Source organism: Clarias gariepinus, chromosome 8 (genome assembly GCF_024256425.1).
Source record: "Clarias gariepinus isolate MV-2021 ecotype Netherlands chromosome 8, CGAR_prim_01v2, whole genome shotgun sequence".
NCBI classification, from domain to species: domain Eukaryota; kingdom Metazoa; phylum Chordata; class Actinopteri; order Siluriformes; family Clariidae; genus Clarias; species Clarias gariepinus.
Genome location: NC_071107.1, coordinates 18502046 through 18574134, shown reverse-complemented (window position 1 = coordinate 18574134; position 72089 = coordinate 18502046). Strand labels below are relative to the sequence as shown.

Below are 72089 nucleotides of genomic sequence, written 5' to 3'. Positions count from 1 at the left end.
TAATAGCATGTGCAGAAAAAGTGCAAAGAAATCAGTGTGACGGTGTTTGCATGGAAAACCCTGAGCCTGAACGATAACCTATGACTAGATTGTAAACAATCCCCGTAGTCTGCGTTTGCGTAATTGCCTCTCTGCGACCGTGATGTCCCAAGCAACACTGAGTAAGGTTTCCTAAATGTGTCTGCCATGGCTCCAATGCTGACAGATATGCACATCTGGGACTCATCCCAATTTTAAAATAGCAAGAAAGAAATATTTTGGCGATAGTCCAAAGTGTCAACTGAGAAATTAAACACTGCAAATAACCATAAATATATATAAAGGGAAAGAACTGCTAAACTCCAACAAAGGACATATTCTTCATTGCTGACATAATAATAACAGTAAGACACACCAAGATTTATTTTCAAGATTATACATTTGATAGACCATAATGTACATATAAAATCTTAAACTACAGTGATGATAAATTATTCTTTTGTCAGTGCATTATGGATCCTTTATTCAGTGCAAGTACAGTATATTTGTCAACCCATTTAAAAAGGGTAGAAAAACTTAGTGGTAAAGTGCTCGCCCTATCATCCGGAGATCGTTGGTTCGATTCCCGGGTGACGCTGTTACCTCTCACAGCCAGAGGTCCAGAGGTGGCTAATTGGCCGAGCCCTCCTCAAAGGAGAGGGATGAGAGGTACTAAGTGCTCCCACATTAATTACAGCTCTACAGCCAATCAGGGGCGTCTGTGAGCTCGCGCACACAGAAGGAGCGGATAGTTACACTGAGTGTGTTAAGCCGCCCTCAACGGTGCGCGAGTGAGCAGTTCGAAAAGATGCGGTTGGCTGGCGTGGTTCGAGGGAAACATTTGATAGTCTTCGGACCTCCGGACTGAGTGGTAGTTGTAGCCTTAATGTGGGAGCCCCCTAGTGACAAGGAGGTATTGGACACGACTAAATTAGGGAGAAAATAACAAAAAAACAAAACAGGAAGATTAAAACTTAAGCGGCATGAATCTGTGCCAACAACACAGCATTGGCCAATGACCCATTAAAAAAGAAAAAAACCCACAACTGCTTATAATCAAGTCTTGCTGGTATGCATTAACGGAGGAGGTTTCAGACATCAAACTGTGCATTTGGGTTTCGTATAATTTAGAACCAAAGTTAAAATGTGAACATTTTAATGTTACCAAAAAATGGGAAATAACATTTAAAAAAAAAAATAAAAAAAAAAAAAACATAAATGCATGTGATCCTAAGGGGATCCTTCTGCATTTAAAAAAAAAATGTTTTTATAGTTGGGCAAAATTAAATAAAATTCAGTTTAACATATTGCCAACAGCTGTGCTTAAAAGAAAAAGAAAAAAAGGATTTGTCTGCACAATACTGACCTCTAGATATATACCCACAGAGTGTTTAGTTCTGTTTTTGTCTTTCCTTCACTTATGGGTAGATGGTACGGAGGGTTAGTAAGTTGGATCGCTGAAATGTGAAATTAATAGAGATATCTAATAAATAAAATATTGTATGTTGTATGAAGTAGACCACTTTTGTGCTGGCAAAGAATGCTGACCTGTTCCACTAGCTACCACCGCAAGTATACATAATATATAATAATAGAGAGAGAAGTCACAGAGCAATGCTTGAGCTTGTTTTTATCTTTATCAGTCCTTCAGAAAAAAAAGAGAAAAAAAGTATTTAAAAATAAACCTAAACAAACCCTCATCATCAGCACAGTTCCACAAAACTACACACGTGGCACAATTATTGATGCCTGAAGATCCTCTGCCAGCATCCTGGTGCCAGACATCACAGCACACCCTAGAGGCACTGTGAAGCTATACCCAGAGGGCCCAAAGCTGCCCCAGTAGCACATGAAGAACTTACCTACAGTACAGTATTTGCCCCTGTATTGTTTGTTTACTTTTTTTTTTTGCATATTTGTCAGACCTTAAAATGATTACAATCATTAAAATAATTTAATATTACACAAAGATAACCAGAGTAAATACAAAATGCGGTGGCCCAAAACTACCTTGTAAAAAAACGAATTGCCCCTAAACCTACAACTGCAATCAAGAGTTTGAGATTACTGGCAATGAGTCTTTTACATCGCTCATTGCTAAATTGTTTTAATTTAGCCACATGGCAGGATTTTAGAGCAGGAACAGCATGTTAAGGTCATGACACAGCATCTTTATAGGATTTTAATTCAGACTTTTACGGTTTTGGAATGGCCTTGTCACTTTGTTTTTTCTGAGCCATTCAGAGAACTTGCTGGTGTGTTTTGGATTATTGTCTGTAAGGACACAGAACTGATGCTGGAGGTAAAAAAAACTGATGGTTGGATATTCTCCAGCATTTTATGGTAGAAGTTCAGAATTTTAAGGTTCCATCAATTATAGCAAGTCATTCAGGCCAACACACTACCACAATCATGTTTGACTGTTGGTATGATGTTCTTTATGGAATGTTGTTTTACGATTTACGCCGGATGTAATGGGATTCACATCTTTCAAAAAAAAAAAATCTTTGTCTCTCATTATTCCACAGAATATTTGCTCAAAAGTCTTAAAAATGTTTTTTAAATATGAGACAAGCCTTTATTTTCTTTTTCTTTATGTGGATTTCTCTTTTCCATGAAAGGCATGTATGGCATCAATGTTTTCTCCATTTGTGGATAATGGCTTAAACCATGGTTTGCTGCAGTCTCAAGGCCTTAGAAATGGCTTTGTAACCCTTCCCATTCCTGAGACAAGGGATAACTTTTTCACATAGGGCCAAATATTTGACCCGGGCAAGGAGACTAAACTTTAGGTGGTTTGGTATGGCTGATCAATGTATATACATATATGCATTTATTGTAAACACTAGTTATAGCAGTGACTTTTTTTATGTTAAGTGGCATTTAAAAAAAAAATTAGTAAAGTTATTAAAAAAGTATTTAAATTAGTCATTTGTAGTAGACAATTGAATTAATAACCTGTATACTTGAAATATATTAAAAAAAAAAAACACGTGTGTGAGGAACAGTGTGTCTGGAATTGTGTCTGGCAGAATGACTTAGAGGTCTTATAAGACAATGCACTATTGCATTTCATGTCATTATCAGATGTGGATAGCCTTTAGTAAAAGTGGAGCTTTTGGAGACGTTGCCAATAGTTCATGAACAGAGACCAAAAACCCCTTGTGTTTAAGGGGACAGACAGACAGACAGACGCAGCTCAAAGAGTATCAAAAAAGTTTCTTTATTTTAGTAATTCAATTCAAAACGTAAAACTCCTACAGATGCAATCGTTTTTCTTTAAATTTAGATTATTATGGCTTACAGCTAATGAAAACCCAAAAGTTGAGATTAAAAAATATATATTTTTAACACAGATACGTTGGACTACTGAAAAGTATGAGCATGTACAGCACTCAATACTTTGTCATACTTGGGGGCTGGTATCTCACATCTTCCTCTTCACAACAGCCGATAGATTCTCTATGGGGTTTAGGTCAGGTGAGTTTGCTGGCCAATCAAGTACAGGGATACCATGGTACTTAAACCAGGTATTAGTACTTTTGGCAGTAAGGACAGGTGCCAAGTCCTGCTAGAAAATTAAATCAACATCTCCATAAAGCTGGTCAACAGAGGAAGGCATTAAGTGTTCTAAAAACTTCCTGATAGATGGCTGCGCTGATCTTGGACATGATCAAAGACAGTTGATCAACATCAGTAAAAACTTTACACTGGACCTCAAGCAACTTGGATTCTCTTCTCTCTTCTTCCAAAATCTGGGATCTTGATTTCCAAATGAAATGCTAAATTAAATTTTATCTGAAAAGAGGACTTCGGCCCACTAAGCAACAGTCCAGTCCTTTTTGTCCTTGCCCAGGTAAGACGCTTCTGACGTCTCTGGTTCAAGGCGTAGACCATGTCCTGGATATGTCTGTGCGTGGTGGCTCTTGAAGCACTGAATTCAGTTGCAGTCCACTCCTTATGAATCTTTTCCAAATTCTTGATTGGGCTTGGTTTTACAATCCTCTCAAGGCTGCGGTTATACCTGTTGCTTGTTTACCTTTTTTCTACCACATTTGTTCCTGCTATTTACAGCACTCTGTAAAGAGCCAGTCTATATTCAAATTTTAATTACAGTAGCTGTAAGACATAAATCATCAAAATAAAAAATAATTTTTTGAAATATATCAGTCTAATGAAGTATGAGTGTAATGAAACTACTGAATCCATATAATATACGAGTTTCCGTTTAATTACCGAAATAAATTACCTTAATGATGATATTGCACATACTGTATGCTCCTGTATGTGTGTGTGTGTGTGTGTGTATAGATAGATAGATAGATAAGAGATTATAAGGAGCACTATCACTCTGAAAGACCCAGAGAGAAAGAAGATTGGTGGCATTAGGGCTGGTACAATTTATATATAGAGAGCTGTAGAAATTGCTATTAAAAGTTCCCTTTTTTTTTTACTATTTCTTGAACAAGTAAACATAGGACTCAGAGATCCCCAAAATGTGCCAGCTAGAATACATCTTAGACATTTTATCACGTCTCTAACTTAGGGCACATTGAGTCTACCTGTCTATCTCAGAGGCGTTCAGTGGGTTTGAGGTCAGGATTTGTCGCAGGACACAAAGAGCAGGTCGTTGAACCTTAACCCAATTGCATCTGCTTAGTCTTGAAACTGGTCTGATCCTGTACATGGACACAGAGCACATCTCCACAAGTTGCACACAGTTGCAAAAGAAGTGTAAAGAGCAGCACATCAGCTTATGTCCCCATCAATATCGGTTATTCCACGCACTCCGACATCGGTATAATATTGAAAGCACGGCGCGTGGTATCCTGCATGCTGTGACCTACTTGCGCCCAAAGCTTGCTTGACCTTGTGTGCAAGTGTGAGATAGAGAAAGGGCACAAACTCTTTGGAGCTACCACAGCATAGTTTAAAAAATATATATTACAGCTTAAACAAACAAAAAAAAAACATTTATTGTAATATCAAACTGGCACGTGAGATATATTCAATGCCATACAGCTACAAGCAGTTAGCACGGAGGTGATTTAGACAGCTAGCAGAGCAGATATAAGGAGGCGTGGACTGTAACAGAAGTTAGTAACTAAGTTAGCTTCTAGTGGCTAACTCGGCTCACATGGCTAAAGGTTAGTTTCGTGTCAAAATTGCAACACCGAACAAATATGACTTGAACGTTAAGCACTACTCGAGTCAATTTAATTTGCCGAATTTACAAATATGTGGTAACTTATATATGTTAGCCTATATAACTTATATACTACTACGCTTTCAAATTAGGAATTAACTGGCGAGCAGGTCACTTAGCAGACAGAATAATAACTTCGACCCGTGTTAGAGAGGTAAGACATGCATGCTAGCTAAGATCGAAGCCAATCATCTCCTAACTCACCTTTACACAGTCGATAGGGAACATGAGACAGTGCTCCATGATCCCCGCCACGGCCCCGGCTAACATGTACGTGCTGGTAGAAGCTCCTTGAGGTAGACCTTCATAGTCCGTTTCCGAGATTTCAGTCGCCTCCTGCAAGCCATGCAGCTGCACCGCGTTAAGTTCGGTCTCGCCTCCTATCCGTGGTGTCAGACTGCCCACTATGCCCTCGGACAGAGGCCAGATCCTGCCACCGAGCCAGCGCACTTCTGCCCCGGCGGAAGCTCCTGCCACCGCGCCATCTGCACCTGGCGGCTCAGCGCTCATCCGCCTCCTGCGAACCAAACCCTCGGCTTCCATTTGCAACCAGACAAAAAGTCCTCTGGTTAACAAAGTGCTAGCTGTTATTATCCTAAAAACATCCGTCAGCTTTATTTGCTTCTGTCCAGATGTTTACACTCCGGACGCCTCCATGACAGGGCTGGAAAGGGCAAACTGTGACCCACGCGTGGGGAAGTGCGCAGCGCGGGATGACAGGACGTACAGGCCGCGGGCGGAAGTGCCGCTTGCCCGGCTCACGATTCTGCTTTCACATTGGATAAGAATGGTGTCAGTCAAAAACACGTCAGCGACTAACGCGTCCCTAGAAATATGAAATCTAGATAAGAGTTTTGAAAAAGAAGACAAGCAGTGGCATCAATCCCAGGAGGAAATTATGAATTTAATACGTTAACCATATATATTTTGATTTCTTCTAGCTCACCATTTAGTCACCATTTAGATTGTTTATTAATATCAAGGCAAAATAATCAATTATAATCTTCATCACATGCACCCTGTAAGGTCATTCCTCAAGAATATATGTTAGCCTGTTATATACACTGATCAGCCATAACAATATGACCACCCTACTAATATTCAGTAGGTCCTTCTTTGCCACCAAAACAGTAATGCCCTGTGTGCTCTGACACCTTTATATTGAATCCCGCATTAACCTTTTCCTCAATTTGTTCTACAATAGTGCTTCTATTGTATTAAACTACACTACACGGGCCAGTCTTCACTCCCCATGTGTTACAGTGAGTCTTGGGCACCCATGACCCTGTCCCCAGTTCACTTTTCCTTCCTTGGATCACTTTGCAGCCTGGAAACATTCCACAAGAGCTGCAGTTTTGTGGTTGCTCTGACCGAGGTGTCTAGCCATTACAATCTGGCCCTTCTCTCATTAGCTACATATTTAATATCTACTGTAGTTACAATAGCGGAAGTGGGTTGGATGTAGGGTAGGAAGTAGGTAGCAAGTAAACTTTTTTTTTCCTGAAGTTGATGTGTTGAAAGCAGAAAAATGGAGAAGCATAAGGAGTTGCGTGATTTTGACACAGGCCAAATTGTGAGGGCTAAAGGACTGGGTCAGAGCAACTCCAGAACTGCAGCTCTTGTGGGATGTTCCTGATCCAGAAAAAGACATACTCAATCTTAGGCAGGTTGTCATAATGTTATAGATTATCTGTATATATTTTTTTCAGGTATATCTTTTAATGGCTTATTCTTTTTATAAAGATAACATATCTTTAAAAAGCTAGTATTTTTATTATTTACACAAAATATTATATTCATAAACCAAAAATGTATAACTCTTAGACTTCTTGGCATGTGGCAAAAAACAGTTTGTGAACATTTTGGAATTTCAGGATTTTCTGCAATAATTTGTTTTCTGCATTAATTTAATCTGATCTTCATCTAAATCAAGAGGATTAACAAATATAATTTGCCTCAAAGAATAACAACATTTAAAATAATCTTTATTGAACACATTCATTCAAGTGGAAAAAAAGTGGAAAAATTGAAGCCTTAAAATCGATAACTAATTACCTTTATTTTTTTTTATTTTTATAAAATTTTTCGGTAAAGCGAAGACCTGTTGTTCAATTGTTCCCTACACCGTTCACAGTTCCCCTTGATCTTTAATTCAAGGATTCACATCCTTAGCTCTATGAGGTTTTTATGTTTTTTTTTAAATAAAGACACAAAAAATCAGATTTTTTTTGGTATAATGTGACTATTTTAGGCACATTATGTTTGTCAATACTCTTGAGTTAGATGAAGACCAGATCGCATTTTATGACAAATTAATTCAGAAAACCATAAAATTCCAAAAGGTTTACATACTTTTTCTTGCCACTGTATACTATTTACTGATAAATAATTTGGAAGCAACTTAATATTGGATAGATATGAAAAGTTATACCACAGTGGAGTAGTGATTAGCACTGTCGCCTTGCACCTCCAGGGTCCGGATTCGATTCCTGTCCCTGTGTACATGGAGTTTGCATGTTCCCCCCCCCCCCGTGCTTGGTGAATTTTCTCCAGGTACTCCGGTTTCCTCCCACTGTCCAAAGATATGCAGGTTAGGCTAATTGGCGTTCCCAAATTGCCCGAAGTGTTTGAATGAGTGTGTGTATGTGTGACCTGCGTCCAGGGTTCACCCTGTCTCGTGCCCTAAGCCTCCTGGAATAGGTCCCCGCGACACGGAATACAGGATAAAGGGTTATAGAAGATGAGTGACTGTGTGAGTGAAAAGCTATATCCACAGTGGTGTGAAAAACTATTTGCCCCCTTCCTGATTTCTTATTCTTTTGCATGTTTGTCACACTTAAATGTTTCTGCTCATCAAAAACCATTAACTATTAGTCAAAGATAACATAATTGAACACAAAATGCAGTTTTTAAATGAAGGTTTACGTTACTAAGGGAGAAAAAAAAACTCCAAATCTACATGGCCCTGTGTAAAAAAGTGATTGCCCCCCTTGTTAAAAAATAACTTAACTGTGGTTTATCACACCTGAATTCAATTTCTGTAGTCACCCCCAGGCCTGATTACTGCCACACCTGTTTCAATCAAGAAATCACTTAAATAGGAGCTACCTGACACAGAGAAGTAGACCAAAAGCTAGACATCATGCCAAGATCCAAAGAAATTCAGGAACAAATGAGAACAAACGTAATTGAGATCTATCAGTCTGGTAAAGGTTATAAAGCCATTTCTAAAGCTTTGGGACTCCAGCGAACCACAGTGAGAGCCATTATCCAAAAATGGCAAAAACATGGAACAGTGGTGAACCTTCCCAGAAGTGGCCGGCCGACCAAAACTACCCCAAGAGCGCAGAGACAACTCATCCAAGAGGCCACAAAAGACCCCAGGACAATATCTAAAGAACTGCAGGCCTCACTTGCCTTAATTAAGGTCTGTGTTCACGACTCCACCATAAGAAAGAGACTGGGCAAAAAACGGCCTGCATGGCAGATTTCCAAGGCGCAAACCACTTTTAAGCAAAAAGAACACTGAGGCTCGTCTGAATTTTGCTAAAGAACATCTCAATGATTGCCAAGACTTTTGGGAAAATAGTTTTGGGAAAATTTTTGGAAGGTGTGTGTCCTGTTACATCTGGCGTAAAAGTAACACAGCGTTTCAGAAAAAGAACATCATACCAACAGTAAAATATGGTGGTGGTAGTGTGATGGTCTGGGGTTGTTTTGCTGCTTCAGGACCTGGATGGCTTGCTGTGATAGATGGAACCATGAATTCTACTGTCTACCAAAAAATCCTGAAGGAGAAAGTCCGGCCATCTGTTCGTCAACTTAAGCTGAAGCGATCTTGGGTGCTGCAGCAGGACAATGACCCAAAACACACCAGCAAATCCACCTCTGAATGGCTGAAGAAAAACAAAATGAAGACTTTGGAGTGGCCTAGTCAAAGTCCTGACCTGAATCCTATTGAGATGTTGTGGCATGACCTTAAAAAGGCGGTTCATGCTAGGAAACCCTCAAATAAAGCTGAATTACAACAATTCTGCAAAGATGAGGGGGCCAAATTCCTTCAGAGTGCTGTAAAAGACTCATTGCAAGTTATCGCAAATGCTTGATTGCAGTTATTGCTGCTAAGGGTGGCCCAACCAGTTATTAGGTTCAGGGGGCAATTACTTTTTCACACAGGGCCATGTAGGTTTGGTTTTTTTTTCTCCCTAAATAATAAAAACCATAATTTAAAAACTGCATTTTGTGATTACTTGTGTTATATTTGACTAATAGTTAAATGTGTTTGATGATCAGAAACATTTTGTGTGACAAACATGCAAAAGAATAAGAAATCAGGAAGGGGGCAAATAGTTTTTCACACCACTGTATAATGCCTTTTAAATAATCTTTGATAGATAATGTTCCTAGACATGTGCACTCACTGACCACTTTATTAACAGATAACACACACAGTTTGTAGCCACCAGCATGAATCCATGAACCCAACATGATTTTTGATAATAATCCAGGTTGGTGGAGGTGATATAGTATGCAGAATAATTTATTGGCATACTTTGGTCCTATTTATGACAATAAACTATTGTTAAAATATACAGTGGAAGAAATTATTATTTACTCCCCTGCATATTTTGTAAGTTTGCCAACTTACAAAGAAATGAAGGGTCTATCAAAATCCCGAAAAAAACACACTATGATATAAATGTTATAAATTAAGAGGCATTTCAGTGAAGATAATTCTGGCTCCCACAGACGGGTGATGTGCTAATGTGGTACACAGATTAATTTAAGAAGGTGCTCTCAACAATTGATGTGTATAAAAGCCACCTTGTCCATCATTCATTCTCACCACCATGGGCAAAACCAAAGAGCTGTCAAAGGACATCAGGGATGAGATTGTAGACCTGCACAAGGCTGGAATCGGCTACAAGACCATTAGCATGAAGCTTTGTATAAGAAGACAACTTTTAGAGCAATTATTCAAAATTTAATACCCCCCCCCCCCCCCATAAATATACACTATTTACACTGGCCTGCTGTTAGTCATTCTAAAGGCAGTTCATCTATGCCCCTTTAACTCCACTCAAATTTCAGTCTTTTTGGAAAAAAACACACATGGAGGATCCGAGACACCTTTACTGTATTTTAATGAGATACAAAATAATACACTGTGCTTTCAGCAAAAATAATGATAAGGAATGTAGTAAAACTAGAATAAAAATTCCTGGATAAGGAGATGAAGTTAGTAACTTAAAAAAGAGTATATTGGTACTATGATTAGACAACAGCTTACTTTGGATAAAGAAAATGTAATGGATCGTCATAATTTTAGTGAAAAAAAGTTTAGTGAAATGATACTTGCTGAGGTGAGGGCAATACTGGCCATGTCCAGCCACCCTGATATAAATATTGTGACTAGCCACAATATGTACCTTTATTTCTTTATTATATAATTTTTTATTAAACAATGCTATAATGTTAGCATAATGCTAACTATGTGTTTTCCTATCTATTTGTGAGTTAGTGTTATCTTCACTAATAAGGTACAACAAATATTTTGACATTTGTTTCTAAGTAAAAAAAAACAGCCTGCATCACTCATAAAATTCCTTTAATGGGTGGAAAATACTTGAGTTCTGTGAATTTTAGTTATATAATATAATTATATAAACTATTATACTTTCTTTAAGTATTTGTATTGTGTAAATTATTGTATTCATAACTAATAATAATAAATATACAAGAAGAACAAGCTTTTTTTATTCATTAAATTTCTATTTATACCTTCAGTGTCTACAAATCCTAGAGGTTTCATCTATAGTAGCTAAAGACTTAATGCTGTATGTCAACGGAATAGACTGCAGTGCATTTTATTTTTTAAGCATCTATTTATGGGTATGCAGTATCTTTTCATTATCTGCAGTAGCCTCCTCTTGTGACACAATTTAGGTATCACTATAGATCTTAGTGTGACGTGATTATGGAGCCTGATTATTAAGGAATTATTAAATGTGCTTTTTTTGTCTGCATTCTCTCATGAGCCCTTAACCCTATGCTCATTGTTAAGGGGTTTTTGTACCTGTTACAAGTGTGACAATGATGACACAATGATGTCATTACATTGCCTCCAGTTGCACTTCAGTGAATGGATTCTACAACAATATTGAAATCATAGGCTGGATATGAGTTATTAAATCTATATATGTTGTACCAAAATAATAAAGCTTTCAATGTTTGAGGTCAGAGTAGGGATGAAACTCTATGATTCTGTGCCAATCATATAATCATGCCTTTGGTTATATAATTGGTGAAAAGTTTAAGAACAGACTGAAAAGTTTAATAATCAATCCTCTCAATCAAGACCACTCACATTTCAGCAACCACTTTATTATATGTTCTCAAGTGCCAATACTAATGGGTATACTGTAGTGTAGTCAATGTGCAGCTTACAGTATATAGCAGTACAGATTTACTGTTTTCTAATAATAACTCAACATGCAGACTTTATTGTGTAAATAAATAGCAACGAATATGAGTACACCCTAAGTGAGCATGTCCAAAGTGTCAATATTTTGTGTAAGCACCATTGCTCTGGCACAGCCTTAATCCTCCTGGGCAATGAATTCACCAGAGCTGCACATGTTGTTGCTGAGATCCTCTTCCACACCTCTATAATGATATCATGGAGCTGCTGGGATTTTAGACACATGGCGCTTCGCCACCTTACGCTTGAGGATGCCCCACAGGTGCTGAATAGGGTTCAGGTCTTGAGACATACATGGACATAATAAATAGGACATGTGACTTTCCATGGTTTAAGAAGGTTTAAGCTGTTCCATGGTACAGCTGTTACCACTTATGGTGTACTTACTTTTTTGCCAGCTATTTTGACAATAATGGCTGCATTGGATTATTTTCAGAGAACAGTAAATCTATACTGTGATGCAAGCTGCACACTGACATTGTAAGTGGGTGTATATTATGGAAATGTGTCTAATAAGCAAGTAATTAAATAAAAAAGGTGTGCAAGATATCTTATTTGTGAATAAATTATGCAAGGTAAATGCTGTATGTAAACATAAAGACATAGGACCAAAATATAGCCACAGGTTAACCACTGGGTGAAAAATGTCCTATAGTTTAGTAACATAATACTCACACTCATAGCCAGTGCTGCTTATACAGTACACTGAACAGGTTTTATGAAGTTTGTAGCCACACGATATAAACAAAAGTATTTGCCCAAACCTGTTATTTATTGAATTCAGCAGTTTTAATCAGGCCCCTTATCCCCAGTGAGGGACAAAGCAAGGACTATAAAGACATGGTTTGATGAAGTCGGTGTGGAAGAACTTAACTGGCTCGGACAGAGCCCTGACCTCAACCCTGAGCACCATTGGGATGGACTGGAACAAGATTTTGAGCCACGTCTTCTTGTCCAACAACATTGCCTGACCACATAAATGCTCTACAGAATAAATGGGCATAAATTTCCACAGAACACTGAAAAACCTTGCGAACAGACTTTCAAGAAGTGTGGAATCTCTTATATCTACAAAAGTAGGACCAACTACATATTGAAGTATATGTATTTGGATACAATTTCATTGCAGATTTGGCCAAATACTTTTTGGAGAAGCCCCTGTCTGCAGCCTGCCACATAAATTCTCATTGGTTTTACGTAAATTAATGACATCGCCGCAACGTTCCTCCCATAACTCCTCTCATTGGCTAGTGAAATGGATTGAAATCGCTGCCACGATAACAGGAAATGCTGTTGGAAACAATACTTATGAATTATACATTTTATACAAATGCTAAATCCTTTGCTAATTTATTTAGATTTCAGATGCGTACAAATCTCACTTAATTTTTAAAAAAATGTACGCTTATGACAGGTTTGTGGTTCAAGGTTACATACATTTACAAGCGAGACTTTTCGCTGTTTAGTTCTCCCATTTCTGGCAATCCGTGACTATAAATCAAATATCAACCAATAGAGTTTATTTGCAGTTTTTTTTTAAATATTGTTAATAAAATACATAAATGTGGAATATTTTAAGCAAAAGTATCCACTATCCTTATGTTATTAAATTAATAAATAGAAAAAGGTTGTTAAACATCAGAATTGTTTATAAATACAGACATTTATGACACATGAATAAATTATGATGACACATAAATGAATTTCACTGTTATTTATATAAAATGAAACTGTTCACAGTTATTTCTGATTGAGGAGAAAGCAGGTATTTCTACATCTCTCTGTGGTCAAGCATTAATTCTCCCTCCCAATTTAAAAATGGCACGTGAAACAGCAGTCTGGCTCTTCTGTGACATCATAAAATCCTTTAAGGCAACCATGTTTCCCATTTCTGTAATAACCGAAGCAGGTCTTGAATAACACAGTTTTACACATTTTACATTCTTTCATTTCAAAAGGCACTCATAACTCAGCCCTTGATGTTTCACTCCAATTTTCCCAGTCCACAACACCTGTAGCCAACACACACACACACAAAGCAGAACTCATCAAGGATTGTTAACCATGATAAGCTTTAAAAATACAATAAGCAAAATTACATAAAAAAAAAAAACGGACAGATGCTTACTGTCAAGCCATAGTGTGCCTTCTGTCTGAACTCGGTCCTGCACAACTGCACTAAAGCAACTGCAAGTAAGCGAAAGATTCATGTAGGCAGCATCTCCATCCTTTAGCACTACTTTCAAGAGTATAATTTCCAAGATCTCCATGGGTAACTGGAAAGTATATGGAAAAGGTTTAACCCTTCATTTGCTTAAATGAAACGGGACAGTATTCCAGCACTTAAGAGACTTGCTGTACATCCAAAAGTTGCAACTCAGGAGTCATGATTGCCTTTTGTGCCTAAAAAGGATAGCAGAGAAGACATGTAATTCTACACATGTTAAGAGAATAGGACAAAAAAAGTCATATTAAGTGTAATTAAATTAGGCCTACATTATTTTCAGTTTGCCTCTTGAGTCTCTTTGTTGTACGTCTTTCTTCTTTAGACTAATGCAAGTAATGAAATGTAGTAAAAGAGAGGTATGTTTATATTATGTAATTTTTCAAAATAATAAGTGCTACGCCTTTAAAGTAAAAAATTTACTGATTTTTATTAAACGTACAAAAGTTAATCTTTGTGCTTTTGTTCATGACCCTAAATAGATTAAAAACTGAAGCGATCGTGCATATCACAATATTTACATTTACAATAATCATTTTTTATATATTGCACAGGCCTAGTATGTAAAAGTGACACCTCAGCAAAATGTTTAGTGCTAGTTTCTAAAATGTAGAGAAATAAAGGAAAGACAATAAACCTCAAGGTGAAATTCTCCAAAAGAAGCCAACACCACCATCTTTTTAATACCAGGCATGTCTGTCTGAGAAAAAAAAAAAACCAAAACTCACCTTTGTAAAATCAAAGTCCCCTGTGGTTGCAAAGCTTAGGAATTACTGGAATTGTAAACATTACAAATGCATTTGTTCTATACTGGATTAAAATCTAGTAAAAAAGCTCTATAAACTTACCATCAAGACAAAGATTCAAGATTCAAAGAACTTTATTAATCCCAGAGGGAAATTGCTAATAAACAACAGACAAGCGACGAAGGTAGGATTCCACAGTTGTTGATCTCCCGTGGCTCAGGGCCGCTTGGTAGGTGAACCTAGCCGGGGACAGGGCTACCCGTCGCGCTAGGCCTCGACCCAGCCTCTGGGGGCCGTCCTGTCTCAGGTTTCCGAGGGCAAAGAGCGTGCTATCGCCTACTTCAGCCGCGCGTTGTCTGGACCGGAGAGGAACTACTGCGTCACGCGGCGCGAGCTGCTAGCGGTCATCGCGGCCCTTAAAAATTTTAGGCCGTATTTATATGGGCAGTCTTCCTTGCTGCGGACCAATCACGCTTCGCTAGTGTGGCTGCTTAGTTTTAAAGAGCCTGAGGGGCAGTTAACGCGCTGGCTCGAGCGGTTGCAAGATTACGATTTTATTGTTCAGCACCGAGCAGGGAAACTGCATGCTAACACCGATGCTTTATCCAGCTGGCCATGCAGCAACGAGCGTTGTCGGTACTGCAAGAGGGTGGAAGCGCGCGCGGGTGATTGCGACGTCGAGCACTCTCCGAACCCCGTGAGTCAGAACAGCCTTCCGCGCAGTCCTCCGGAGCCCCCGTCGGTAACCAACCGTCCGAGCCGGCGTGCAGCCGAGTTACTGCGTTGCCTAAACAATCGCCTGTAGTCGTTGCGCCTGTGCCACAGCTGGACTGTGATCAGCTAATTGCCGAGCAGGAGAAGGATCCGGCGCTGCAGCAGGTACTAGGTTGGGTTAAAGCGGGCCGGAGACCGGAGTATACCGCGGTCGCTTACCTGGGCCTAGAGGTAAAAGCTCTCCACTCGCAGTTTGACAGACTAGCGTTGCGGGGGGGGGCCTACTCTACCGCCACTGGGAACGGTTGTGCAGCGCTGGCGAGTATTTTCAGCTGCTGGTGCCGCGGACTCTGCGGGCACATGTGTTAGGGATGGTTCATGGGCACGCGGGCGCGGGACACTTCGGGGTAACGAAAACTTTGCGGCGGCTGCGCGCTCGTTTCTACTGGCTGGGCTGTCACACTTATAACAAACTCTTTGTGCACAGATGCGACGTCTGCACGGCAAAGAAGGGCCCTACCCAGCGCTCGCGAGCACCCCTGCAAAACTTTCGGGTGGGAGCACCTATGGAGCGTATGGGCGTGGACATTCTCGGGCCGTTTCCCATTTCCGATCGCGGGAACCGGTATGTGCTGGTGGCCATGGACTACTTCACCAAGTGGCCGGAGGTGTTTGCTGTTCCTGACCAGAGCGCTTCCACCACGGCTCGAGTGCTGGTGGATGAGGTGTTCAGCCGTTTTGGCGCCCTGAAGCAGTTGCACAGCGATCAGGGGCGTAACTTCGAGGCAGAGGTGTTTGCGGTGGTGTGCGAGCACCTCGTGGTGAAAAAGACCCGCACCACGCCCCTCCATCCGCAAAGTGACGGCCTCGTAGAGCGTGTATGACACCCACAGCCGGGGACGACACTTTGCTACTGGGGAGCAGGTTTGGGTGTATTTCCCCGGAAGGAAAAGGGGGCTTTCGCCTAAGCTTATGTCTCACTGGGTGGGGCCCTGCACGGTACTGGCCCAGCTCTCCGATGTAGTCTACCGGGTGCGGTTGACGGGGCGGTCGCGAGTGGTCATGCTCCACCGGGACCGTCTCGCTCCCTATCAGCCCAACGCCAGCGAAACCTCGAACTCTGTGGAGGCTGGTCCGCCTCAGGAGGATGGCTGCACCCCTCCTTCCTCCACAAAAAGACTCCGGCGTTTACAACGCCAGCACCGACCACCGGCACGCCTCCTAGACTGAGTTCGACATGTTGACCGGGGACGGTCACAGCTCGGGTGGGGGCAGTGTGGCGTGGGCGGGGTTTTGATTAGCTACCATCATGCTTTGCGGGAGAGATTGTTTTGTGTTCACCCTGTTGGGAAAAGGTGTTTGGGTTAGTGGCTTCGGCCAGGGGTGTGTGTGTGTGTTCGATGTGTGTTTTATGAAGAATGTGGTGGTTCTGTGTTTACGTGCAGCAAAGAAATAAATTACTCCCAGCCATTTGCATTGGGCAGCAAAGAAGCTCACTCGTCTCTCCAAGTGCCTGCTTAGCGGTGAAAAACGCTACAATATTAACAATTTACACATAAAATGTAGCAGGTGCACCCACTTACCATGCAGTAAAGAACACCAGAAATAAAGGTGTTAAGGTCATTACTTTGCAACCAATGATATGAGTTGTGGGAGTTCCATGTCTCAATATAATTAATTTGCCTACAACCAATGAGAAGGCATGTGGGCGGGGCGACACAATCTGCAGGCTGCAGACAGGCAAACTTGATCGAGTTAGGTCTAATGGTGCAATACGTGTTCTATGCAGTAGGTGGCAGTACAGTGTCTACAGGTAATTTATCCCTCTCTATCGGATCTGCTAAAATGAGCAGAACTGAATGAAGTTCATATCAGTCCGCCATCTTCCGTGACTTTTGACTTAGCACACAACTTAATAGTATAAAAATATAACTCAATACAGAAATATTATTTAAAGTAATGCAACCATGGGGGGGCGCAATCCAGTGTCTTCTTGTGCCAGTCCCAAGTCTGGATAAATGCAGAGGGTTGTGTCAGGAAGGGCATCCGACGTAAAACTTTTGCCAAATCAATGATGCGAATCAGGAATATAATTCCCATACCGGATCGGTCGTGGCCCGGGTTAACAACGACCGCCACTGGTGTTGTTGACCTACAGGGTGCTGGTGGAAATTGGGCTACTGTTGGTCGAAGAAGGAGAGGAGGAAGGCGTGTTCGAAAGCAGAGAGAGAAGAGGAAAGGCAAGAGTTTAGGAGTGATAGTAGGGACTTTGAATGTTGGGACCATGACAGGGAAGGGAAGAGAGTTAGTTGATATGATGCAGAGAAGGAAGGTGGATATACTGTGTGTCCAGGAGACCAGGTGGAAAGGTAGTAAGGCTAGAAGCTTAGGATCAGGGTTCAAATTGTTTTACCATGGGGTGGATAGGAAAAGAAATGGAGTAGGAGTGATTCTGAAAGAGGAGTTTGTAAGGAATGTTCTAGAGATGAAGAGAGTATCAGATAGAGTGATGAGTCTGAAGCTGGAAATTGAAGGGATAATGTTCAATGTTGTTAGTGGTTATGCCCCACAGGTAGGATGTGAGTTAAAAGAGAAGGAGAAATTCTGGAGTGAGTTAGATGAAGTGATGCAGAGCATCCCCAGAGGTGAAAGAGTGGTGATTGGTGCAGACTTCAATGGACATGTTGGGGAAGGGAACAGAGGTGATGAAAATGTGATGGGCAGGTTTGGTCTTCAGGACAGGAATGTAGAAGGACAGATGGTGGTGGACTTTGCAAAGAGGATGGAAATGGCAGTAGTAAATACTTTCTTCCAGAAGAGGCAGGAACATAGGGTGACATATAAGAGTGGAGGCAGATGCACTCAGGTCGACTACATCTTGTGTCGACGTTGTAATCTGAAAGAGATCAGTGACTGCAAAGTGTTGGTAGGGGAGAGTGTAGCCAGACAACACAGAATGGTGGTGTGTAAAATAACCCTGGTGGTGAGGAAGGCGAAGAGGACAAAGGCAGAGCAGAGGACAAAGTGGTGGAAGCTGAGAAAGGAAGAAGGTTGTGAAGTCTTTAGGGAGGAGTTGAGACAGGCTATGGGTGGTCAGGAGGGGTTTTCAGTTGACTGGACAACTACAGCCAATGTGATTAGGGAGACAGGTAGGAGGGTACTTGGTGTATCATCAGGTAAGGGGAAAGTGGACAAGGAGACTTGGTGGTGGAATGAGGAAGTCCGGGAGTGTATACAGGGAAAGAGGCTAGCTAAGAAGAAGTGGGACACTGAGAGGACTGAAGAGAGTAGACAGGAGTACAGGGAGATGCAGAGTAAGGTGAAGGTAGAGGTGGCAAAGGCCAAACAAAGAGCATATGAGGACTTGTATGCTAGGCTAGACAGTAAGGAGGGAGAGGTGGATCTGTACAGGTTGGCAAGGCAGAGAGATAGAGATGGGAAGGATGTGCAGCAGGTTCGAGTGATTAAAGATAGAGAAGGAAATGTACTGACAGATGCCAGGAGGGTGATGGGAAGATGGAAGGAGTACTTTAAGGAGTTGATGAATGAGGAAAACGAAAGAGAACAAAGAGTAGAAGAGGTGACTGTTGTGGAACAGGAAGTAGCAAGTATTAGTAGAAGTGAGGTGAGAAGGGCGTTGAAGAGGATGAAGAGTGGAAAGGCTGTTGGTCCTGATGACATACCTGTGGAGGTATGGAAGTGCTTAGGAGAGGTGGCAGTAGAATTTCTGACAAGTTTGTTTAACAAGATCTTGGAGAGTGAGAGGATTCCAGAGGAATGGAGGAGAAGTGTATTGGTGCCAATTTTTAAGAACAAGGGAGATGTGCAAAGCTGTGCCAATTATAGAGGTATAAAGCTAATGAGCCAGACAATGAAGCTGTGGGAAAGAGTAGTGGAAGCTAGGTTAAGGGCAGAGGTGAGCATTTGTGAGCAGCAATATGGTTTTATGCCTAGAAAGAGTACATCAGATGCAGTATTTGCTTTGAGGATGCTGGCGGAGAAGTACAGAGAAGATAACAGGGAGTTGCATTGTGTCTTTTTAGATTTAGAGAAAGCATATGACAGGGTGCCAAGAGAGGAGCTGTGGTATTGTATGAGAAGGTCTGGAGTGGCAGAGAAGTATGTTAGAGTAGTGCAGGACATGTATGAGAGCTGTAGGACAGTGGTAAGATGTGCTGTAGGTGTGACAGAAGAGTTCAAGGTGGAGGTGGGTCTGCATCAAGGATCGGCTCTAAGCCCCTTTTTGTTTGCTCTGGTGATGGACAGGATGACAGATGAGGTAAGACAGGAGTCCCCATGGACTATGATGTTTGCAGATGACATTGTGCTCTGTAGCGAGAGCAGGGAACAGGTGGAGGAAAATTTGGAGAGGTGGAGGTATGCTCTGGAAAGCAGAGGAATGAAGGTTAGCCGCAGCAAGACAGAATACATGTGTGTAAATGAGAGGGACCCAGGAGGATCGGTGTGGCTACAGGGAGCAGAGGTAAAGAAGGTGCAGGATTTTAAGTACTTAGGGTCAACGGTCCAGAGCAACGGAGAGTGTTCAAAGGAGGTGAAGAGGCGGGTACAGGCAGGTTGGAATGGGTGGAGAAAAGTGTCAGGTGTGTTGTGCGATAAAAGAGTATCAGCGAGAATGAAAGGAAAGGTGTATAGGACAGTGGTGAGACCAGCAATGCTCTACGGCTTAGAGACAGTGGCGCTGAAGAAAAGACAGGAGGCAGAGTTGGAGGTAGCAGAGCTGAAGATGTTGAGGTTCTCCTTGGGAGTGACAAGGTTGGATAGGATCAAGAATGAGTTTATCAGAGGGACAACCCACGTTAGATGTTTTGGAGATAAAGTCAGAGAGGCCAGATTAAGGTGGTTTGGACATGTTCAGAGGAGAGATTGTGAATATATCGGTAGAAGGATGTTGAGGTTGGAACTGCCAGGCAGGAGGTCTGGAGGAAGACCAAAGAGGAGATTTAAGGATGCAGTGAGTGAGGACATGAAGTTAGTTGGTGTGCGAGAAGAGGATGCAGAGGATAGGGTTAGATGGAGGCAAATGATTCGCTGTGGCGACCCCTGAAAGGGAACAGCCGAAAGACAAAGAAGAAGAAGTATATTATTTAAAGTATCACTGAACATACACTACCGTTCAAAAGTTTGGGGCCACTTTCTAACTCCATGATCGTTCCTGATTTTTATTAATTTCTACATTGTAAAGGAATGCTTAAGGCGTCCAAAAAATGCATTCATCTCTTTTGAACAGTTAATGGCGAAATGTGTCTGCTACTTATGCTCTGTAAAGACTTCATAACGTCTCTAATCTGAGGTGCTGTTAATTGGTCGTTTTTTAGGCTGATAACTCTAAATGAACTTCTCGGATGCGGCAGAGGTAGGTTTTGGTCTCGCCCTCCTGGGATGGCCTTCATGAGAGCCAGTTTCATTATGGTGCTTGACGGATTTTGCAAACGCACTTGACAATACAGTTCTTGCAAGAACTACTACAGAAAGGCTGACCTCTGTGTCTTAAAATAACAACTAACTGTTGTTTTTGTTGTTGTTATGTAATTACCTAATTACATATGTGTTATTTAATAGTTTTGAAATCTCCAGTATTGTTGTAGAATGTAGAAAATAAATCACTAAACAAAAACAGTTCTGTATATTGGGTCATACAGTATTTGTAAAACAAAGGAAAGAACATTAAGACAAACAACATATAAAACTATAAAGACAATATTTTTTATAAAGACAATATTTAGCAGGTAAGGGAGGATCATCTTGATGCAGTCAGTGTAAGATACGCCACTCAGTGTATCAGCAAGCAAGTATACACCAATTAGTGTAAGCTTAATTATAAAAGATTTTGATCCATTATGTTGCATACATCAGTTATGGATATAAAAAAACAATGGCAGTTCTTTTAGCCTTCAATAGTTCATTAAAATGCAACTGTGGTTTGATATAACTGTATTCCCCTACAGAGCTCTATCCGAAAGATAGTGGATTGTTAATATGTCTGGCTGTCTGGATATATAATAGACACCTCAAAACTGTTCCCCACTCATATTCCTCTGGGACATAAGGGTAAACCATATAAACACGTTGTTTGAGGTCTCGGGAGAATAGAGTAAATTGTCCGATAGCGCCATCTGCTGTTTTGGAAGAGGACGTTGCTCCATTGCATTTGTGAGACAATAGGTTGGCACATTTGTGAGAAAATACCATGTGCGCATTTGTGAGAAAGTCGATTTTTTTCTTGCAAAGCAGATTGTGTTTGTTTGTTAAATTTTGGCACATAATTAACCCCATACCTACTCCGTTCTCTCCTCCTCACGCGCATACACACCTCCTCACGCACACACCTCCTCAGCGGGCACGCGCAGCAACTCATAAAGGGCAACATACTGTACATACATACTGTACATACAGTAAAACACACGCACTTTATCGGCGGCGCCCATACGATTAACGAAGCAGGTATCCAGGGAAACTAGGATAAGGATCAGCCAATAGGCGGCAGGTCCAACCCACTGGCGCTAATTGACAAAACGACTCATTCTGCTGAAAAGTCGCATTATGAAATAAATAGGCCATCGGGAAAACAGGATTTTGAAATAAAACTCAAAAACTGACTTTGAAAAAATTACATTTTAAAATAAAAACAGCATGAATTAAATAAAATGCCTCTGCAATAATCTCTGTTATTGGGAAAAATAATTTGCAGAGTGCAATATATTTCAAAATAATAATAACTTTTAAAAAAATATGTTTAATTATTTAACAATATCGGTCTCATATTACATGTATGTTTTATGTATTCATAGAGTTATTTATTTCATCATGTACTATTTATTTATTTCTTATTAATTACACTTTGGAGTTCCATATTTTGTTTCTAGGGTTTTATTATGTTAATCAGCCTTTTATGAAGCAATTGAAATTCAGTTTGGACTTGCTCAAGTGGAATTTGTTCTTTTTGTAGAAATTAATAATTATAGAGTGCCGTAAAAAAGTTTTTTTTTTTTTTTTTTTGCATATTTGTCACACTTAAATGATTGGGATCATCAAAATTTTTATTATACAAGGATTATCCAAGTAAATACAAAAATAGGTTTTACTCAATTGTATGATTTATTAAAGGCAAAAATCTGTTTAAACCTGCCTGGCCCTATGTTAAAAGTAAATGCCCTCTGAACCTAATAACCGGTTGGTCCATACTTGTCAATAACTGCAAACAACTGGCACTGAAGCTTTAACATCGCTGTGCAGGAATTTTGGCCCACTCTTCTTTGCAGAATCGTTTTAATTCAGCCACATTGGAGTATCTTCAAGCATGAACGGCCTGTTTAAAAATCTCAATTGGATTTAAGTCTGAACTTTGATAGGCCACTTTTTGAATCCATTTAGAGGTGGACCTGCTGGTGTGTTTTGCATCATTGCCTGCTGCATAACCCAAGTGCGCTCAAGCTTAAGGTCACAAACTGATTGCCAGACATTCTACTTCAGGAGATAATCAAGAGGGTTTTTTTTTTCCAAAATGTGAGATGAGCCTTTCTGTTCTTTTTGGTCATCAGTGGCTTTTGCCTTGGAACTCTCCCTAAATGTCATTCACAGGAGCCCCAAAGCCATAGTAATGCCTTGATAACCCTTTCAAGACTGACACAACCCAATTACTATGTTCTGCATCTGTGCATAAATTTCTTTAGATTATGTTGCTTTTTTACACCCTTTTTTATGCTTCACTTTGTCAATTTTATTTAAGTGATTTCTTCTCTCAATAACCCATGGTTCAGTAATCAGGCCTGAGTAATATTTAACTATGCAATATTAATTCAATTCCATTCAATTTTATTTAGCTTGTCACAAAGCAGCTTTACACAATCAAAAGAAAGATTGGAAGTTTGTATGAAATGTGAACGTGTATGAATAAAAAATGACCAGATTAATGCAATATATGCAATATTAATATGCCAAAAAAAAGGGTCAAAGATGTTTTCATGGCACTGTATATTACATGTTATAGTAAAATGTATTATTAATAATAATAATAATTATTATTATAATATTATTATTACTATTATTATTATTATTATTAAAAGAATATTTGTTGTACCATATGTATATAGGCTATATAATATGTGCTATAGTGACAACATACTATTGCCTTCTTTTTGCTGTATGTAAATCTTATAGTAAGATTGTGTACCGACATTGGTTTAAACTGTTTGAACCCCGACATAAACTGCAAACTCCTCTGTGTCTTAAAAATCCATAATTAGTGCTTCTTCTCTGATGTTTTAGAGAGAGAAATGATCTGAGTTGCTCAATAATGAGCTACACTAATCAGGTTTGAAGTGGGGTCATTTTCAATTGATGTAATTTTTGATTTACTCTTGCTGTTAAAGCTGGAGTGTTGAATTTCTGCCGACCAAGGGAATGAAGTGTTAATTTTTGCTTACAAGAAGAAAATTTCTCAGACCTGATCTAATTAATGTTGATTATGTGTTGGCCAGATGCATTCCTTTAAGGGAAGATAAGCTAGGAGGTACAGAGGGTGATCTTTCTTCCATGTCCCTAATTCCCTTATTATGTACACTGATAGAGGTGTTGCGAAACTCTATATGGTTAATTGAGCTTTGCTTCAATCCTCTCTCTGGGAGCATTAGAATCAATAAAAAAAAATTGGAGTTGTTTTTCACAGCATAAGCAAAACAAGTGGAAGTTAAAGGATATTGTATTCTGTTTCAGAGCAATTTACATGATGTAGATTAAAGCCAAATTTAATTGATTTACTCCTCTCCAACCACCACTTCCAGTGCATGATTATTTTCTGTAACTTGAGCGAAATATTGCAAACCACTAGTATCCTGTTTTTAAGGTTTCTAAAAAGCTGTATACAGTCACACCAATATGGCTTTGATATATTATCTCTTATCCCATTAAACACAGATGTAAAAGCACTTATGGACTCTTACGGCTGGCTCTTCATTCAAGATGATTTCCGATGGCAGAGTGGATCCTCTCACAAGCACTCTTCGCATGGAATATATTGAAAGTCATTACAACATGATTTCACTTCCTTCTAATGCAACAAGAAGTTTTATGTGATTTATTTTTGAAATAATTCAAAATGAAGTTTGAGCCATGTTTTTTTCTTTACTTGTTATATCTCAAACATCACATCATTAGGATTTGATAAGGATCACTTACCTCATCATTATCATCATCATCAACAACAACAACAACAACAACAACAACAACAACAATAATAATAATAATAATAATAATAATAATAATAAAAATTACTATATCAATTTCTCCCCATAAATAGTAAAGAGAACCATATGGATGTATGGACCATTAAACATATGAAAAATATGTAAACTATGTAAAAAAAAATAGGTACTCATAAGAGTAACAAAAATAACCAATTTTAGGTGCATTTTGTGCTGCAATATTTATTATTTAAATTATAAAGAAGACTTAGGAAGTTCAGAACATGCAGAGTTATGCTTAATACTTCGTATCGTATTACGTCTCCGTTTTTATGCATATTAATAATGATAAAAAAGTTTTTAAAATCCCAATTCCTAACGGTAGTGTTATTACACGTCCCCCTGTAGTGTTTTCCCGCCATCTGCTGTACAGATTTGTAATGACACGCCTCTTCAGGTCTATTCCACATTATTTTTAACTACACTGCCACCTAGTGGACGCATTGTAGAACGACGAGTCGACATAAAATATTGGTTGAAAGTACGTACAACAGACGTAAGTTTTTACACAGCTTTTAAATCCTTTTTTTGTTTATAAAAATGTATGTACATATTCTATTCTAATCTGTCATGTTTTATTCAATATAAACAACTCTCTGCAACTTCTTTTAAAATTATTTAGGAACAAGTGACGTTATTTATAGCCTTTACATTATCGAGTAAAACTTAACACTTAATTTATAATAATTAATGAGAGATACATTTTATTATAGTAACAACTTGTCATGTAGTTGATTTCTTTGCTCTGACAGGTGTAGGTATTTAGGGTGGCTACGAGTCAAAGGTTCAGCCAGTGGTGAAGTGCCTCAGCCAATGACGTGCTGCAGGTTCTGTATCCAGTTTAAAATGTAACTGAATTAATGCGCGACAGGTGAAGCAGACTATTAACTGCTCTATAATCTTATACTATTTGTGCATGATGGGTTCCATTAAAAGAAAAAGAAAAAACAACTTCCTCTTTAAAACGTCTTTTGGAAGTGGTCCCGGTTCAGCTGCTGTATCTATAAATAAATAAACGAGGATACGACCGATATTTTTCAACTCGAGTTTGTAGTTTAATGCGGTTTAGCGAGTTCTCTCGCTGGGGGTGCGGGTGGCTGGGTGGGTCTGGGAGGTGGAGTAACTGGAGTAAGCTAGTACACTGGGGTAAGTAGAGTACACTGGGGTAAGTATAGCGAGTGTGCAGTTGAAGTGTAGGAGGGAGAACTCTCGGACTGTAGTCATGGCTGCAGCTCTGCGAGTTTGTCACTTTCCTGCAGCACTGAGGGCCGGGTGGAGGTCCAGCCACAGCACCGCGCTCAAACCCCACTACGACGCGCTCATAATCGGTGGAGGTAGGTTGTGCGTTCTAGGACGCTTACATGCAGTCTTTATGTATTCATCTCATTCAGGAACGTGGGCCTGTTATTCCGTCCTCTGCTCATTTATGCAGCATTCTCTAACTGCATCGTGTGGACGATAAACCTGAGCCCTCCGACCGACATTACAACACGACACAGTAAAATTAAAAGGAAGTGTACTTGAGTAAACTGTGGGGGTGTCAACGGTGTTAACGGTGCCGCGTCACAGCCCGAGGATATTGTACTCGATCCAGAGTTTAGAGAACTACGTGGGGTTTTCCAGGGTTTCGAATGTAACATTCCAAAAAAAACGTGATAGCTGTACAAATCCAATGCTAATCAATTGATCCAGGGGAACTAGTCTTCCACGGGTGCCGGTTCGATTCCCGCCTCTGCGTGTGTACTGTAGAGTTTGTGGTTTCCTCCAACAGTCCAAAGACATGCTTTGTCAAATCGCCTTTCTTCATATGGCTTATTTGACATGCAGCTATATTTTTACTTCTATTTTTATCTTTAAGTTTTCTTTTAAACAGTTTGCACCTCTAGGGTTAAGGGTCAAGGGTTCAATTCCCACCTTGGTTCTGTGTGTGTAGAGTTTGCATGTTTACCCCTTGCTTGATTACTTTCCTCTAGGTACTCCAGTTTCCAGAGATTAAGTACTGATTAAGCTAATTGACATTTCCAGATTGTCCATAGAGTGTGCTTGTGCCCTGCAATGGATTTGCACCCAGTCCAGGATGTACCCCGCCTAGTGCTCCGAGTTCCCTGGGATAGGCTCCAGGCCTCCCATGAACCTGTACACGATAAGTGGTATAGAAAATGAATGAGATAAATAGGCGCAATTTTAGTCACCTGTTGGACCATGCTCTTCAAACTTGTCTAATATAACGATCTATTCTTTTCTCAGGACACAATGGATTGATTGCTGTAAGTAGCTATTGGTGTGAATGTAAATTATAAAATCTGATCTTTGCCTGTACTATGTTGAAACATGAACCTTGTTCTACAGTCTGCATATCTGCAGAAAGGAGGCTTAAAAACAGCGGTTCTAGAGCGCAGAAGTGTCCTTGGTGGAGCTGCAGTGACTGAAGAAATAATTCCAGGTGGGTTCAAAGTTTCACAAAGTTTTTGAATTTTATGAAGAATAAAGAAATTGTGTTTTAATTGTGTAAATTAAAAAAAGTAAGTGTTTAAATCTATTCAGTACCCCATCAGTTCTTCAGTTCTGCTGTACATTCCCCATAGTTATACCAAATATACAGTACAAGTCAAAAGCTTGTAATATACAGTACAAGTCAAAAGCTTGTAATATACAGTACAAGTCAAAAGTAGAGATTCCAATGCAATGTTTTATTGTAAATGTAAAATGTAAAATAACATAAAATTATGTAATTAAGTGACAACAACAACAGTCAATTGTTAAACAGTATTGTTAAGAGCATCTGCAAAACCCATCAAGTACCATGATGAAACTGGCTCTAATGAAGACCATCCCAGGAAACCAAAACCTACCTCTGCTGCAGAGGAGAAGTTTTTTTAGCGTGTGAATAATTTACAGTCATTAAAGGAGATTATTGCATATTTTAGTTGCTTGCAGCATTGTTTAAAATGTAGTAAATAAAACTCTGGAAAGACTATTAAATTAGAAGGTACTGTAGCTGTTAATCTTCAAGTCGAATATTCTTTACAAATAATGGATTTTTTACTGCCAGTCTCACATCATGCAAACTATATCAAAATGACCACACACTTAATACGAAAGTCATTGCTTCTCTTGGTCATTCCGTCCCATTCAGACTTTGTGCCACCTTTTCTTGTAGATTGGTTTGTCTCTCAGACTAATGGCTTCTTTTTGCTGAAAGACCTCCTCTAGACAAAGATTGGTTGTGCCACATTTTTTCGATTTCCAGAAATTTATCCTGAGCTTGTTGTTGTACTGTAGCTTCTTGTTTTTTTAGAGACTGTTTGTGTATGTTTTCTGACTAACACTTTCGCTTTCCAATTAAGGTGTATTAATCTTGATATCATATGACACTTTTAACTGTACTCATGGAACTAATTATCTATTGTTTGATGGAAACTGGATTCACCAGAAATAAATTATTATTATTATTAATGCAAATGTTTATTAAATAATTTTATATACAGTATTTTCCTTGTCAATAAATTTGCAAATAGAATGAATATTTTCCCTGTCAGGTCAAGTTTATAAGATAATCATAAGAGTTAAGCCAGTTCTAGTTTATAAAACTAAATTCTTTTGGCATGATATTAAACTATGTGCTAAATAAATTAGTGGACCAAAGACGGAAGCTATTACTTCTACTTCTTACTACTACTTCTAAACTATTTTTATGAATAATGATGCCATACACTACTAGAAACCACATAAACACGTCTACTTTACTCAGCAAATATGGTACTGGGTTACTAAGTGGAAGCAAAGGTTGATCCTGAACCTTTAATCATTCACTCTGAGCTCAGCTATATTCAGTACACTGTATATGCGTTTATGCTTAATGTAAGTAAAAATTCTCCAACCAGATGTTGTAAACTGATGAGCTTAACCTTCTACTGCTTCATGGCTATACACAGTATATACTGTGTATATAAATGAATTTACTGTATATACAGAATCAAACACCAAACAGAAAACATGACCTTTCTTGACATGTTTATAAACTACAAAAATTAGCATGTAATAGTAGTAACTAGTAACTGGTTATTAGTTACTGGTGGTTGATTGAAAGTACAGTACAGTTCAAAAGTATAAGTACATTTGCACTGTTTAAGCTTTTAGTTTCCTGACAGTCCTAACAGAGTAAAACTACTATTAAAAAAAACTATGTTTAAATTATTAACTGGGTTGCTTTACCTTTGCCAAAATACTAATATATTAATTATTCAGATGGTTACCCCATTACTATGCAAAGAAGTAAAGAAAAAGAAGAAAAAAAAGAAGAGTATTATACATTATAAGAATTTGACCGTTCTTCCAGAAGAGTGGTTTGTAAGGTCAGACCCTGATGGAGAAGCCCTGCCTTGCAGTCTCCACTCTAATTCATCCCAAAGGTGTTCTATCAGGTTGAGGTCAGGAATGTGTGCTGAGCAGTCAAGTTCTTTCACACTAAACTTGCTCATGCATATCCTTGTAGACCTTGCTTTGTGCACTGGTGCGCAGTCATGTTGGAACTGGTGGGGGTTGTTTTTCAGGAGTTGGGCTCTGCCCCTTAATTCCAGTGTGGGGAACCTCTAATGCTTCAGCATACCAAGACATTTCTTACAATTTCATGCTCAAAACTTTGTGAGAACAGTTAGGAATTGCCCCTTCCTGTTCAAACATAACTTTTGGAAGAATGTTCTAAATAATTTCCATAAACACACTCGTAAACCTTGTGGAAGACAACATTTCAAGAAGGATTTGAAAAAGCTGATTTTTGTATTTGTTAATTTGTGTTTGCCATTTAGTAGTGTGTGATGTGCTATGTGATATATGCGATGTAATATAAATCGTGTTGTATTTCTTGTAGGGAAATTACTTTCCTCATTCAAAAGCCAAAAGTTTTGTTTTGTTTTCTAGATGACCACTAACACAAAAAGAGAAATCTTTATTTAAGACATTCTCTTCTCATCCTATATACAGTATGAGTGAAAGACATAGCATTGCATTTTTTGATAACAGCATAATCAGCATTTACAATTTCTCATTCTAAATTGTTCCTCTATATTGTTTATTTTCTCAACACTTACCAGGCTTCCATTTTTCCCGGGCTTCCTATCTCCTCAGCTTACTACGTCCTCACATATATCAGGATCTGCAGCTTAAGGTAATAATTAGTAATTATTTAACTTTATTAATGAGGAGCATGAGTGTGTTTGTGTGCTTCCATTGGATTGGCACCCTGTCCAGGGTGTATTCCGCCTCGGGCCCTAAGTCTTCTGGGATAGGCTCAAGGCCCCCATGACCCTGTATACAGGATAAAGCGGTATATCCAATGTGTAAGTGAGAGAGGTGAGTATATCCAGCCACAGCAAAAAAATACAAACCCCACATTTAATATTACTCTTGTATTATTTAGGAATAGCAGTTATTACATATTTTACACTATGTAATTAGCAATATGGTTTTTGAAAACTGTATTGTTGACTTGATATCTAAATGTAGGAAAGAACTTTTAGTTATTACTCTCTGGTCACATACATCTGGTATTATTTACTAGGTAATTAACTTGTTCCTGGCAGAACAAAGAATCATATGGAGACCCAGAGACAGACAGACAATAGGAAGCATATTGGCATATTCTGGTTAGACAAAAAGGGACCAGGAAGTCATACAAAGTATTACCATATAAGTAATGAAGAAGCACAATGGGGATTGTTTTTGTACATATAACATAGAACAAATAGAAATGTAAAAGATAGAGTTATGGAAAATTTACACAATTTCAAAGATTGACTTAAATGGATCTCCTGTCAATTATCCAGAAGGAAAACAGATGAGAAGAATGTTGACTGATGTTTTTCTTTTTCTTCTAACTGTGCAGAAACATGGGCTGAAGGTATACATGAGGGATCCCCATGCATTCACTCCCATGCTGGAGGACGGGGTCAGGGGGCAGCCTCCTCGCTCTCTTTTACTTGGCAACAATATGGCAAGGAATCAGAAAGAAATTGGAAAATTCTCAGAGAAAGATGCAAAGGTTTATCATGCATGGTTTTCATGTGGTCTTGTGTTGTGATTCATACAAATAGTATGATCTAGATATTGTGTAATGATCTGAAAACTTATAACATGATAACTTGCAGATATGAAACTGTGAAACGTATTCAGAATGTCTAGGCATCATTAATGTCTTTTGTCAAAAGGCTTACCCTGACTATGTTGCCCATTTGGAGAAGTTGGCCAGTGCAATTCACCCACTTCTTGATGCACCACCTGTTGACATTCCAGGTGTTATTGAGGGGTCCTTGAGGAAAAGAATGGCTGCATTGAAAAGTTTGAAACCCCTAGTAAAATCTGGTACAAATTTAGAATTTTCTTTTAGTAAAACTGAAAGTACATTGTATAAAGGATGTACAGTACTTGCAAAGAACTTGTTGAAGTATTTGATTACAGCCATGTGGAGTATGAATGTGGAGTAAATTTCAATCAATTGTTTAAACTAGTGTTTAACCTCATAAGGATGAAAGAATTTCTGTTATGCATCTGTTTTTAGGACTGAAACTAGGAAAAAACATTCCAGACTTTTATGAACTACTAACAGCTCCAGCAGTGAAGGTGAGTTGATTTTTTAATATGTTCATTTGAAGTAGAGAGCAAAAATTAACCTAAAATTTTATGAATTAAAATGTAAAAGTTATAGGCATATAGATATCTCATGACTTAAACTATAACTGAACAGTTATGCAATTTATCAAAAGATTCCTGACAGCAACTGCTTTTTAATTTTGAGGATTTGCAAAAGTGTGTGTGTGTGTGTGTGTGTAGGGGCGAGTTATGCAATTACTACTGTAATATTTTATTTTTATTTCACCAAGTTTTGCAAACTATATTCATTGTACAATATATATATATAGGACTGGAAAAAATATTATAAATATAATAAAAAATATAAAATAAATAGTCAGTATTTGGAGTGAAAACTCATCGCTTAAAATCTGGAGTTTTAGACACAGATTTGTGCAGTTTTATAAGAAAACAGCTGTTAGGAGAATATGAGTTCTTCTGCTAACATTGTCACACTCGCTCCTTGTCTATCTTGTACTATATATTTTTTTTCCTTTACAGCCTGCATATACAGTATTCTCCTGTGATGTTATTTATGTATTAATGTTTAAGTTATGTATGGAAATACTGAATGATTTTGTACATAATTATGCAGACATGATAAAAATATATAAAAAAATTGGTACAGCATATAATATTGTGCCTAAGGCTTCTGCACAGTACTGTGTATATATATATAAACAATACAAGTAAATTTACAGTTAAATACTGGATGTGTATGGTAGAACCATCTGCTGCATTATGGTTAAATAATTCATGGTCTGTATATTTTGCTTGGACAGACTGTTTTTATTTAGAGAATATACAATAAAAAATGTTTTTTTGTTTTTTTTTTTCTTTGCAAATTAACATCCATACTCTGAGTTTCCTTTTGTAGCATTAGACATCAAGTCAAGTCAAGTAGGCTTTTATTGTTTTATGGCTTTTATTGTTTTATTAGCATTTAACATGCTCTCTTGATGTATCTTAAACATAAAGTTACATGTATTTTATGTAAATGCTGGTAGCCGTATTTGTATTGTTGTATCAATTACAAGCATTGTGCACGTTATTAGGAATACCTATATGTGTACTCATTCATGCCATCATCTAATCAGCCAATCATGTGGCAGCAGGGTAGAGTAAATAAAACCATGCAAATATGGGCCAGCAGCTTTGGGTAATATTCACATTTACCATTGGAATGGGGAAAAACGTCATCTCAGTAATTTTGACTGCCTTGTGCGTAATTATGACATGATTGTTTGTGCGAATCCTGCTGTACTGAGATAATCAATCTGTACAATTGTGGTAAGTACAAAGTAATTAATGATGCACAAAACCTTTAAAACTTCTACTGTTGCAGATGGGCTGCAACAGTAGAAGACCATGCTGGGTGCCACTTCTGTCAACCAAGAATAGAAAGCTGAGGCTGCAGTGGGCACAGGCTCACTTAAAACTGGACAGTTGAAAACTGGAAAAATGTAGTCTTTTCTGCTCAGGGACCCAGATGGTATGGACAGAATGTAGAATGATGGCACGAATCCATGGACCCAGCCTACTTTGTGTCAACAGTTCAGGCGGGTGGAGTTGGTGTAATAGTTCTGAGCTTGTTTGCTCGGCACACTGTGGGCAATAGCATTCAATGCTTATTTGAATGTTGTTGCTCTTTCCCTCTCGCACGCGCACACACACACACATACACAAAGCCCAGATGGGCTTTGCACAAACTGAAAAAATGAAGCGTTATTCTACAGCTTTCTTATGTAATGATTTATTTTAATAACAAATCTTTATAACAGTATATGGTTTTTAACTCTTATTATTGTTTATTCCCATCATTTATTTCTTTATTTATTTATAACTTTATTGAATTAGAAGTTTGTTCAGTACATGATGGTATTTCAAATTTAAAATTCTATATAAACAGTATTTAATACAGCAAAATTGGTTTAAGTTTGCAAATCACTGTTGCAAAAATAACAGGACTGGTTTATGTATTTGTTGTGTTTTGATATTTGTACTGTTGCTAAACAATTTCACCATAAATTACAGTGACTTTTTTTATTATACAGTATACAAATTGTCAAAATGTACTCTTGTTCAAGGCTTTGTATTATTTATGTATGATCATAATTAGAGTTCGGATAAAGCCCTGTTTTTCAGGATTTAGGTAAAATTTAATTAAACAAACTGTACTGTTATCTACTTCATTGTTTTTCTGATCATCCACAGGTTCTAAATCAGTGGTTTGAGTCTGAGCCGCTGCAAGCAACATTAGCCACTGACTCTGTGATAGGAGCAAATATAAGCCCCAACAACCCGGGTAGTGGGTAAGAATATGTTGCTTCAGGACCTTTCATGTTGCTTTAAGGTTTGTTTGCTGGCTTCTAATGCACAATGAAATACAGGTATGTCCTCTTACACCACATAATGGGTGAGCTTGAAAAGGAGATGGGGGCATGGGGTTATGTGGAAGGGGGCATGGGTGGTGTCTCCAAGTCCATTGTTAACTCTGCACACTCACTAGGAGCAGATATCTTCACTGAACGGGTAAGGATTTAAAATTAATGCCCATTTTTAATGCTTTGTATGTCTTTTTGGGCTGGGTGTTTGAACTAGCTTTGTATTTTTAGGAGGTTCGCCAAGTTTTGATTGGACCAGATCATATGGCCAAGGGTGTTGTGCTAAAAGATGGTACTGAAGTTCACAGTAAGGTGGTTTTATCCAATGCTACTCCCTATGTAACCTTCAAGCATCTTACTCCACAGGTAATAGCTTTCTTTAAAAATGCTACTAGTTTCACAAAAAGTCAATGACTAACAAGGTACAGTCTTTTTATTTTCATGTAATCCTTTTCTGCTCATAGGATGCCCTTCCTCTGAAGTTTATAAAAGCTATTGATCGAATTGATTATACCTCACCTGTCACCAAAATTAATGGTATGTTCACACTGTTCCAGTTTTGGGGTTCTCATGATGCCTATATTCCCTTGTGTTATATGTAAATAGAAGAAGATTTTCAAGCAATCTAATAAGTTACAGCATTTTTGTCTGTTGTATTTGTAAATTTACAGTTGCTGTGGACAAACTGCCAAATTTCTTGGCTGCCCCTAATACTGCTGATGGAAAGCCAGGGCCACACCACCAGTGTTCCATTCACCTGAACTGTGAGAGTGTGGAGATATTAGAGGCAGCATATAGAGAGGGTCAGCAAGGACGTCCATCATCAAGGTTGGCAAATTAGAGAATGGTAGCATTAAATTATTTATTCATTCATTGTATATAATGCTTATGCAGCTGGAGCTGGTCCAAGGATACTTAGGGAACAGGTCATGGTACACCCTGGACAGGGTGCCAATACTACAGGCAATTTTGGGAGTGCCAATTAACCTGGTTTGCATGTCTTCAGACTGTGGGAACAAACCAGAGCGCCGGTAGGAAACCCAATAAGCACAGGGAGAACATGCAAACTTCACACACACAGACCCGACGTGGGAATCGAACCCTTGACCCTGGAGGAGCGAGGCCACATTGCTAACCACTATGCCACCATGGCACCAGCATTAAATATTTTTTAAATACAAGTTACAGAATTAAAAGTCAACCACTGAGTTTCATTTAAATACACCCCATCAAATGAGAGCAAATCTCAATCTGCAAATGAAGTCTTTCTTGCCCATATGCTCATTTGCTCAGTGCATACATACCTTACATAACATTTGCATGTTATAGCTGCTGTGCAGGGCACATCCCTAACCACTGTAACCACAACTTAATGAAAGCCTGAAATGACACTTTTCTGTATGTTTGCTTCCTCTAAAATCAGAAATTGCAATTCATTTTCTCCCTTTGTAATAAAATTTTGAGTCACTTTGAACCAGAATCACTTTATTTGATGGCCTGCTGTAAAGAACAAGACTTTGCTAATTTTATAGTTCCCTAGAAACCAGACATTTGCATTCCAAACATGAGAGAAGATTCTCATTTAAAATGCCTGTTGTCAAGCGTTTTTGTTTATTTGCTTTGTTTGTTTGGCTAGGCCAAAGGCAACCCATCAGAGATCTAATAACACAAATACACATCCATGCAAACTTTCCCTCACACATGCAAATCTCATGCCAGTGATTATCTCAACCCAGACTGCAGTGTTATTAGCCATGCAGAATTCAGAGATAAGAATGACATCTGCAGCTAAATTAAACGCCCTTTTAAAATGACCAAATACTGGATGTATATATGACTTAAGTATTTACTTAAATATTTTAAGGAAATTTAACTAAATACTTAATAACTTAAAATGATCACTAAATCTGCTGACTTGCTTCTTAAATTTATTCTATAAATCTTTTGTGTAATGGCCATAAAAGCTGTCATTTAATAAAAGCTGTCACAGTTACAGTAAAAATGAACAATGAAAATAGATTAATTGAAGTTAAACTGAACTCAGGGTTTAACTAAAGGTAAACATCTAGATTTTAATTATTGTAATACAAATTAAATAATGTTAAATATGTTTTGTCACTGAGCAGATATGTGTTACTTTACAGATACAACAACAACAATAATCATAACAATACATAATACAATTATATGATATGATGTATGATATGATATGATATTACATTAAATTGTATTGTATTGTGTTGTGTTGTATTATACCCCTGGTGAAAATGATGCATGATTGTTTAACAGATGTTACACAAGTTTAACACAAATAGTTTTAGTTTTGTTTTCTGTTAAAAAAAAAATCTGATAATTTCATGTTCTATACATTATGTACAGTATATATGCTATAAACAGTATTCCTGATATCTTAGGCCTATGATCGAGATGACTATACCATCTGTGCTGGACCCCACACTCGCCCCACCTGGCTGTCATGTAGTGTCCTTTTTCACACAGTTTACACCTTACTGGCTGGAAGGAGGAAGAGCATGGACAAATGAGGACAGGGACAATTATGCAAATACAGGTAAGAATAATCAACTACATACTACTAAAGATGTTGGATGTACATTTTCCCTGTTTGTGCAAGTTAGATTTGGGTTGTTTATTTTTTATAATAATAATTATTATTATTATTATTATTATTAATGGAGGCAAATGATTCGCTGTGGCGACCCCTGAAGGGGAACAGCCGAAAGACGAAGAAGAAGATTATTATTATTATTATTATTACCGTACTTTCCGGACTATAAGCCGCGACTTTTGTTACACAATTTCAACCCTGCGGCTTATGCAGAGATGCGGCTAATGTATGCATTTTTTCTAACGGCCGCCAGGGGCGCTCGAGCAGAAAAGGTAAGAGTGAGACATGACATAGAAGAAGAAATTTAACGTACGGTAACTTCGCGCGCTTTGTGCATGAATAAAATTAGCATAAGCCTACCCTCATCATGGAAAATGCAAAAAGAAAAGCATATGACGCAGCTTTCAAGTTAAAAGTAATCGAGCTGGCCGATAAAGAAGGAAACAGAGCTGCAGCACGTAAATTTCGCATAGATGAGTCGATGGTGAGACGCTGGAACTGGAGCAATGTAAAAAGTCGAAAAAAAAGAAAAGCTAAGTTATGTTATTAAAACATTGAAAACTCTTTTTGTGTACCGTCTTTCTTTGTAAATATCCCATGTTTCAATGTGGGCACATGCGGCTTATAGTCAGATGCGGTTTATGTATGTACAAAATGGTTTTTCCTTTAAAATATGTACTAGATGCGGCTTATAGTCAGGTGCGGGTTATAGTCCGGAAATTACGGTATTATTATTATTATGTCTTTTACAGTCTTTGACAGTGTTGAACAGTATGCTCCTGGATTTAAGCAGTCAGTAGTTGGAAAGGATATTTTGACACCTTCTGATTTGGAGAGGGAATTCTGTCTCACTGGAGGGGTATTCCTACAAACACTTGACACAGTTTGTCCTGTCACTGATGTTATAAAGAGATGAATATCATTTAGATGTATTAATTTGTTTTAGTATTATGTTTAAAGAAATATCTATTAATATTATATGTTTGTTTACCGTAGAACATTTTCCATGGGGCAATGTCATTGGATCAGCTTTACTTAGCAAGACCTTTGCCCTCGATTGCACACTACCGCACACCAGTCAAAGGCCTGTATCTGTGTGGCAGTGGCAGTCATCCAGGTATGTAACTGAATATCTGAAATACTCAGTGTAGAGTTTAACCTTTGTTGGTTTTAAAAGATTACATCACCTTGTATTCACCTTAATAGTATAAAGTATTTAGTTTTCAACAATAACCTAAGAATACTCAATAAATGCACAAAGAAGTTATCTTATTGATAAATGATCTTGACTGCTATTCTATATATTATAATTTTTTTTTTGTGCAGGTGGGGGTGTTATGGGTGCTTCTGGATGGAATGCTGCCTTGACTGTACTGGCTGACTTTAAACATTGATGAAGAGTCAGCTGCGTCTGACACACATGGAGTTTCACACAACAAAAAAAAAAGTTATAGCTGTCTGTGATTCCCAATTAAATAAACCATTTTAAACCCAGACAGCAAAAAACTAGCCCTCAGATCATCCATAGAAGGTCTTTAAAACTCAAAGCTCCTTAAGAGGTCTTCATTAAAATAAGATATTACTAATTAGTTTGTCTCCTCTAAGGATGACTAGTTTGTATGTCTTCTGGTGATGTCCTGCAGTCCTGCTTGTGCAGTATTCCTTTAATTTGATTAAAAAAATTCTTAATAATAATTATAACAATAATAATAATGATGATGACAGTGTTTTGTCACATATTTTGGTAGTTCAGTGATTATTAGTAAGTATTAGGCTACTAGTCAGAATGTTCCATGTTTAAACTACTGCACTACCAAGCTCCAACTGTTGGGACCTTGAGCAAGGTCTTTAACCTTTACCTGCTTATACTGCTTATACTGTGCTATATGTATAATGAGATAAAAAAGCTGCTCTGGAGGCAAATGCAGTAAATGTCCCATTACATCTCACACATGCACTCCTAAAAGGTCTACTTTTACTCCATTCAACTGCATGACCAACTTCTGGCTATTAAATAATATTTTAAAAAGGTATTTTTCTTAATGCAGATTCATTCTGATCATTTTGTTAAATGAGTTAGACTTCTTTCTGGAATTAAGTGTTAAAAATTGTCCATAATATATGGACAGTTTTTCTATCTTACAAGATTTAAAAAATCAAAGCAGTTACAGTAGGTAATGTTCAAAATATGCCGCATCATCACCAAATTTGATAAAATAAGATATACTGTACAATATATCCTTGACACATTATGTGATCTTTCTGAAGTGAACCTTCAGAAAGATCACATAATGTGTCAATTCCAACACAAATGATGGAGAAAAAGTTTTTATTTATACTTATTTTATTTATTTTTCAAATTTATATTTAAAGATTATTTAAATAACCGTTTGGAAAGTCAGAAAAAAAATCCTTATATTTGAGGCACCCTAAATATACAGTACTGTACATTTAAAACATTTTTTGATTAGCTACATATCCAAGAGCTATAATAACAACAATAATAATATAGGGGAGAAAGTACATTGTACGTGAATTATAATGTGCTTGTAGCATACTGAATTAAGATACATGTTCTTATGTATACATCTGACAAATTCATTTATAGAATTGTAAGTTATTGTCACTGTTGTAGTATAGTTAAATTTAATAAGAGGGTGTATTGTGTGTTTGTCTTTAACTTGATCTGCTAGTTTATTTATAACACTGTAATTTAAATACTTCTCTAGCATTATGTCAATTTAAATAACAAAGAGACATTACAGGAGGCTATGTATGTGCAAGGTTTGTGTATACTTAATCTGGAGAATAATTCAACATCTACAGAATAATTTATAGAACATAATTTCACCTTTAGCTTTGATTATGGTGTCCATCTCCTGTGCAATATGTCACAACATTTATTTCTGTCGAGAGTTGGAATAATCTTTGCCTGAGATCCCACCTGAGATCTACTTGTAATGGGACAGTTGATCCACTAATCCATTAATTATCTGTTCATGCTGTACATTCAGGCAGTCAGTAGTCAGCTCACTTATTTACTCGTCTGTACACTCTGCTCTAACTGAAAATAAGTTCTGAAGGTTAAACTTTAGTTAATAGATAGAATTATCTTGGAAACTTCCAGTCAAATGTTGTTTTTACAATTTCAGGGCTGGATTTCTCTTTTATGTAACAATTACTGTAATATTGTTTTTAGACTAAACCAGTAAGTGAAAAAAAATTTCTTGCTTTTTTGTTTTCAGGAACTACCTATCAGTCAGTCTAATCTGACTATTTTGAGATTTGATATCTTCTGTCCTACTGAGCAACACTGTGTGCTAGCAAAAACCTTGTTTGTCAACAAAAACCAAATAATTATTTTTACATTTTTTTCAAAGGAGTAACAAAAGTGCAAAATCAAACAAATTCAAATAAAATTTCCATAAAGTTTTTTTAAAAAAGTATTTTTACAAATATTTCAGCATAAACATCTCACTCACTCATCTTCTATACCACTTTATCCTGTATTCAGGGTCACGGCAGAATAAACATGTGTAATACATTTCTTTGTGGAGGTTTTGGGTAGCACTTGTGTAGTCTTTACTGTCAAAAATGACCTGCCACCATGTTTAACAACAGAAAAACTCTTCTAAATGACCATTTTTTTTAAACCTAAAAATGTTACATTTCATAAAATCACCCCAATATTATAAAAAGTATGGCATCATCTTTGTTTATAGGTCCATGAAAGGTTTACGTAACCAGGGTACAAAGACTTTTTTAGGGTCATTTTTGACCTGACCGACCAAATTGTTTACACACCAAGAAAACCACAAAGATACACACACACACACACACACACACACACACACACACACGGATGACTTCAGGGCCTACAAGATATGCAGTTTCCCTTGCCTAGGATTTTGTCTCAATGTTTCACATGTTCATTACACAAGCTGTCAAAGAGATCATCCTAGAGATAACAAATTTGGACAAAAGTGGAAAAGGATGCATCCAACTATTCAATTGTTTTACACATTTACATAAATCCTAGACTAGATGTGCCCGTGACTTTGTTTGCATGAAATTTAATTTTGAGATAAAATAATGATTTTTTCCATGTTGCCTTTTTTTATATGATATAATGTTTTTCATTTAATTTTCAAATTAGCATATATTTTCTTCCCCTGGGTGGACTGCAATTAAACAAAGCCTATATGTTACCTCAAGCTCGGCTAAATACACGTTATGTCCCCTCCTAATTATAATTTTTTTATGCAAATATCTTCAATGTCATTGCCAGCTTGACAGTTTTTTTTTAAACACACACACACACACACACACACACATATATATATATATATATATATATATATATATAGCATCAGATGATGGGTACATGGTGGTCATAAAGTGATGGACATGGTCAGAAACAATGTTTAGGTAGCCCGATGGCCAATTGGCACTTAGGGGCCTAAAGTGTGCCAAGAAAACATCCCCCACACCATTACACCACCACCACCAGCCTGCACAGTGGTAACAAGGCATGATGAATCCATGTTCTCATTCTGTTTATGCCAAATTCTGATTCTACCATTTGAATGTCTCAACAAAAATCTGTCCAATTTTTGTGAGCTTGTGCGAATTGTAGCCTCTTTTTCCTATTTGTAGTGGAGATGAGTGGTACCTGGTGGGGTCTGCTGCTGTTGTAGCCCATCCGCCTCAAGGTTGTGCGTGCTGTGGCTTCACAAATGCTTTGCTGCATACCTCGGTTGTAATAAGTGGTTATTTTAGTCAAAGTCAGGATGTTTTTCCCTTTTCACACTATTCTTTGTAAACCCTAGAAATGTTTGTGCGTGTGACTGTGACATGTCACAGACATAATTGTGAGGTCAAGTATTCAGCCATCATCGTGGAGTACAAGCACAACAGAGGAGACAAAGGTGATTTGAACTTAACAGCCGGAGCACTTGTAAAAGCTGCTAAGGTGGTTGACTCTTGTTCAGATTCACTTGAGGTTGCAACTAAGCCAAGCAAGGGGAGAAGATGCCAATTCTGCCCCCGAAGAAGGACTGTATGAGGAAAACTGCTGTACCTGTAAGAAATACATCTGCGAAGTCCATGCACATACTAGTATAATGTCCTATATGTGGTAATTAGAGTAGATTGATTTTTGTACTTCATGCTTTTTACTATTTTATTTTATTCTTATATGTTGTTAAAGTTTACATAATTTCTGTGGGTACAGTGGTCAAAAGAATGTGGAATGACTAATATTTAGTAGTTAAATCCCTCATTGTATAGTACACACTCACCAAAAGGATTATTAGGAACACCATACTAATACGGTGTTTGACCCCCTTTCGCCTTTAGAACTGCCTTAATTCTATGTGGCATTAATTCAACAAGGTGCTGAAAGCATTCTTTAGAAATGTTGGCCCATATTGATAGGATAGCATCTTGCAGTTGATGAAGATTTGTGGGATGCACATCCAGGGCACAAAGCTCCTGTTTCACCACATCCCAAAGATGCTCTATTGGGTTGAGATCTGGTGACTGTGGGGGCCATTTTGGTACAGTGAACTCATTGTCATGTCAAGAAAACAATTTAAAATGATTCGAGCTTTGTGACGTGGTGCATTATCCTGCTGTAGCCATCAGAGGGTGGGAACATGGTGGTCATAAAGGGATGGACATGGTCAAAAACAATGCTCAGGTAGCCCGTGGCATTTAAACAATGCCCAATTGGCAATAAGGGCCTAAAGTGTGCCAAGAAAACATCCCCCACACCATTACACCACACCACCAGCCTGCACAGTGGTGACAAGGCATGATGGATCCATGTTCTCATTCTGTTTATGTCAAATTCTACCATTTGAATGTCTCAACAGAAATCGAGACTCCAGGCAACATTTTTCCAGTCCTCAACTGTCCAATTTTGGTGAGCTCGTGCAAATTGTAGCCTCTTTTTACATTTGGGCATTTGGCAGACAGTCTTATCCAGAGCAACTTACATTTTATCTCATTACACATCTGAGCAGTTGAGAGTTTAGGGCCTTGCTCAAGGGCCCAACAGTGGCAACTTGGTAGTTGTGGGGTTTGAACCAGGGATCTTCCGAACCATAGTCCAATGCCTTAACCACTGAGCTACCCCTGACCCACAGGTGGTTAAGGCACTATTTGTAGTGGAGATGAGTGGTACCCGGTGGGTTCTTCTGCTGTTGTAGCCCATTCGCCTCAAGGTTGTGCGTGTTGTGGCTTTACAAATGCTTTGCTGCATACCTCGGTTGTAACGAGTGGTTATTTCAGTCAAAGTTGCTCTTTTATCAACTTGAATCAGTCAGCCCATTCTCCTCTGACCTCTAGCATCAACAAGGCATTTTCGACCACATGACTGCCGCATACTGAATGTTTTTCCCTTTCCCCACCATTCTTTGTAAACCCTAGAAATGGTTGTTTGTAAAAATCCCAGTAACTGAGCAGATTGTGAAATACATAGACCGGCCCGTCTGGCACCAACAACCATGCCACGCTCAAAATTGCTTAAATCACCTTTCTTTCCCATTCTGACATTCAGTTTGGAGTTCAGGAGATTGTCTTGACCAGGACCACACCCCTAAATGCATTGTAGCAACTGCCATGTGATTGGTTGATTAGATAATTGCATTAATGAGAAATTGAATAAGTGTTCCCAATAATACTGTAGGTGAGTGTATATCTCTTTCTTGCCAAAAAAATCAAGATTGTTATTGTTTTCCTTCCTTCACATTTCATGTACTTTCTTCTCCAAAAGAAGTGGTTTCTCTTGCGTTTTTTTTTTTTTTACACCTTTATATTATGTTTGGCAAATGCATCAAAACCAACAATAATAATGTGGTGACATGGTGACATCAAATTCGATGATCTTTATTTTAGAAGTTTAATAAAGGTGGGACATTTTTACCCTTAGGACAAGGCGAATATACTGAATATACCCGTCCAGACTCGATTCCGGTCTCTCTGTGCATGGAGTTTGCATGTTCTCCTGTGTGTGCCCTAAGTCTCCTGGGATAGGCTCCAGGCCCCCCGCGACCCTAAATACAGGATAAAGCGGTATAGAAGATGAATAAGTGAGTGGAACACTCTCAGGTAAAAAAAAAAAATGGCCTGTTTGATCACCATAGGTGTCCTTTTTTTGCAGGATAATGCCCGCCTCATACTGCCCATCACACCACATTCACATTGCATAGAATTAGACTTTATTGCCACATTCCCTGTATAGTCCTGACCTCACTCCATGCAATTTCCAATTGTTTGGGTGACTGAAGGAGTTCTTGAGAGGCCAGCATTTCAGATGTCAAACTATCAATTTGGGTGTGTCAATCAGGCCTCTTATTCCCAGTAAATGGCAATTCTAATGCTTAAGTAGCAAGACTTCTTGGAAAATGCTATGTGGAATTTCAACGTTGTGGCAACAGTATGAGGAAGGCATTTTTTTATTCCCACATTACTGGGCGCAAAAAGCAAGGTCTATAAAGACATGGTTTGAAGAGATTGGTGTGGAAGAACTTGACTGGCCCACACAGAACCCTGACCTCAACCCCATCAAGCAACTTTGGGATGAACTGGAACCGAGATTTCGAACCAGGCCTTATCGTCCAACATCAGTGCCTGACCTCATAAATGCTCTACAGAATAAATAGGCACGAAATATTGTGAACAACCTACCAGGAAGAAAGCTGTTATAGCTGCAAATATTAATAATTTTTATTGCTTGCTTGTTCACAAAAATATTCAGAATTTGCACAATGTAATTTTGTCCAAACTAGTCCTGGTAATTTCTGTCAGTAGAAAGGCTATTAAAAATGAAAGTAAACGTTATTTTTATTATTTAAAAAAAACGATAACGAAAAAGCTATTGTTCAGCGTGTTGTTTGTTCATATTTTTTTGAGCCACTCCATTAAAACAAACTGTTGCCTTCTATTACGTAGCATTTTGGCCGAACCTTTCCTTTAAACGCATATGCACACAGGCAAAGACGGGCACCGATCCCTTTAAGACGCACAGGGGGCGGAGCCAAACTGTGCCGATGCTCAGGAAGCAAAGCACCAACCATTACTACCTATAGAAGTTTTAGTGCGGTGTTGTGTAGCTTGCTTTGAAGCTCGCGGCTACAGTCGACTGAATGGATGAATATTTTCATTTAAATAAATAATGTTGGATGGTTGCGCTGATGAGGTTCAACATTTGCCGGTTGCTGGGGTTGGGGAGTGGTAAGTCTCAAGACCTTTAGGAACTTTTTCGCTTACTTTGGCAAACTTCTTTTTTTTCCACGCTGTGCTGAAGACAGCCAGAGCAGCCGCTTTCATTTACCCTCTGCTTCTGTCATATTTCGCCTGATAAAGTTCTCTCTCGGCTTATAAGCTAAAGCGCCGAGTTGGCGCTTGTTTTCCGCCGTGTTGTGGATGAGCTGCGTTGTAACGCTAGATGGTGCGAAGCCTGCAGCAGCTGCTGGAGAGGCGCTAGTCCCTGGCTGGCAGTATATTTGCGACGAGGTGCGGTTGAGTTCCACGCCGCGTTCAGATCAATGAATTCCCCTGAAATGCAACAGACGCGATAAGCTCGGACCACAAACCACCAAGCCTCAACGCTGTTTTATTTCAATCTGGATTTATTAGTCTGTGAGTGAATATGTACGTCAAAAATCCTTTTATTGGAAGCAGACAAACAAACTACCCGAAAATTAATTTGCATTGGGTAAATCCGTGAAAACCGCCGCCAGACTTCGAGGGTAAAATAAAAAAAAAGGAATTTTGAAGAACACTTTGAGCCTTACACTGCCATTACAATCAGACATAATGACACGGGTGTAAAGATAACATCTTAACTCAAACATGAGCTATGAGGCTTCGAATTTACTGTGTACAACAGAACGAGTTCAATAATTTATCAATGAAAATAAGAAAAAATGTTTGACAAATCAGTAAATAACGCCAACAAAACCTTGCAAATAAACATCAGTTTAAAACTTGAATATTTTAGCACAACTCTTAGTCTTTTCTGATGCAATCAAGAAGGATTCAGAACACACACTTTTTTCCCTTTAATTTTTCATTATTCATTTTGTTTATTATTTTATATAAAGTGCTTAAGTTAACCCATATCAGCTATTTTATGCATGGTCGCTTACTGTCGCACTGGTCCCTTGCACCTCCATGGTGCGGGTTCGATTTCCACCTCGGGTCTGTGCGCATGTTTGCATGTTCTTCCCATGCTTGGTAGGTTTCCTCTGGGTGCTCTGGTTTCCTCCAACAGTGCAAAGACAAATGCGTGTTAGGCTAATTGGTGTTCCCAAATTGCCTGTTGTGTGTGAGTGCCCTGCGATGGATGGCCACCCTGTCCAGGGTGTACCCCTCCTCGTGCCTTTTGTCCCTTGGATAGGATTCAATTTAATTAAATTTTCTTTTTTACCGATTTTATTTAATTTATTTAATTTTATTTAATTATTTAAGTTTGTATGGAATGTGTATAAATCGAAATGGTCAGATAGTCTCTGATGAGCAAGCCGAGGGTGAAAGTGGCAAGGAAAAACACCTGAGATGGCAATAGGAAGAAACCTTGACAGGAACCAGACTCAACAGGGAACCCATCCTCATTTGGGTGATAACAGATAGCAGGGATTGATCTGCATTTATACTGTGTGTTAAGTGGCAGGCAGTTCAGTATAACAGTTGATGTTAATTAATGTTCAGGTAGTTATATGGAGTTCAGGTAGTTAGCTCCCCCGAGACCCAATGTAACGTAAAGGATAAAGCAGTATAAACGATGAGTGACTGTAACTAGTTGTGAGATGTATTAGTTAAGTGACTTCGCTATAAGCTGTACTAAACATTGTATGTGTAACATAAGACACAAATTTTTCCCCCTCATACTGCTATATATTTTGGCACATCATAATCATTGCCAAAGAACACAAATGATCATTTAATTGTATGTACGTCTCAGAGGGTATAAAGAAAAAAAATCTTTAAACAAAGCATAACTCCAAACTATTTCTGATTTTATTGCAGTATTTGAAAATATTTAGCAGGTCAACAACCTTTAACAGCAGACCAGCAAGGTGGCAAGGTACATTGCAGATTGATGTAACCCAGCTATTCTTTCTATTTGGGTCTGCAAACATGAAGCTCTAATACTTGAAATAATCACAGAACATTTCAAAAGCTGTTACAGTTGTCCTAATGATAATTAAGTAGTTTCATCCAGTATCTAGCATGCACCGACCTCCATAGCTCATACTAAAAGAACCGATATCCCATGGTGGTGTTAATCACAGATATTTCTTATTAATTTACAGTGTCTTGTTTTGTTCAACACGCTAGTAAAAATCACCCAGCTGTACACCATGCAAGTTTTAAATATGTGTATTTTCCCAACATATGAGCTGATTTAAGATCTGAGTTAAAGGCTGTGTCATCATTAACTAGGGGCACAGACATCAGCCAGACACATTTCTAATAGCCAAGGCCCAGCAACCACAATTGTTTAGATCTTTTCTTAGAAGCTCATTGTGAGAACAGAAACCCCTGGAATTCAGAAATTCTTGTGCTTGTGTACAAGCTTTTTTCACTATCTTGTATTCAGCCTTTTTTATTTTATTTTTTTTAAATGCATGTTTCTTGTATCCTACCAGTATTCTAGTGCTATCTGATACTGTCTCATGATGCCATGCTTGTGGGTCCTATCCAGTAGCACAAAGGCAGTATGATGAAGGAAAGAAAAGGGTAAAGCCCTCTGGAGTTTTTCTAAAATGTGGGTAGTCAACAGACACAGCAAAGTATTTCAGCATGCCAAACTGTAAATATATTGCAGCAAAGCATTCAGTTTATGAAAATGCCTGTAGTTCAACTGTAGCATGTTCTCTGTTGTGGTTTATGCTATCACATCCACTTTAGTAATTGATTTAGCTGATGGAAGCTCATCTAAGCACTGAGTAGTTATACAGTTATAGATAATAAGTCAGAAAGGGAAGAATTTTTAAAAAAAGAGTTTTCAGTTCATTTACTCTCTTTTGTCTAATTAGTGACAACATGGTGTGTACAGAAAAATGCGTTAGATGTTAAAGAGGTAGAAGTAGCCTGTTCATTTTCTTGCCCATTACAAGTTCAAAATTAATCTCTTGCATCTGTTCATGGTTCTTTTCATCTTTGAAAAGTGATATTATACAACAAATAGTTCAGACTCAAATTCTGAGTTTCAAAACCAGTCATGGAAGCCCCTTCTGCAAGAATTATTTATTTATTTGTTTGTTTATTAAGGACTTAAAACTGCTACCAGGGTTGGTTGTGGTTAGTGGAGCTAAACAAATGATAAAAAAACAAATCATAATTTGTTGATAATGGTGCTGGTGAAACTGTTATATCAAATTAATACCACACTTGAAGTTGTGCTGGACATCTGCATGACCGTGATGTCTTTGGCATTGAACACATCATAGGTGTGATGATATTAATCACAACAGCACTCCCTCTCATGCGATATTGCTTAAGTGACAAGTAAAAAAATCTATATATAAACACTGAATTTGACAACTGAACTTTAATGGATAAGCAAAAATGGTAACTTCTGGAGCCTTTCAGTCATGTTTGTTGCTTATCTAAATTTCTAAAATCAAAATTTCAAAGTTTTTTTTAATTGGCCTGTTGCTAGTACAAATGGTGTAAGAAGGTATCAATATTTAAGTTAATGTATAGCATCTGTGAATAGCATGTAGCAAACGAAAGTTGCTTCCTCCAAGCAAGTGTAAAATGACTGCTTGCACATACCTTGTGCTTTTGTGTGATGAACTAATATTGATTCAATGCCATTTGGTGCCTGCTTGCCATGCTTTTTGTGTACTTTATACTCACTGTGCAAAAAAAAAAAAAAAATATATATATATATATATATATATATATATATATATTTTTTTTTTATTTACGCTAGTGTTGCCCACGGGCCGACCTACTATATTTGCTCACCCTTTTTAAAAATCTGTCCAGGAGAACGATGCGATCCGCAACTGATTAACTAGTAGCAGACAGTTCCCTGTCATGCTCGCGTACCTGTTTATTCTGCTACCACGAGAGCGGTGAACTAAAAGGCAGTAAATGCAGTGGATGCCTGCTGCAGAGTAACATTTTTCCCCGGTGAATCCTGTATATATATTTATTAAAACATAGTAGTGAAAAAGGGCTAAAACTGCTCTGGTTTTTAAGGGCTTTTTTTTTTTTTTTTTTTTTTACTTCATCTTTCTCTTTACATGTGGGTAGATGGGGGTAGAGTAAGTAGGCTGAATATCTAAAATATAAAATTAATATATTTACATAAATATAAAAAAAGGTCATATGTATTTGTTAATTCTGGTGAACCACTTTAGTGCTGGCAGGTATTCTCGGCCCATTCTGCTGGCTACCACTGTATATTTCAGACCTGTGGGAAACACTGGGGACGCTGTGCCAGATTAGAAATAAAACATGACAGGTCATGGAGTTAAAGGAAATTTATAACGATTATAGTTATGTGGCCTGACATCCTTACAAGGACAAAGTTTGTTAGTTCTTTTATACCACAGCCAGTAATTTGCCAATTAAATAAGTTTTGTAATGAGACTTTGTACTACCTGTATAAGCAAAAAGAGGTTTTGTCTGTACATTTGTCAGAACTCGATCTTTTAATGATATCTTTAAGTTTTATACATTGGATGACCTGAAAACAGTCTTATAAAATTCTTCTGTATCCCTGTCCAGCCAGATTTCATCAAAGCATCATGCAAAATATCGGGCCAATGGCGCAATGGATAACGCCTCTGACTACAGATCAGAAGATTCTAGGTTCGACTCCTGGCTGGCTCGAAATTGTGTTTTAGGGGCAATGGTAGCTTAAAGGGTTAAGGCACTAAGTTACTGATCAGAAGATCAGCGTTTGATCCCCAGCTCCACCAGGTTGCCACTGTTGGGCCCTTGAGCAAGGTCCTTAACCCTAACTGCTCCAGGGGCGCTGTATCATGGCAGTGCCCTACGCTCTGACCCCAGTTACGCTGGGATATGCGAAGAAGCAATTTCCCTCAAGGATTATAAAGTTCAATAAAAAAAAAAAACAGAACTGAACAGAATTTAATGAAACTTTCCAGTCCTTCAAATTATGCCTGAAGATAAAATAAATCAAAATGTTCCATGTAAGGGTTATGAGCAGTAGAGCGTTATGAGCAGTCAAGCACCGGATTCAAAAGTTTCGAAAATGCATGCTTCAAACTGTAAATCAACCGCTGGACATAACTGAAAGCAAAATTGTGAGTAAATGCAATATTATGAACAGTTATGCACTGTGTTTAATAATCTACTTTAAAATAAGCAACTAATAAGCTACTCGCTTAGTGTAAACAAACACCTGCATCAATGGGTATTATTCAGAAAAGCTAAACTGAATATTTTTTACGAGGATAAATTATTATGAAATAACAGCGCTAAAGTGGTATAAATGAATCTTGATGCACTGGACTCGTTTTTAAAAAGAACTTTATCCAAACTATTTCTTTAATTTCTCTTCTGTGATTCACTCTCTGATTACCAAACAGGGAGTGCATTTGGCTGACGACGAAATAAGTACAACGTTTTGTAAAAACGGCGGTAGATATTCAACCTTAAATTTTCTTCAGATTAATAAGTTAGGTGGAGAGTTCTGAAATCCAAAACAGACATGTACATGGGCTTCAACCTTAAACGATAATATCACTTTTAACTGTTTCTACAAACTTTTTTCCCATCAACGACTGGTACTTACCCTAGTGTATACAGTAGTATTGTAGAACATCCATGACTTGTTAAGTGGAATATCTCCAGACAAGTGAGTTGAATGTTTGAAATGAACAAAAAAACAATGCAATGCAGTTTGGCAAGTAAGGGTTCAGTTCTAAAGCCTCCCATCTTGGAAAACATACACAGTTGAGTGGACACTCCTGCTCTGTTGAATAAACATTATCTTACACAAAGCTTTACTATATAAACAATTAAACATAAATTGTTTAATCACTGCACCTCTTTTACTTTGAATATGTGAGCCATCCACCATACAGTTCCTGTGAATTATTGGTTTCTACTGTAACTATAAAAAGTTTACAGTATGTATGCAGATAGATAGATAGATAGATAGATAGATAGATGGGACGCATAAGACTGTACAGAATGCAAAAACATGACACCATAACATTAAAAATCACTTAAAATTAACAACTGTGACCTATTTGTTGCATAAACAGTTAGAATGTCAGCTGTGCTGCATAGGTTAGTGGTACCATCACAAAATGTATCAACCTAATGCAGTTATACTTCGGAATATCTATATTTGTATGATTGTGCACTTAATTAATGTTGCAGTGTGGATTACATGATGTTCAACCAGGAACTAGGTTTTTACACAAAAAATACAAATAACACTGAAATTAGCAGAAATGGTAAATGGCCCTAAGTTTCAGATTTGGCAGAAGTCTTTGGTTTAAGGACAAGATTTTGTTCTGCATTTTAACTGTTGAAATGCCTGTAATTAGTTGAATGGTGTTTTTCCTTTCAGATGAGTTCTCAAATACAGAGTGTAGCAAAATAGATACTGGAATACGGAGAGATTGTAATTTATATATTGAATGTCTGCTGCATTTGGTGATTTCAAGAAGGTGGATTCCGTGTTTTTCATTGTCTGAAATGATTGTGGAAAATAGTTTACTTTGTTCTGTTTTTTTTTTTTTTTTTTATGACGTAATGTAAACTGGAATCAGACATCATGCAAGATGACAAGCATGTTACAAATACAACAGTTCAATGGTTAGAGTAATAGCATGGCATGTTAGTGTCATAACTTGAGGGCACTTGCTTACAAAATATATCATGTGGCTTCACAATGTTCTCGCACTAAAGAGGGAAGAATCTATGCAATAAAAACAGATGATACAGCATCTGTCTGGTGGTTTGGAGAAACCTGTCGGATGTAGTGGTTAGGCGTGCAATGAATCAGTAGGGCAACTTTACATAAACAGAGTATGTGCACAAATAACTGAGCTACAGGGTAATTTGTAGTATTGACATAATGAAAAAAAGTTTTTAAGCACTACCTATGTGATGTTTGGAAAGTTTAGTTGAATATGGCCCATCACACCACTCATGCCTGAATCCTCAAGAATAATGAATGAAAAATCATCATGCGACCAAAATTGGGCTATTCTGCCAAAAACCTCGTCTAACAGATCATATTTAGGAAACTATCATTATTGGCAAAAGTGTTTTGGACACCTGATCATCGCACCCATATGTTCATTTAGCCATTCATCAGGAACACCCAACACTTATGCATTCATGAGCACTTTGTCAGGAACACCCAACACCTATGCACTCATGCAGTTATCATTCAGTGCAGTGCATAAAATAATGCAATTTGAGCCTTATTATTTTTATGGCATGATTGTCGATGACATATGGACTGGTTTGAGTATTTTATAATAGCTTATCTCCTGGGGGCTCAGGATTATGCACTATAGAGTGACCTCTCCTTTTTTCCAGCACGACCTGGGCAATATGATGAACTGAATTAATAATGATCTATTGATCTACTGAACTATATAATAATGATTTAATTTAAAAATGTAAAAAAAAAATAGTCACATAGGCAAAGAAATAGCATAGATTCATAAGATAATGTGTTTTTACTGAAGTTTTTGCTTGTTTCTGTGAACTAATGATAATAATAATTACGCATTCACATATCCCGGGAACAGTATAATTTACACATTTTAAAAGTTATGATAACTTTGGTTCTACATGACATGTAAGAAAACCCAAATGCACATTGTGATGGCTGAAACCTACTCGTTAACACCTCGGCTGAACCTCTGTATATTAAAAAAAAAAATTAAGTCTGTCCAGTCGCATGCATCTGTGCTGCTTGAGGTTTAAGTGTTAATCCCCCTGTGTAGTTTTTAAGGAGAGCCTGTTCATGGCACGTGACTGTGTTTCTCTGCAGAGCATGTGCGACCATCAGTTAAACTTATTCTTTTATTCTGCAGCTGGCATCAGCTGCATTAACTAGTTTTCAGTATACTGTTTTGGTGCTATCGATGCTGTACCTGTTTACACTGCTAGCGTGAGAGAAAACTGTCTGCAATAATGGATGGACAGATTTAAATGTTTGGCAAATATGCTTAGGCAGCTGTCGATATACTTGGGCAGCTCACCCAAGTATACTCTGTGTGGGGAAACTCTACACTCTCTCTCTACAAGTCTCTAGTGTATTTCTAATGGTGCAATAAAGAAGACAGCATTCAGTGAATGACATTACTGCACGCAGAAATTCCTTGTTGATGAGAGATGTCAACAGAGATTGACCAGACAGGTTTGAGAACTTTCCTTTTGAATAAGATTATAAATATTATAGGTTTTGAAAATCCCAAAGGTTTTAGAATTGGATATAGAATAAAATACCAAGATCCACCCTGTAAGTTTTTTGTGCAAATATAATTCGTATGCACATCTAGTGATATGTGCCAGACAATAATATAATTTGACATTTCTGGAATACAAAATAACAATATGACTGAAATGTTTGAATGAATTTACCTTGTGTGAAACACATTGGCGATAAGTGTATAGAAATGACCCTGCTGTGTCGGTCTTCAAAAATAAATGAAAACACAAAGCAAAGCACTGAGCAAGCTCTCTGCTGCATTCTGATAACTGTTCTTTGCTGATTCACTCCAAGCTAAAAAAAAAAAAATCTCTGCAGCGATTGCTAAGATCATATTTTCTAGTGAAGAACACAGGACTCAAAGACGGATCCAATGCTACAGAGGCATACATGACTCTAAGAGCAGGCCTTAGTATTTGCAGAAAGGGAAAGCCCTGTGCTTCAGCCATGCCTCCTCGTGAGTCATGCCAGTAAAAGCTGCCTTTGTCTAATTTGGTCACATTCTAATGCACAGGTTTTGTATTGTTTTGTGCTGCTAAGCGTTTATAATGACAGTGTATGTGGTTCATATAAAGTTATTGTTGTATAATGTGGAATGTTTCAGTCAAATGAAAATAAAATGTGTTTTCGTATATTTAGGTGACATTCATTTATACTGTATTAAATTTACTGTATTAAGGCACTACCTTATAATTTGGATTTCATACATGGTTCATAAATTAAACACCACTGTTCTACTTAGTCACTTGTTGGCATGTAATCTCTTTCCTGTTTTGTTTCTATGTGACTGATTGACAAATGCTTTTCGTTGTCATTTTGTACATGGAATGTAAGAGGAAAAAACTTTCAGCTTTGTGGTTTGAAGCCTTATTAGTTCATACCATGAGACAAGCTTTGGTATGCTGTTGCTAAAATGATCATGTGACTTTACACAGTGCTTTGTTGTATGTCATATGCACAGTGTGTCATGCATGTTTCTGAAATGCTGTTCAAAAGCTCTGCGAATGCAGGTTAAAGATCAAGAAGCTGCTGGTCGCAGTCTGCATTCCTGATGACTCACCTCCCAGCCACAGCTATTGGCGTGTAGTTCTTCGGTAATAAAAAGTTTGGTATTTTCTTGTTAGATTTGGTCTCGAAATAACGAGCAGTTTATTTCACATGGACGTGGCCGCTTTAGCATGTGAACATGTTGGTTTGGATCAGCGCTCAGTTTAAATTGGGATGAGACTGGTGCTGAGTGATATGACCTCAAATAAAAAAAAAGTGAAAAAAAGTGAAAGTGTTAACAGAATCAAAACGAATGGCATGGGCAAGATTATGTTGATTAGAGGTTCTGAATGTCGGTTTTGATTAGTTGCTTAGCCCTAGATGAGATGATCCTTTCTTACTCACCTCTGTCCTTTGAGGACCAACTCACCTGCGCCCTTGTCCTTCTCTTTCTCATTAGGTGTCACAGTAGCAAGTGAGATTAGTCAAATTTGTGTGGTTTGTCCCATGTCTGAGTTGGCAGTTTTATCAAACGTGACCTATTTTAGATAAATTTCTCTGGTTTTAGTTCTGTTTGTAAGATATGGTTATGCTCTATACATGTGTAATGTGGTGTTTTAGATTATTTGTGTCATTCTTAAGGCTGTGCCAATTTATGTAACCAGGCAGTTTTTTTTTTTTTTTTTAAATGAAGCAGACAGTGCTTTCCTCATTCTGTGCAATTTTTTTATTGCCTCATACAAGGATGATGGTAAGTAAGCAGTTATCATGGAAAGGACATCTTGTTTTCAGATGGCTCACTGAGGGAGTTTTTCCGGACCGGTGTTAAGCTTTAAACAAATATAATGGAAAGCACACTCCATATGTCCTCAAAGTTCAAGATGATTCTGTTTGTTTTACGTAAAGTGCCATCTCCTCAAAGTATTAGTCTTGGTTAAGTTTAGACCTGTTGAACATTGCCAGCGTTTAGGCTGATTTTCAATATACCCTTGAGCTGAAATATCTTTATAGCAGTTCCTGAAATACAAGAAACTGAACTTTAGTGTTGGAATTGAGGGCACATTACCAGTAATTGTACCCTGGGGCTGTTAGTTTGTTTGGTCTTTATTTAAACTGTGAAAGTTTATTTAATCTCCTAATTGCTTACAGTATAGTAGATATTTGTGCTAAAGTCTCATGCAGATATAAGACTGGTTCAATAAAATGTTTACATATAATCACAGGGAAAAAGACAGAACATCCTTTTGGACATGACTGCAAGCTTCACAGCAAGGCCTTGTCCCCACTTCTGCTTTTGTGAAAGTGGATATGCTTCCCTCCTGGTGTCACGGGACCTCTTGCTTTACTGCTTTCCTTTTAATCCTACAGTAGTATTTTCTCTGATTTGGCTTTCTATAATAAACTTTCATTGTTGGCTGGTGCTGAATTTTTATTCGGTTTTAAAAATATGCTAAAAATGTTTTCTGCAACTCCACCATAGGCTCAACTGACCAGATCCCTGAGAAAATGGAGACTGGTGCGACGTCTGACCACAGTCAGGATGTACTCTCTCAGGTGCAGGAAATGCTGCTTTCCACAGTTTTCTGTGGGTGGACAAGAGAATTTAGTTTGGCTGATTCTTTTTGCAAAAGCAACTGAGCATGTTTGTGTGTGTTTCAGAATGGCATGAATGGAGAAGAGGGCCTCAGTGAAGAGGAGAAAGCCAGAAGGAGAGCTGAAAGACGAAGAGCTAAAAGAAAGGTTAGCTAGATGCTTGGACAAAATACAATATCAGAGATTTTGATCAAGAGACGTCATGTTTCCCTATTAATATTTTTCATTTTCTCTCCAGCGTCAAAAAGAGCGAAAGAAACTTGAGCGTGGTAAAAATGAGCACATTGTAGAGGTAAACAGCTGTTTCTTTTCACTTTAACATTCACTTTAGTGTCTGAAATGGCTTCAGGAAATGGTTGTATTTCTGTATTAAATCGTGATGCGTTATCATGATTTTTTTCCCCCTCTTTTCTCAGCTGGCGGAAGAGCATGCAGGTGTTGATTCGGAGCTGGAGGATAGTGGCTCTGACATTGATGAGGAGCAAATTAAGGAGAAGCTGATGGAACTGGGTGAAAAAGAGTTGGAGAAAGAATGTCCTTCATGTAAGGGCAGTGCCACACCGCCACTGGCATCAGGAAACAAAGGAAACCAACAGCTGTCAGCTTCCTCCTGTGAGGAGGTGCGATACATATCAGTTACAGTAGCTCTATGAAGCTGTCCAAAGCACACTTGTTGGAAGCGAGATTAGGAATGGACTCAAATTACAGTGTGGTGCAACAAGCCCTTATTATACTTGGCACTTTCAATTTCTCTTCTTCAGGAGCCAGAGTGGGACGTGAGCAGTGCCTTTTTTGCCAATGCTGCTAATCACTTGAGACCCAAAGCCAAGACCAAATCAGGCTGTAAATCCAAAGAGAACAAAGAAAATGAGGGAAGAATCAGAGAGGTGAGTTGACTCTTTGTAGTAATAAACATACGATCAGAATGTTTGCAGAAGAGTTCAGTGAAGCTGTAATTCCAACATTACAAATTTAAGGATCTGCATTTTATTGCAGCTGATGTTGCATCATAGTGTATAATCAGTCAAGACAGTAAGTACCTTATTCTGTTTAAAGGTCACAGCAGAGGAGCTGTAACTGGATTTCCATCTCATGGATCTGGAGTGACCATGAATAATTACTCATTAATATTTACATTTTTATTTGTAGACTTATTTAGTTCAAATGTTAAAACCTGCAGAACACCATCACAGGTACATGGTGGTTTATTTATGGGTAGGCTGTGGGACAAGAACAACAATATCCCAAGTATACCTTATGTAATACTCTTTGTGGTGTTTTGTTAACATAAAGAAAAGATTAATGAGAAAAATCCATTAAACAGGTATATACGAATACCGTAAAAGAAGAAAAAGCACGTAAAAGAAGAAAAAGTATGTAATTAAAGGAATTCTTATTTTCCAGAATTCCTCATCTTCACAGTTGCTTTAACCAAGAAGTAGGTTATAGTATGATGAAAATGGATCTCTTCTGATGGTCACTGCAGGAGCAGCATGTGCTGGCAGCTTTCAGCATCCAGCCAGCAGGCTTGCTTTTTAAAACTGCAGTGTAAAGATTTCCTGAAATCATTTTTGCACATCACGTTTTTTTCTGAACGAGACTGCTGATCTTACTTTCAGGTCAGTGTATCGGAGTCTGTGACTAAGAGAAGTGCTTCACTGACAGGTATGTTTTACAGACACACATAGACAGACTGTACACACACACGCACAAAGTAAAATAATAATAAAACAATCAGGCGTAAATGTTTAAACAGGTTTTTTTTTTTATTAAAAGGAGTGCTTATGAATATTGGAATGTGCCTCTGTATTAGAAATTGTTTACGTGTATACGTTAGCTACTTTGTCAGCACCCTCACTACAGCACAGCTCTGCTTTAATAAAGTGGTCTGTAACTTACATACATATACTTGTGCAGGTGATTTGATTGAGTCTGGAAACACATGAGGAGACAGGGTTTTTACTAGTGATGCTCCGATTGATTGGCCACCGATCATGATTGGCCAATATTGGCTAAAAATAGCTTGATCAGCGAACCCCTAAAGCGCAGATCACTTGAAGGAAATTACTTGCCTGACTTTTTCACACGTGCATGCACGGCGCACAGTTAAACAACAGCAGAGCGGAGTGTCCGATAAAGACGTAAAGTTAGACGTTTGCAATGTATGTCGTGATGAAATCCCTCAAGGTGGAAGCAAGCAACAGCATTTTAACTCCACTAACATGATTAGACATCTTAGAACACGCCATACAATTGAATATGCCGAGTATGAGAAACTAAAACAGCCGAAGCCGTCAACATCCCCATCCCTCAACAAGCCGACTGTGAATGATGCATTTAAACGATGTGAATCAGTAATCAGTATAATCAGTAATAAATATAAATAAATAATAATATAAATAATATAATATAAAATCTGTAATCAGTGTATTAAGAGGCCACATCTCATTAAGCTGATTTAATGTATGTTGGTCTGCCTGACCCCTCTTTGTTTGGAATAATTTTATTTATATATCCTTATTTGGGAAAGATGGCCTACAGTAGCCTTTTTTTTTTTTCTTCTTTGTCTTTCATCTGTTCCCTTTCAGGGGTCGCCACAGCGACACAGAGGTTGCCTCTATCTAACCCTATCCTTTGTATACTTTTTCTCTCACATCCTCAAGCATCCTTCCACCGATATATTCACCATCTCTCCCCTGAGCATGTCCAAACCACCTAAATCTGGCCTCTCTGACTTTATCTCGAAAACTGAACTTATGAATTCATACTTGATCCTATCCATCCTTGTCACTCCCAAAGAGAACCTCAACATCCTCAGCTCTGCTACCTCCAACTCTGCCTCCTGTCTTTTCTTCAGTGCCACTGTCTCTAAGCCGTAGAGCATTGCTGGTCTCACCACTGTCCTGTACACCTTTCCTTTCATTTCCGTACACCTGAAACTTTTTTCCACCCATTCCAACCTGCCTGTGTCCGCCTCTTCACCTCCTTTCCACACTCTCTGTTGCTCTAGCCCGTTGATCCCAAGTACTTAGTCCTGCACCTTCTTTACCTCCGCTCCCTGTATCCTCACCGTTTCTCTTGGGTTCCTCTCATTCACACACATGTATGCCGTCTTACTGCGGCTAACCTTCTTTCCTCTGCTTTTCAGAGCATACGTCCACCTCTCCAAATTTTCTTCCACCTGTTCCCTGCTCTCGCTACAAAGCACAATGTCATCTGCAAATATCATAGTTCATGGAGACTCCTGTCTAACCTCATCTGTCATCCTGTCCATCACCAGAGCAAACAAAAAGAGGCTTAGAGCCGATCCTTGATAAAGACCCACCTTCACCTTGAACTCTTTTGTCACACCTACAGCACATCTCACCACTGTCTTACAGCTCTCATACATGTCCTGCACCACTCTAACGTACTTCTCTCCAGACTCGCCACTCCAGACTTCCTCATACTTCCTTTTTTTTTTTTTCATTTAATTTTCAAGTTAATTTAGAGTTAGTTTCATTTCTACAAATGGTGCAAACTTTGCTAGATTATAGATAAAAGATTCCCATTCCCCTGCCATTCTGTGATCGGCAATCCGCACATCATGATCTTGATCGTTAATCGGTAATCGGCCTCAAAAATGCTGATCGGAATATCTCTAGTTTTTACCCCAGCTAATGCTTTTAAATCTACTATCACATCGTAAATCCAACAGTAATAATAAATCAGGTCAACCATGTTTACTTATTAAACAGTGTCCCTCATAAAATAGAAAGGTAGGTCCAGATTATTTGTAAATAAACACACAAATTTTATTTTTGTTAAGGTTAATATAGCACAATAACTGCACATTGGTGGAATCAGGCGCTTTACTGTCATATCCGTGCAGATGGTTCCACACAGAAACCATGAAGATGGCTTTGGACTACATTTGATACAGAAGTTTTTCCATGCTGGATTATAACTGCAGTTGCTCTGATAGTGTTAGGGCTTTAATTGCTACAGACAGCTTGGTAACAGCAGCACACTTGCTGCACTTTTTGCACTTTTAAATGTATAGCACACGGTAATAGAAGTGATGTTTTTTTCCAGATTTTCATTCATGTCAGCTCAGGGATGCTTGTGCATCAGGGACAAATTGATAAAGCACATATTTCTTTTAATATACACTACCGTTCAAAAGTTTGGGGTCGCTTTCTAACTCCATAAACGTTCCTGATTTTTATTTCTTTCCACAATGTAAAGGAATGCTGAAAGCGTTCAAAAAATGCATTAATTTCCTTTAAACGGTTAATGGTGAGATGCGTCTGCTACTTATGCTCTGTAAAGACTTGATAACGCCTCTAATCTGAGGTGCTATTAATTGGTTATTTTTTTAGGCTGATTACACTAAATGAACTTCTCGTCTGCGGCAGAGGTAGGTTATGGTCTCACCCTTTTGGGATGGCCTTCATGAGAGCCAGTTTCATTATGGTGCTTGACGGATTTTGCGAATGCACTTGACAATACTGTTCTTGCAAGAACTATTACAAAAAGGCTGATCTCTGTCTTAAAATAACAACTAACTTTTGTTTTTGTTGTTGTTACGTAATTACATAATTCCATGTGTTGTTTTATAGTTTTGAAATCCCCAGTATTGTTGTAGAATGTAGAAAATAAATCTCTAAACAAAAACAAAGAAATTTGCAAGTGACCCCAAACTTTTGAATGGTAGTGTATATAATATAAATTAAGAGAAATTACAACTATAACCGTATTACAGGTTTTTGTTTTACAGTTATGTAATGATAAAATAAATTGTTGCAATTTTAGTCTTTTATCTCGCGAGGAAGAGTTGAAATGCCCACTCTTCACTAAATTCTAAAGCTGAACTCTGAGACTGCTGAAAGAATTCATAGATGTATTAATTGCATTTTGATACTTGAAAAAGTGTTGAATGAACAAGCTTCATGTGATATGGGTAATGGATTGGTAGTGCATACTAATCGAGTGATTATTGTGAATAGTACATGGCCATATATGATCTGATGAGCATATACAGAGATTGCTTCTAGTCTCTGCAGCACTGCCGTGCTTATCCTTTTGTTTATTAACTTGTGAATAAACCCTTTTGTCTGCTCTTTTGTCAGTGACCAGACTAGCAGAGTTATTTTTCATTTTGGAAAGTTTCTGTTTTCTTGTTGTTTGTTTCGTATGGTTGGTCTTTGAGGTTTTCTTTCTCTCTGTTGCAGAAAAGGGGATCCATCTGGTAAATGACGGGCAGTACAGTGAGGCTGTAAATATGTTTACAGAAGCTATCAAATGTGACCCAAAGGACTACAGGTACCATCAATCCACATAGACAGTAATTACATCCTTAAGCTTTTATTATAATAAACATCATTCTTTTATTTGTCCCTGTGTCATTGCAGGTTTTTCGGAAATCGCTCTTATTGTTATTACTGTCTGGAGCAGTACTCTCTAGCACTTGATGATGCTGACAAATCTATTCAGATGGCTCCTGACTGGCCTAAAGGGCACTATCGCAAGGGAAGTGCTCTCATGGGCCTTAAGGTAAAACGATTATTGTCCTACTGATCAAAATTATAATTTGGTGTTAATAATTTACATTCTGGTTACTCTGTGTAACCATCTGTTAGAGGTACAGTGAGGCTGAGAAAGCTATGGAGCAGGTCCTGAAGCTGGATAAAGACTGTGAGGAGGCAGCCAGTGACCTTTTCTACTGCAAAGTGCTGCAGTTAATGGTGTGTGAAGGAGTAGAATTTGTCTACATATGTTTACATAGTTACTGAGACATTAAGAGTTTATTTTCTGGTATGCTGAAAACAGAAACAACCTCCATAGATGATGCGACTGAGTGCAAAACGCTGTTAAAGATAAAAAATTTCTTGTGTTCAACAGGATCTTGGATATGAAGAAGAGCAAAGTGTGCTTTTACTTGAGAAGTACAGCACAGTACAAGCTATTCTGGCAGCCAGAGGTAAATGAGACTGTCTAAATTATTGAATAAGATGAATCATGCAGTTAGTCTCTCAGCCACTTGAGGGCAGTATTGCCATAGACACAAAAAACTGGATTACCAGACAGGAAATCAAAAGGGCTGAAAAAGGGTAAAATGTTTATTAATAATCAGATAAAATTCTTTTCACAGCAGCAAACAATGACTCTACTCTCCTTCAGCCAGGGTGAGTGAAAACAGCTGCCTGCAATGTTTCATTTACTTTGCTTTATTGCATGCATATTGCATGTGTCTCTTGGGTTTGCTCATTATCTCTCTGTCTCTCCCTCCATCTCAGAAGTCCATGCCCTTCTCTCTGGGTGGGTAACGTAACCACAGAACTGACTGAGAAGCACCTGTGGGACCTTTTCAAAAAGTAAGTCGGGAGCCCCAAGACTCTTCAGCCTTGCTGTATTACACTTGTTTATTTTCCAACATGTTGTTGCGTTGACTAACTCTTGCATGTTTTTCCAGCCATGGAGAAATTGAGAGCATCCGAGTGCTCCATGAGCGTTTCTGTGCTTTTGTAAACTTCAAGAACGCCAGCATGGCTGCGCGTGCTATGGAAAAGCTCAATGTGAGTCTTCTTTTATATTTTTCAACGATGTTTGTGTATTACCAATATCATGAGATCTTTGAAAAAGTGGTCCCAGATGAAGAACCAGGCAAAGGAGAAGGCAAGCACATGCATCCTCCAAGACACATGAAAGTGCATCTTTTTAAACAGTTTATGCTGAAATCATCTACCCTTTTTCACAGTATGAGCTCATGGGTGGCTATGATTGACAGTTGCCACTCTTGATTCATGGGAAGTGAATAATGATATCCCAGACAGCTTGGGCAGTCTTGCTCCCTTGGCTTTCAAACCCAGAAGGCATCATCAGGATTCAAACTCACAATTTCCCGACAGCAGTGGCCAGAGTTCCTGATGGATTATAGCCATTGACCACAATGTCACATGTGCAGCCTCTCAACATGACTTCAAAAAGTGTACAGCAGGACATGAGTAATAAAGATTTATTAGGTGAATGGTAATTAAAATTTCATCTTGTACTTAACAGGGCCATTTGATAGGAAACACAAAGTTAGTGGTCCGGTATCCAGACAGACGCATCCTGAAACCATTCCCTGTTTCTACTGCATCACAGGCTGCAGGGACTGTTGGGTAATGAGCTTTTAATTTACATAACTGTGATTTGTTTAAAGAGCTATGCCGTTTTGTTCAAATTACATTGTGTATGTTTTGTGTGTCCTCTAGAGCTAGGCGTAGGGGTCCTGTCAATGGAGACGAGTGCTATTTCTGGAGGACCACTGGCTGTCATTTTGGGGACAAATGTCACTATAAACACATTCCTGAACAGCGTGGCAAAGACAGAAAGCCCTGGCAGCCCTGAGTCTGTGCACTCTTCCACCTATCTTCAAACTCATCTCTGTTTCTAAATTATTTTCTATTTTTTCTTCACTCAGTGCCAGAGGAAATGGACAGAGATTACATGGACTGTGTGAGTTCAAAGACGTTTACTGATTTGAATGGGACTTGGGCCTGTATAATTTTATTACAGTGCTCTTGGCTCAGCTCAGCAATGACCTTGGTGCCTTGGAGTTGGTTCAGAGTGTTATCACTTTAAGATTCCCTGAGAATGAAAAAGAACATGACTCAGAACAGCAAGCAGCCCGTTTAGCTAAGGTTGGGTGTATGGTTGAGGCTATGGTTTGAAGACAGAACTGTCATCCATCATGTCTGCTCTTCTTTCCTCTGTGCCTACACCACTGAGCCAAAGCACAGCCTCAGATAACTTATTACTTATGGGTTCATCCCAAACAAAGGCCTTTTATACAGACAAGGTGTTGTGAAGCCCTTCTATGTTTTTTAATATCTTTCCAAGAAATCTTGCACAAAAACTGGTTAGTTAAAATCTAGATTTAAAGCCTTCTAAAACGTGTGAAATTTTACCAAAGAATAACACCCTATTTTTGAGTACAAATTAAGTAAAAAAAAAATTATTGTGAGACAGAAACATCATTTTACTGTATATTTATGTATGGTTATCACATCCCCCCCCCCCCCTTTTTTTTGTGTTAAAGGTTAAGTTCAAATCTGTCCCCTTCTTTGAGGGTAGTTTTGGCCAGGCCTCATTTAGTCTATGTGGAGATATCATGTTTACTTGGAGTACACAATTTTATTTAGTCCTCTTTAAAGGTCCTTGATGTGTTACGTTAAATGAAAAAGTCTTCGAAATGGGTTAAAACTAGCATTTAAATGCTGAACTGATTTTTTTCCCCCGATTTGTTTGTTGTTGCACTTTATACTTCAGCACGCACTATGTGGAATTTAAGTATTGGGAGATGGAGCATGTTTTAATAGACAGAATTTTTTATATATTGAAATATGCATTAAGGTTATATTTTCCGAAGGTATTAACTACAATTCTGGTTCTTTATTAATAGTTGTTCTCATCTCTGTTTAAGATAAGTTTATGTCTGCAGTTCTATCACATCTTAACAACTGTCTCCTTAAATATTGGTTACTTACTGTGTCTAGGAGGTAATTCAGATGTTTTCAGTGTTTGATTGTTTTTTTTTATGTGCTTCTATTTCTTGTTGATTGTGAAACCCAGGAAGTTGTTCTTTTCCACTGGACCAAGCCACTGTGTACTTTTTTTTTTTTTTTTTTTTTTTAATAGTAACATGTTTGTAACAGCAGATGGCTACGAGGTTTTGGTCGAGAGGCAAAAAAATGCATGTTAGGAAGCAGTAGAACATTGTTTATAGCAAGTGGATAAAAGTGTCTGAAATTGGATAACTTTCTATGTTTAGATTTTTTTTAATGCAAAGAAAGCTGATTGTGTTAAGCGTTTAACGGTCATAAGTAAAAAACAAACAACAAAAAAACAGCAACACTAGCATGAGATGTGCCAAACTTTAGACCTAGTAAGCTGAAGCCCAAAATATGTTGCCTGTTTTTCTGGATATAGCAGGATATAAAGATTGCTTAAAATCTTTGACAATCAGGACAATTCAGAAACATATGAAACTATGTAGTAAAATTTCCTTAAAGGTTTTGCATCTTCACCTTTGGGTTTGTGTACTTGGAGTTTGCAAGTTCTCCCTGTGCTTGGTTGGTTTGCTCTGGGTTACTCTCGCAGTCCAAAGACAGGCCGATAGTTTGAGTACGTCTTTGTTGTACCCAGCCTATTGCCAGTCTAGTGAGTTTTGCACCATATTTCTACAGCACAATCATGTCTATGGCTTTGCTTTTTTTTTTTTTTTTTTTGCTAGTATAGCACACTACACACGACTGCTTTCTCAGATTGGACCCTGTGGTCAGTCGTATTAGGCTTTAAATGAATGCAGTAGCTAGTTTAAAAGAACAACAATTTTATTACCTCCCTGGAGACTATGGCATCTCAGTATACATATAACCCTTTACATTACATTAGTGTGTTGCTACACAATGGTTTAATAATTTTCACATCTCCTGTTTTTGTTCAACGTCTTTTGCTCCAAAAATCCATAAAATTGTTTGCATTTGCATTATGGTTCCAAACACAAATTTCCGAAGTTTGTTGTTTTGTAGAATAATGGAAGGTTTTGCATTGCATTTTTTTTTCACTTGTGTAAACAATAACACTTATTTTCAACTACTTTTAAAATCAAACCACTCTGAAAAACACTCCCTCACACTAGTAGCAGCAAAAGAATATATATATATATATATATATATATATATATATATATATATATATATATATATATATATTTGTTTAAATTTTGATTTCTGTGTGGATTTAAGTGTTTTGCTTCTCTTCGCGCCCCCCCCCCCCTTTTTTTTTGTAACTTTAATATACATCTCAATGGACTTAAGTGTTATTGTGCCTTGCATTGTACTGCCAAAGAGTTCATTTTAATAAACATACTGACTGTAACATTTACCTCTTGGTTTCTGTATTTGAAATCTTCATGCACTGGTCAGCCATAACACTGGTTTCCACAATGGTACAATAGTTGGTGTCAAATTAGGGAAGTGGTAGGTCAATGTTTCAGGCATTTGATAATTGGCCAGAAGGTCTCTGGTTCAAACCCCACCATCAAGTTGCCCCTGTTGGACCCTTGAGCATGATAATAAAAATGCAAGTGGCACTGGATAAGAGTGTCTGCCAAATGCTGAAATGTAAATGAAATGGCAGGACCCAAGGTTTCCTAGCAAAAAAATGCCAGAAGCATCACACTGGTTGTGTTTGTTTGCCGTTTTCCCATAGTGCATTCTGGTGCCATCTCTTCCCCAGCTAAGCGAAACACACACATCCTGCCATCCATATGAAAGAAGAAGGGGGGGGGGGGGGCGGCTTGATGTAACTAAGCAGATATTTAAGAGGACTCTTATCGAATAATAAAAAAAAAAATGGAACTGTGGCGCAAGGGAAAAAGGTCATGAGGTCTGATGAGTCTAAATTTACTCTGTTTCAGTGTGATGGGTGCAAGAGAGGCGAATAAAGCGATGTACCTATAATGCCTACATTATATCATCATACAAGCGTGTGGGGGCAGTGTTATGATCTGGGGTTTATTCTATTGGTCAGATCTAGGTTCAACAACTTTATGTGCCAAAAACATGAGATCCGCTAAATTCCTGAATATAACAAATGACCTGTTTTCCTTCTTCAGGTGGTCCAACAAAATACTAGTGTGTGCCTTTTTCCTTTTGGCCAGGCAGTGTATATCTAATATAGGCAGCATGGTGGCATAGTGGTTAGCACTGTGGCCTTGCACAGGTATAATTTAGGGTTCGATTCCCACCTTGGGTCTGTGTGAGTGGAGTTTGCATGTTCTCCCTGTGCTTGGTGGATTTCTAAAGACTTTCAGATTAGGCTAATTGTCCATAATGTGGGGTATACCCGCCTCTTGTCCCAAATCCCATTTGATAAACTCCAGGCCTCCCACAAAACCTGTTCAGAATAAGTGGCCTCCAGTAGGTAACTGAAGGACCTAATTAATATTTGATGAGTGCTACTGGCCATTTTTTGTCAATAATGTAAACATTTTATGCTGATCTTGTTCAACAGACACATTGATCATGAAAAGACATTGTAAAACAATATATGCTTTTAAATAACATGTTTTTTTATATGTAACTACAATTTTTATATAATTTGAATGTAATTCTAAATAAGTTCTTTCGGTGTTGTAAATTATACCTTTAAACTATGGCGTTATATTCCTGCCACAATTCTGAGCGCGTGGTTTGACATTTTGAGAGCAGACAAAGCACTCTATGCGCGTGCAACGTCTCCACTGCGCGCTCAACAGCTCGATTCTGCGCGTGCACTTCCTCCCCTGCTCGCTCAACGTGTTCTCCGCGCACGCGCGACTTTTCGATTCTGTGCGCGCTCGACTCTGCCTGCACGCGCGTGCAACATTTATTTTTCTGTGCGCGCTCGACTCTGTCTGTACGCTCGCTCAACTTTGACCAGCGTTACAAAACTGTCACAAAACCAGCCAATCACAGACTTCCACACACTACTTCTGATTGGCTGTTTGTAAACTTATGTAGTCCTCTACAAGTTCACCCATTCATTCTTGTGACAATACAAAATAAGCAGTATGGCTAATTCTTGAACTTTAGATATAACATATACAGCACATAAAAATTATCCATGATTTATTTTAGTACCGAATGTGTTCTTAGTAGTCACCAGGGGGAGTATTTGTTCAAATGTAGCCACTGTAAGCCCCCTCCCCCCCTTTTTTTTTCTTTTTAAAAGAGAATACACATCGTTGCATTAATGTTTAGTCTGTTTCTAGGCACAGCTATTTCAGCCTGGGTGATTTCTGCAGCTCAGGCCTCATCACAGATGTGCATGTTCATGTGGAGAAGATGCTTCTCTTTCATCAGTGATATAAAAAGATGCATTGGTAGGCCACTGGAATGTTTTAAAAAGGAACACTTACACTTGTGTGTGTGTGTGTGCGCGTGCGCGTGCATGTGTGTGTGTGTAAAAATGTATCTATGGGAAAATTGCTCCCTTAACATAAAGTCTGACTTGACAAAGTTACTGTGATGGGCATTTAAATCAAACCAGGACTTTGTGATAAAATAAAGTACACGGTACATTGATGAGGATCTTAGCTGCAGTAAAACATTTGAATGGGGCAAACTCGGTACCCACTGCAGTCGATTCTGCAAGGAAAATGCCTGATTGTGTGTACAGTTCCCACAGACAGAGCTATCTCTTCCGCAAGTGGGTGACGAGTTAGCTGTTGATCTTTAACAATTATTTATGAAAATCACTTGCGCAATACAACAACTCAGCTGGGAGTCATTGCTACATCCCTCATACAGTCCTAACCTCACTCCAAGCAATCTTTGGGCCGTTAAAAGTTATCCTGCAAGACCAGTGTTTCAGATGTAAATACTAAAAATTAAAATATTAAATACTATCAAGGTAGAAAGTTCTGTAAACTAAAGAGAAAGGTATTTTCAGAATCTGCTGATTTTCCACACAACAGTTGCTAGTTTACACAGGATAATATTGGAAAAAAAATTATTGAGTTAGCAAAAGTTCTGTAAAAGGTACACATTGCAGCAACTTTGTTAATAAGAGAAGTCACGTGAAAACAACCAGATTGGTTTGTTGAGCAAGAAATCCGTGGTGAGCACGGACTACAACAGCAGATGACTTAACTACAACGGGTTCCATTCATTCCAGAACAAGAACTGAAAGGTATCATGGGCAAAGACTCTAAACTAATTTTGAAGACTTTCTAGCTGACGACTGGAAAAAGTCTTCAGGTGTCCCTCCAATCTTTAACTATGCAGTTTTGGTAAGATTCACCACCGATTTCTTTGAGTGGAACCCCATGAGCTGCTTTTCATATTACCAAATTTGTAGAGTGCTTATTTGAGTTACATAAGACTCCCTGTCAGCTCAACCTGTCAGGACATACCCCTTTAATCTCTCTTATCAACAAGGTACTTGAGCCTGCATACCCTCGGCACAGAGGATGGTTTTTCTTTTTTGTATTTTGTACTAATTTCTCAACTTTAGAGACTGTTGTGTGTGAAATTCCCAGAAGATCAACAGTTTCTGAATAAAACTCAACAACAACAACCATGACATGATCAAAGACAAAGATAACTACCTGAATATTTAGTGTTCATAATATAGAAAACGCTTAGTGTATAGTTTATTTGGTCAACTACACTGGCACAACCATAACCAGTGCTGTTCAGTTCTAAAGTACTGTATCTTTCCATCGGTACCTGATTTTAATTACTATTTTATTTTTTTATTTTTTATACGAAAGAGAGATTCATTCCTTCATTCACACACACACACAACACAGTCTACCTACTGGGATCATTTCAATAGGTGGCAGGAAACCAGGAAACACCTCAGGGGACATCTCTGTGGACATTGGAAGAGCACTCAAAGAGTAACATTGCTAAAATAATGCTCAGGGATATTCACAGTAGATCTGAGGAATATAGTTCAAAGTGCTGTAAATTTCAGAATCAGTTTGTGGTGAGCAGTAGCACTTACAGTATGATTATATTATTAATTGGCGGTATACCAGTATGTAACTAATGTACTCTCTAGCAAGCCATCTATATACTGTAGCTAATTATCATCAAGGCTTCTCAACATTGCCAGCTTTACAAATGCAATACATTGTCTGAAGTATGTCAGTAAACTTTACAGTAATGACAGCAATAGCACATTCAGCAGACTACAATATCTACAGTTAGCAAACACAAACATTGCTTTGTCTTTCTATGAATTTGTTTGTATAACCCAAACAAAAATGCAAAATTTCTCAGGGATTAAATTCTTGCATTGGCCAATTCCTAGTGTCTCAAGGCTGATCTTTGAGGGTTAATGCCATACTTAGAACTCTAAAAGCTAACCATACAATGTTAAAGCATAATGTGTGAACACACCCACACACATATTGTCTGGCCATTTCATTAGGCACACCTTTGCATTACCACAAATATCTAATCAGCCAATCACATTGCAGCAACTTTCTGCATTTAGTCAGGCAGACATGGTCATGACAATCTGCAAAGGGAATCAGAAAAGGGAAGAAAGTTGATTAAAGTGACTTTAAATGTTGCATGGTTGTTGGTGTCAGACAGTCTGGCCCGAGTATTTCCAAAACTTTTAATATAATATTGATTACACACAATCGTCTTTAGATTAGAATCAAAAAATTTTTTTGGGCAAAAATGCCTTTTTGGTTCCTGAGGCCAGAAGACAATGACCAGACTGGTTTGAGCTGATAGAAAGGCGACAGTAACTCAAATAACATCTCTTTACAAATGAGTGCACATGTTAAACCTTGGAGCAGATGGTCTACAGCAGCAAAAAAAAAAATAAAAAAAAACACCAGTGCCACTCCAGTGGCTCACAATTTAACAAAATTTGACAGTAGAAGAATCGCTGTCTGGTCTGATGAATCTTGATTTCGGCTCAGAATTAGGGTCAGAATTTAGTATAGACAACAGGAAAGCATGAAAGCTTGTACCAACTTTTCAGCCAGCTGGTGGTGGATTGGTGTGGAGGATATTCTCTTGGCTCACTTTGTGCCCCTTAGTACCAATTGTTTAAATACTACAGCTTACCTATACACAATATAACGTGTCATGTCACAAAGCTTAAATCATTTCAAATTGGTTTCTTAAACATGATGATGAGTTCACTGTACTCAAATGACCTCCACATTTACCAGATATCTATCAAATTTGGCAATGTGGTGGAACTAGAAATTTGCATCATGGGTGTGCAGCTGACAAATCCGCAGCATCTGCATGATGTTCTCATGTCCACATGACCAAAATCTCCAAGGAATGTTTGCAGCACCTTTTTGAATCTATGATATGAAGAAACAGGGGTCCAACTTAATAAAGTGGCCAGTAATATAGAGTAAATGTTGAGTATCTCACTGAAAATAAAATTAACACAGTACACACACAATTTATTCATGTAGTACAAATATATATTTTTAATATTGTATTTCTTACATATAACAATGTTTTACAGAAAAATTTCTTAACCTCTTCTTTTACAGAAGGGTTGCTGATTTAGGTTCAAGTAGAATTTGACAGTCTAGTAGCATGGGCTACGTGACATCTGTGTGCTCAAATGCATAAGCCACACTGAGGCCACATATATAGTTTAAAGCTATTCTAAAGGGAAAGCTCTGTAATTCATTTAGATTGTAAGTTGAAGCAACATTTATTCCATGAGGAAACCACTAATGCGTTGTGACTGGATTTGTGTGTGTGTGTGTGTGTGTGTGTGTGTGTGTGTGTGTGTGTGTGTGTGTGTGTGTGTGTGTGTGAGTGATGTGTGATGTGGTGGAGAAAGCCCTTCTATTTCTGGACCCCCACCTCTTCCAACCACTACCACAACTTTCTCTTAATAAGACCAACCAAGAGGTAAAAGCGAATGTAGTGGCTTGAGATGTGAGTAACAACCATGCTACGGAGATCGATCCATCGATCCATCGATCCATCCATCCTTCTATCTATCTATCTATCTATCTATCTATCTATCTATCTATCTATCTATCTATCTATCTATCTATCTAGGTTAATATATATTCAAGAAGTTAATCTGAAACTACTATGCTAAAGCCTTGTTACATAATGAAGTTGTGGATTGGTACTTTGCTCCATTTTAACATACCATATACTAAGAGATTATGGTACTACTCTGGTGTTCAACCTAATTAAAGTAAGCAAGAGTTATAATCAGAGAACACAAAATATTTAACACTAAAGAATACCTAAAAAAATACCAGTCTCACTGTAGTGTAAGTGGAGACACACAGGTGGTGCTGGAAAACAAAAAGTTGGGTGAGGTGGGTGTTCCTGGGGAAAGTGTAGAAGGACCACATAAGGAATTTGAACACCAGAAAGTGACAGGTGGGTGTATGGAGTGTGGGAAGAAAAAAACAGGAATTATAAAAAGAACTATTGCTGCCACATAAGAAAAGTCCACCCTTGGCTTCTCATTGTTATGAGAAAAAGAAAGACAATAGAAAAGCGAAGGGCGAGTAAGTCGAATATGTGATGTTCAAAGCATGTGTGAAACAGTCAGGTGTTGACAAACCTGTGTTTGTACCCACTGCTGGTTTGGATGGCCAAGAGCGAGACAATGTAAAGACAAGACAGACTTATTTGATGGCATCCTTTGATTAATCGTACTGAAAATTCCACCACTGCTGCTGCTGGTGTTCCAGGGTTTTATACAATAAGTAATCTGAACTATTCAACAATATTTGCCTGCTGATGGACATGCATGATGGCTGTATCATGGGCCAATGTTAACTCTAAGTCATTTTCAACATTGTCTAAATTTGGTGCTGATCGACATGCAAGTTTTTGTATAAAATTGAACTTTCTGGTTCTTTGGCAGAAATAAGTTTTGAAAAAAATTTATATGTGCAAAGTATAATTATATGCGCATTGATTTTCTAATATAACCAAAGGTTTTACTTAAGATTTAACTGGGAATGTTAGTTATTTCAACATATTACTTGCTAATACCAAAATATAATTACATCATTATATCATTATATGTTAACCCATAACTGTATATAAAGCATTTTACAGAGATGTATGGCTAAACATAAATATTAGCTGGAATTTTTTATTTTAATGCAGGTTTAATGCAGTTACAAAAATCCATGATTTCTTTTTGGAGAGGGGGTGAACAGGAGGAGGTGCTATAATTTAAAAAGGCAGTTGTTTATTGTTGGAGAGCATGTATTTATTTCGCAGCACC

General features: G+C 38.1%; 3 protein-coding genes across 4 annotated transcripts in view; 2 read left to right on the top strand and 1 right to left on the bottom strand.

Annotated features, from left to right (window-relative positions):
- slc25a28 (solute carrier family 25 member 28) overlaps window positions 1-5948 on the bottom strand; it is a 14642-nt gene extending 8694 nt beyond the window's left edge. Inside the window, exon 1 of the mRNA XM_053502434.1 lies at window positions 5429-5948. Within this exon, the coding sequence (XP_053358409.1) occupies window positions 5429-5767 (339 nt within the window). The 5' untranslated portion in view covers window positions 5768-5948. The remainder of the gene's footprint in view (window positions 1-5428) is intronic.
- A 19775-nt stretch (window positions 5949-25723) lies between these two features.
- pyroxd2 (pyridine nucleotide-disulphide oxidoreductase domain 2) lies at window positions 25724-38944 on the top strand. Of its 2 annotated transcripts, XM_053502858.1 has the most exons (17): window positions 25860-25983; window positions 26675-26799; window positions 26897-26916; window positions 26999-27092; window positions 29743-29816; window positions 30534-30689; window positions 30856-31009; window positions 31206-31267; window positions 33491-33588; window positions 33667-33808; window positions 33892-34026; window positions 34125-34197; window positions 34332-34488; window positions 36075-36229; window positions 37039-37145; window positions 37283-37403; window positions 37613-38944. In XM_053502858.1, exons 2-17 carry the CDS (start codon window positions 26778-26780, stop codon window positions 37678-37680), a joined length of 1638 nt encoding a protein of 545 aa, XP_053358833.1. In that variant the 5' UTR covers window positions 25860-25983; window positions 26675-26777; the 3' UTR covers window positions 37681-38944. The 2 variants fall into 2 exon arrangements, with proteins under 2 accessions (XP_053358831.1, XP_053358833.1); XM_053502856.1 differs by lacking the exon at window positions 26675-26799 and having other exon boundaries at window positions 25724-25983.
- A 5394-nt stretch (window positions 38945-44338) lies between these two features.
- zgc:123010 (uncharacterized protein LOC641500 homolog) lies at window positions 44339-64016 on the top strand. Its single transcript, XM_053502924.1, has 16 exons — window positions 44339-44524; window positions 55207-55280; window positions 55386-55466; window positions 55558-55611; window positions 55736-55939; window positions 56081-56206; window positions 56939-56984; window positions 60533-60623; window positions 60713-60854; window positions 60941-61045; window positions 61203-61281; window positions 61453-61486; window positions 61598-61675; window positions 61774-61876; window positions 62361-62464; window positions 62558-64016. Exons 1-16 carry the CDS (start codon window positions 44473-44475, stop codon window positions 62691-62693), a joined length of 1509 nt encoding a protein of 502 aa, XP_053358899.1. The 5' UTR covers window positions 44339-44472; the 3' UTR covers window positions 62694-64016.
- Window positions 64017-72089: the final 8073 nt, after the last annotated feature.

Excerpts from the sequence above, each read along its gene's own strand:
- pyroxd2 (XM_053502856.1), top strand. The coding sequence starts at position 25,872 with ATGGCTGCAGCTCTGCGAGTTTGTCACTTTCCTGCAGCACTGAGGGCC. Across the intron at positions 25,984-26,896 it reads CGCGCTCATAATCGGTGGAG|GACACAATGGATTGATTGCT; the intron begins GTAGGTTGTGCG and ends TTCTTTTCTCAG. Across the intron at positions 37,404-37,612 it reads TGGCAGTGGCAGTCATCCAG|GTGGGGGTGTTATGGGTGCT; the intron begins GTATGTAACTGA and ends TTTTTTGTGCAG.
- zgc:123010 (XM_053502924.1), top strand. The coding sequence starts at position 44,473 with ATGGTTGCGCTGATGAGGTTCAACATTTGCCGGTTGCTGGGGTTGGGG. Across the intron at positions 55,467-55,557 it reads GACGAAGAGCTAAAAGAAAG|CGTCAAAAAGAGCGAAAGAA; the intron begins GTTAGCTAGATG and ends TTTTCTCTCCAG. Across the intron at positions 56,207-56,938 it reads ATGAGGGAAGAATCAGAGAG|GTCAGTGTATCGGAGTCTGT; the intron begins GTGAGTTGACTC and ends TCTTACTTTCAG.